Here is a 55244-nt window from a genome sequence, read left to right on the forward strand (position 1 = left end):
ATTGATGATCATGAATGCACAACCTGTATTATTTCAATTATATAAAATATAATGCGGAAAAGAAATAACACAGACACCGGAAATTTTGTTAACGAGGAAACCGCAAATGTAGAAAACCCCGGGACCTAGTCCAGATTGAATACACAGTGTATTAAGCCACTACAGACACTAGCCTACTCCAAGCTAACTTCGAACTGGACTATAGTTGAACCCCAATCAGTCTCCCACCGATCCAAGGTACATTTGTACTCCTACGCCTCTGATCCCAGCAGGATACTACGCACTTGATTCCCTTAGCTGATCTCACCCACAACCAAGAGTTGCTGCAACCCAAAATCACAAACTTGATAATAAACAGATCTGTCTCACACAGAAAATTCTATCAAAGGATAAATTTGTCTCCCACAGATAAACCCTAGGATTTGTTCCATCTTAAGATATAAAATCAAGGTGAACAGGAAGCAATTGATAATCCGGTCTTATATTCTCGAAGAACAGCCTAGATTAATCAATCACCTCTCTACAATCCTTCCTGACTACACAGGCGGTTTGTTAAGGAATCACAAACAGTGAGACGAAGATATTTGTGACTTATTTATCTTGCCTATCGGAGAACTCTCACGATCTCAAGTCAATCAATCGATTGTACTCGTACGATAGAAGATGCAAGATCAGATCACACAACTACGATAAAAGTAGTATCGGCCTGACTTCACAATCCCAATGAAGTATTTAAGTCGTCAACCTGGTTTTAGAGAAGAAAACCAAAGGTTAAAGGAGAATCGACTCTAGCGAGCGCACTAGTATCACACAGACGTGTGGGGATTAGTTTTGCTCAAAGCTAGATGTCTCCTTTATATAGCCTTCAGTTCAGGGTTTTGCCTTAGTTACAAAGAAATCCATATTCACCGTTAGATGAAAACCAGATTTATATTCAAGCTAATATTTCTCAACCGTTAGATCGAAAACTTAGCTTGTCACACACACTTGGGTATACGTTTACTGGGTTTGCGAAAACCATGCCCAAACGTGTACGTGTATGTTGGTTCAACATAGTAACCCAAAAGGTTAACCATATGAGCATTTCATATTAACCTTGTTCTTCTTCACCATAACTAGTTCAATTGACTCAGATGAACTAGTTAAAGAGTTGTTCATTTGCTATGAGATCTTATGTAACTACACAAGACACAATTGAATGAATCGGCTCATGAACATTATAGCCACGATTTGCATAAAGCATTCCTTAGTAATTTAATATTTCATGTTCATAGCACATCTTTAGATCATAACCTCTTAAGTTCACAAACAAGTTCGCGGACTTAAGTTAATCGGTTGAGTTTTCTAAAATCAGCAGAAATTCTCGGAAAGAGAACTTACGCCAGTTCGCAGATTGGGTTCGTGGACTGAGTTCGCGGACTTAGCACACAAACGAGTTTTGGAAAATCCAGTAGAAATTCTCGGTCGAGAACTTCCGACAGTTCGCGGACTTGGCAAGGCAATTCCACAATCCTCCCGATTTCTCTTGATCAACAAAGTTCGAAAACTTCGGTTCAAGGAATACATGGTTATGTAATCTAAACTCTCATTTCAATCATTGAGACATTCTCAGAGGACGCTATGTAGCCGTTATTCACAGACCGATTCACGTCAGAGCAATTCTCAAAGTGATTGAAACTTTTCATGACTTTCGTCACTAGGTGAAGATAAACTTGATCAAAGCGAAACGCTTTACCAACACACGATTTCGAGATAAAAGATATGCAATGAATGCTCAGCTCGAAATGTCAAATGTGTATGATCTAGTGTATATAGCATACGACTTTTGTCTCATAAGAAGTAGGAGATAGAATAGATAGACTTTTGAGTGATAGATAAGTTCAAGTCTCCATATAACTTTTTGTTGATGAAGTTCCACGGTTCCTTGTATAGATCTTCGTCATTGTATGATGAATAGCCATGAAGTCCTTGAGCTCAACTACACTTTTCTATCTTAGTCCGAGACTTAGCTATGTAGGCTAGAAATCAAGACTCATAGTTTTGGTCACTAACATTGACAAACATGCTTGAGATAGCAAAGCATGCGAGGTCGACCGAGCAATCCTCTAACATACTCCATCCCAAGGTAGATCCGAAATGGACGGAGGAGATGAAACTCACTGACAAGGGAATGACAGCTGCAGCAGCAACTGTCTGACGCGTGCGGACTTCCCAACCACTCGCATTAAATGCTACGAACATAGGATACGTGTCGAATTTCCTATGGGGGAAGAGGAGGTGGATCATCGTTGCAACATATTACCGTTGGAGGCATCAGATCATCACGAAGATAGTCTTCGGGATCGGCACACCAACCAAGACGATAAATGACAACAGAGTCAGTGAAGAGAGGCCCACATAAGGAGCCTATAAATACCCTGCTCAACCTTTGAAGAGGGGTCGACCAATTGGAGAGAATTATTAGTAGAAAGAGAGAGAAAAGCGCAACACTAGGCATGAGAAGTCTCCTTTTTCCTTTATCTTCGTTCCCTTACTCAGAGTCATTCGACTAAGCTTTGTAATCCGATCAATTCATAATGAAAACCCCCCATACCCCGTGGATGTACATATTCATTTATGATCGTTATTTAACATTCAAATTTAGTATAAATAGAGCGATGACGAGCTCTTATGCTCAGTGTGCTCCCTTTTTTTTAGTTTTATCATGAAGTTATCTATGTACTTTAAATATTGCGCACATCGTTTGTGGACACGAAGGCATCATCGTAACTTCTGTGTTCACACTTGGTGCAAGCAGTATGGTGCACATTTTGTTGGGTGAAAATGAGAGATGTAGCGTAGCCAGGAAACGAAACCAATGTGGCTCTTGGCTAACCGGTGGTCCCTATGTTTCGGCACAAATAGTACCAGGAGGAAACCAAGTTGCCGCCATGGTCAAAAGTTGACCTTGACTCCGCAGTAACCCAGTTTTCGCCGAGTGCTTCATATGGAACAGAAGAAATGATATTCTCCCATCACTTCTCCTTCTCCTCACCTTTGTTCTTCAAACCCAAATAGAGGAGTTTTGCCCCTTTTAATGTTGAAGGTGCTGTACGCGGAATTTCAGCTTGAAACTAAAAGGTTTATTGTATAGTCAAAGGTGATTCCATTTCATTTTTGAATTTAATCAACAAACGATTCGAAGGTTGGTAATTCTAAACTGGGGTTTAAAAAACAAACTTTATTTAAAATCATGAGATTCTTGATCTTATGGTTGGATTAATTTCGGTTTATACAACTAAAATCATAACATTGAACATAGAAGTGGTTAAAACCTATGTTTATAACTAGTTGTGTGATGGGTTATTGTAGTATTGATTTAATTTTGGTGTTGAATGCAGTGAGTTAAAATTATAATTGTTGTTGAAAGGTATAATATGAGTATGATTCTTTCCTTCCCCTGTGAGATTCAACTATGGAATTGAAAGGTAAAAGTTATCTCTTCACTTGGCATTTCAGAGCAATCATCAAGAAGCACTGAAATAGCTATTGAATGATGAGCCGTTGCGGATAGAGGTAAAACGCTTTGAGCTGAGCTCCTGCAGTTTTGCTGTGCTGTATTTCCAATGCCATTAAACTCCTGAGTTTTGTTCAATCCTTTTATTATTATCACCGTCTTAACTATCCCATCCTTATGGTGGTGTGGTGGTGAGGCATTACTCATCGAAGTAATGAAAATAGTTTGGAAGAGTCCGAAGTGGCCAACATCATTTTAATAGCTTCCTATTTGTTCTATTCTATGTCGAATTTTAGTTACGAGCAGCTTCTTACTGGTCTCTATCTCAGGTTCTTAAATTAGATGAAGCTGCAGAAGATGAACTCCAAAGCAAATCAAAGACGTCAAAGGTAGATACCCCTGACTAGTTTTTTGTGCTCAACTGTATGATCTAGTTTTTTTTTTTTTTTTTCTCTTTCTTTAAAAGGTTGGTTAAGTAGATCTTATGCCCATGCCAGTCTTCTAAATTTATAATTTTCATTCCTGACTATATGATTAAATTTGGCTCAGTACTTTCTTTAGTTTGTTTTACTTTCTCATGCCCATTATTCTTCTGTCGTTTCTACATCAAATGCAAAAAGCCCTCTATCAAGATCGTCACTGAGTATGCAAAGTCTAGCCGCTCTTCTTGCAGGAAATGCTCCGAGGAAATTCCTGCGAAGTCGCTGAGATTAGGTTCAATTAGCAAAGAATGAAGGCATGACGTGACATGGTATCCTCCAGTTTGCTTTCCTACTGATTCTCAGCCCATTATTTCTGTAGAAGAGATTGATGGCTTTTCATCACTTGAGGCTTGTGTGGTTCAAAGTTCTGACTGTTTTCTGAGTTCACATCTAAGTTTTTGTGCGCATTTTTTTTCTTCCTATCGTTTTCTTTTTAATGTTTTATATGTTTATTTTTGGTTTCAGAGTTGTGACCAAGAAGCACTGAAGAAGGTAATGCATGGATGTGATAAATTGTATAAAGAGGTGAGGACTTGAGCTGAAGTGTTGCAATCTACTGGTCTACCATTATCTTTTTAAATAATTGTTTGGTTTTAATGGTACCTGTTAGAACTTGAGCCAATTGATTTAGTTATTTTACTTTCTGAGTTTTCATCCCACTAAACCAACTCAGCATGAACAGGTTGTGGTTGAAGGAAGCGATGGCCAAAGCTGGAGAGAATTTGAAGTGAGGAATTTTGTCTCTAAGTGATTAAATGACTAAATCTATATGTATTATGCCGTTAATTGTTGTTTTGATTTGCATCTCCCTTGTCTTTAGGTTTGCAAAACAGATGAAACTATGGTGGACAATGGCAAGAAAGCTGAGTTGGAGATAGCTTTCTCTATTTTCGATGTACAGAAACAGTACTTTTCGATGTACAGAAACAGTACAAGGTTTGTGGTATACTTGGTTTTCATTTTTCTTTTCTCTCGCTATATTCTTTATTCAAGCGAAAGTTTTTTTCTTTTTGTGATACAGGAATCTACATAGTCTCCAAATTGGAGAGCTTTCAAACCACTTATGTTTCTGGAGAGGGTGAGATACTTTTCCCAAAATTTCTTCTACTTCTGGCCCCTGTTGCAGTCTTAAACTTCCTGATTTAAATGATTCTGGATCTTGTATTATCATCTACGAGATTTTGATTTGCTATACAATCCTGTAGTAATGACACATTTTTCTTCGGAGGTTTGCTTTGCTGTTAGTTCTTACTTTGGATTGAGAATATTACAACTATGTAACTATTTTGCTTAATAAAAAGTAAGTTTGATGTTGGTTTCACCTCGTAAAAGGGGCAAATGAATATATACACACTAATTTGATATGATTTCATCCACATGGTAGCAATCCAGTGTTATTCGCCACTAATAATTCCGTTAATGATCTCACCTTTTCCATAGGATGAAGGTCTTCGCGATTCATGAAAAATTGCTGCATTTGATTTTGATGGTTGTCTTGCAAACATCGATGTGAGAAGGTAATGTAATTTTTTTGAAAACAACATCCGTTTCTACTCTTAAATTCTTCTTCTTCTGTTGCATTTCCTGTATTGTATGCCATGTCCAAGATCACAAATGTTTGGGTCATGTTTCATCTGCTCTTTCCAATTTTTCCATATCTGTCCTCCTTGGATCCCATTTGAAAGTGTATAACTAATGAAGGTTAAAGAATGAGCGTTGTTTGTTTTCTTTTCCAATTACTTTACATCTTAACCTTCTCCTTGAACTTGTTTAAAACTAGTTCGATACGTTGACCATATGATTTTATTCTTGAACTACAGAATCGGTGTGGATACATGGTCCCTGATGTTCCAATCAATACCAGAGAAGCTAAACAGCTTGTACAAAGATACAAACTGGTCTGTTTTTTATCATCTACTCAATTGCAATATCATAGTCTTGTGAACATGCACATCTATAACTGTTCTCCTTCGTCTTAATTAGGTGATCTTTACCAATAAATCCAACATTGAGCCCTGGAAGAATAAGAGACAAGTGGCAATTAATTCTAAAATTGGGTGGCTTAAAAATTTCATTGATCGCGTCAAAGTCCCAATTCAAGTAAGTTAGCAAAATCTAGCATATAGATTTTCTTCTGCACAGGCATATAACATTAGCTAATACATGATAGCCGGTAGCTATCTTTTCAGATATTAGTCAGCCAGACTAGTCAGTTGTGAAAGTTCACTGTGGTTTGGAGCATGTCATCACCATGTAGGACAATGTCTGCCTCTTCATATGTGCCTTTTTCCACTGCCCATAAAGTGTTGAGTCTTTTCTTTATCTCTCTGTTTACGTAATATTGGTGTAATCATAGGCACGTCAACTTCTGAATGTTTGCTGTTTTCCCATTTTGTCTTACTCATTTGGGATATTTAATCCCTGCAGTGATGAATCTCTTTATACATTTTGATTTTAGGTGTTCCTTTCTTATTCTCCCAAAGAAATAATATTTGCTTACAATTTGTTTCCATTTATCTTGTTCTGTGATTTTCGTAAAATGGTTACTACTACTGATCAACGCATTTAGTCTGATGGTTTTTATGCCAACTTTAGGTCATTTTACGTTGGTGTTGCAGGTGGGAGAAAGAATGATCATAGTGATGCTGATATCAAATTTGCTAAGGTAATTCTAGATTCTAGTTCTTCTGTTTTTCTTTAAACACCATACTTGTGCTTACAGGCTATTGGGATTGAAGTTTTATCTTCCTGAAGATTTTTTGCTGCCTGAAAGATGTTTGGCACTTGTTTATACCCTGATTTTTTGGAACTTCTGTCAATCCTCATCGCCTCTAACTCTATGTTTGTGTAATTAGGTTGTGTTTGCTCTTACCCAACTCTTAATGTTCAATGAAACTGCTTTTTCAGTTTCAACTCTGCCCTCTTTTGGAAATGATAATTAGTATTGGGTTTCAGTTAAATGACTCTGATCATGCTTTTAACTCAGTTCATGATTCAACTCTTTTGTAGACCTGAACTTTAGGCAAGTACTTATTCTTTAAAAGTACAGAGGTAAATTTATATCCAAAGGAAAAAAAAGAAGTACAAGAAAAAAAATTAAAACATTTGTATTACTCTACTATAAATTCCAGAAGTAATATTTTTAGTCTTGGATCACCATCTTACATCCCTGTGAGCATTTAAAATGATTTTATGCAATTCCAAGCTTCTTTTGATATGCGAGAACAAATTCATAAAAATTTTCTGAATCAGAAAGTGACTGAGAAACACTCTCCGTTTCCAAGCACTTCTTAGCCTAAAATTTCCACATTTCTCATAAGCATAAAACCAGGTATTGAAAGGAATCAAAGCCACATCTACAAACCCAATTTTTCCCCCACCAAAGAATGGCTTCTCTCCAAGCTCTCCTTCCAATACCTTCAAAATGTCAATAAATTCCTTCTTAGCATTCTCTTTTTTTTTTTCGGAAAATAGGCAAGCCTCGTAACATATATTGATAATGCCGATTTAGGTAATCGAAAACCTTACAAAGATATTCAAGATCATATAAAAGTCATTCAAGTTAGAGTATCTCCACCAATTCTCGCCTATCAATTCTATCTTATCAGACCTAAGAGCAGTTTCAGAAGACCTTCTTCTCTCTCGCAGAGGAGAGGAACAAACATTTCGGGCCAAATTGATTTTGAAAACGCACTAGGCTCCAACCCAATGTTCATCAAAACATCCCAATGACATGAGCTGGAGTTTTTTAAATTTAGATTGCCTAATGCAATCAAGGTAACAATGACCTGACTAGTAGTAACAGTATCTATAAAGTAACCAAAGTGTCTCAAAAAGTAACCAAAATGTCTCTAGTAACGGTGGTGATCTGAATCGGTTTTCAAGTGTCTGTATCGGGACGAATAGGGCTGACTGGGCACTGGAAATGTGGTAGCAGTTGTGGCAATGGATGAACTTGAACTGGTTGAAGCTGTCTCTGTTTCCATTCCTAAATCTAAAACATTAAAAGCGGACATATTAGTGTCTGTACCTTCCTTAATCCAAGAGAACTACTTCAATAAGGTGTATGGGAATAGTGTCCGAGATTGTCATTAGCACGATTCTCTACCCCACACTCCCTACTAGAACTCTCTCTATACTCTATAGTGTCTACAGCACGATTCAGTTGACACGGATTCACACACACACACCCACTTTCTTTTAACTCACCCACTTAATTCTCTTTCACTTCACAAAAGTTCTCCGTTTATTAAAAAAAAAAAAAGCTTTGACTCTCTTCTTCTCCAGCTTCTCCTCCCTTTCCCTCCATTTCTCAACCAAAACATTTTGATTTTTCCTCTAATTTTTCATAAACCCATCTTCTGTTTACGCTCGAGTTTACTCTTCTCATCTTCATTTCACTTGGGTTCCGGTTTGTTTCCAAAGAGTTACATTTTCTTACTTTGTTTCTAGAGATGGGTTTAAGCATGAAGTCTCAGGTACTAGCAGAGGGAAAAGAAACCGAAGGAAATAAGAAATGGGTAGTGGCTGGAATACTAGTTAGAACTCCATTGAAAGCAATTAATACAAATAAGAAGATTGAGGATGGTGATGACGAAGAGCAAGGGTGTTCAGCTACAACTCCAACATCAGTTGAGGCAAGAATTAATTCTGAGAGATTATTATGTCCACCAGCTCCAAGAAAGCCAAGACCTTCACTGAAGTTTCACTCTAATAATAAGGCTATGGATTTCTTTAATCCTCCAGAGTTGGAATCTATTTTTGTATCCAATTTTTGATTTTTGTTTCCTTCTCGAGTTAAGGCTTACTATGTTGTAACTTGCAAGGATTTGATTGTTTTGTTATCTTTTTTTGTTTTGCATCTTTTTTATGATTTTAGAGTGTTGTATGTAAAGTTAACAAACTTGAATGAAATTAGTAGCAGAGTTTTTTGATTCCTTGAGCTTCTCCTGTCTTTGTTCCATGGCGTCATGTATGACTTCAAAAGGGCATTCAAGGTAATGGAAGTCAATTATCTTTTCACTTGATGACTAAAAACTTTAGACAAACTAAGTAAAAGTAAAACCATCTCAGTTGAAATGTTATTTTTTTGCACGGATGAACCACAAAGCTGAGAAATTTAGGCCAGTCTTTAAAGCCTCTTTAGTCTTAAAACCATGATGTACATCTTTTTTTTCTTCTTTTATTTTTGTCAAAGTTTGATTAAGAAAAGTTAAAGATAAACAGAGATTTGGTTAGAAATAGAATCCTAAGTGGGGAGAAAAGATTTTGTATTGGACCCCTACTTGAATCCCATGTCAGAATGAAATCACTGATTGGCATTAAAAACTAGTGTTTTTCTTTCATTTTGGATTATGTTATTCATCTATTTAATATGTATAGTTGCTATTATAATGGCCTGTGTCACACTTATTTTTCTCCACTTTATACATGGAGTAGAAAAGATACTATGTTACTTGAGTTAGTTTAAGTTAAGAGCACTGGCTAGGTTCTCAATAAATAAACATTTCTAGGGATCAGAGAGATTCAGAGTCATGTACTACAAAATGCAATTTTGAAAAACATTCCAATTCTGAAAAACGAACTTGCAAACAAAAAAGTGGTCTATCCAAAGCAACGGACATACAACTTATGAAACGAAAATACTAGAAATCCCCCACTTTTATACCCAAAATTTTTAGATCCCCATGTGTCCATGTCTTATTAGCTCATTTTCAAAAGAGGACCTCCTGTTTTTTTCCTAGGTGGGGTAGAGTGAGGATGAAATCTACGGTGGATAAGAGTGACACGTAGGGGTGTAAAATTGTGGTGTATAAAAGTGAGGATGGGAAGCAGCTTCGTGAAACGAAAATGCTAGAAATCCCCTACTTTTATGCCCCAAAATTTTTACACCCCTATGTGGCCATATCTTATTAGCTCATTTTTAAAGCGGACCCCCCCTGCTTATGAAAATAGTAAGTTCAGATTGAGGGGACATAAGAACAGAATGCCAAGAACAATACGTAGATACAGATAAACCACAGAGTAATTATTATTATTTATATTAATAGTATAAAAATAATACATCAATAATAAATCATACAAAATGTTTCGCAGCTTTCATTGTATCACAACAACAAGCACAAACCCCCTTTGATATGTGATTGGGCTGGTGAATCTGTGACCTCCACTTGATATTTTCTGTCAAAACTTTACCTTTCAGCAAAGTTTTAGTGTTAATCGAGTTTGTAATTCCTTTTTTTTGGTTGCTTTTTCAGTTCAGTATCCTTTAGTAACTCTGTAGCAGTAGTAGTGTTTTAGTTGTATTTCTGTTTGTATCTTGGTTTTAGTTTAGTAAATTTGTAATGGTACTCTATTAGCTTTTAGAACTACATCCTCAAGAACAGAAGATTGAATATTACTTCAAGTCGTATTCATTGCTAAAATCCCAAGCTGAAGATATGATTAACGCCGGAGAACAAGGAGGTAGACAGATTATTATCTCGAATCATTTGCATCGAAACCCATCACCAACATTCAAGTTCCTATGGACTCGGATATGTCCATCAACAGTACAATTTTTCTTGTGGAAAGCATTCGTCGAAGGCCTTTGGATCCTCAACAACCTCATCCAGAACCACCCCACCATTTGCAACACTTATCCCCGATGCAACTCCAACTCAGAGATTGATTCTCACCTTTTGTTTCTCTACCATGTTATTGTAGTTTCTGTATTTGAATCTTCGGGTATTGAATAACCTCTTGTAACAACTTATTAGTAGTTCAACAAATATCATGCTTCAAAATAAAAAAATAAAACATCATACAAAACTTTTGATTGGTAACCTAGCGACAAGCTGGGCTCCAATACCCCTCTGAATAGGAACGCCTAATCTATAAAAAATGAAACTACCTACACCACTACTAGCGTCGTTGCTAATTAATAGTGTTAATTTATTTTAATATTTGAGTAAAAAACAAATGAATTATTATTTTAAATAAATAATTTTTAATTGAAATCAATTTTTGAATTTCGATAAAAAAATAATATTTTTAAATAAAATTAATCATTTATCAACAATTTTTTAATAATAAAAAATATTTTTCCATTTTTAACTATGAGAAAAACTAATTTGCATATAATATTAAAATGGACATAAAAAACTATTTATTAAAAAGAATATACACATATATAAAGATAATACTATTAAATTAATAAAGAATGCGAAATTGGGGGATATAAAAAACAATCGGGGGATACAAGAAAAGGACAAAAACTGGATCCAGATATCAATTCGGGGTCACCCCTTATCTAAGTATTTTACGTATTACCTAATCTACCCCTCAGTAATCAGGATTAGTGATTAATAATAATTAGTAAAATCATAAGATTTTTGATAAATGATTAGTGTGTGTTTTATTTGAATTTGAGTGAGTGAGGTGAGAGTAGAAGGAGGGAAAAATATTTTTGAGTGGAAATTTTTTCGTGAAAATGGAAGATAATTTTGAGGAGAGAATTGCAGCTGTTGAATCTTTAACTCAACTACAACAAGGAACTAACGACAACAACTCTCAATTGCAACTCTTTGTTGAGCCAACACCCTTGAATGATGATTTGACGAGTATGGAGAGTTTTTCGAAGAAGCTACACAAGAAAGTAAACTTGCACAACATGCAAGCATCCCCAATACACAGGTAAAGCTGTTAGGAGGTTGAAAAATCGTTTTTCTTTAAACCCGCCATTTTTTCAACTATAAAACCTAGGTGCCGGCATAGAAATGGTATGAATACCATGCCGGTAGAGCGATATCCCCCATTTTGAATATTGATCTGGCATAGTATTTTACCAAAAAACTATGTCGGTACGCAGTTAACTTTTTTACTTACTGGTGTGTCAGGAAAGAACTACCTAACTAGCCTGCAAGTGCACGGGGAAGTTGAAGCAAGAAAAAGTAAATAAGGGTTTGTCCACAGGGACTTGGAGGATTTGCTAAAGTTTTCTTTGGAGAATTTCTAAGGTTATCTGAGTTCAAAGGAAGATACTAAGGCTTTTGATTCCACTACTTGACCCTAGGCTAAGGAAATTATGATGCAATGTATGTCTTGTTCTTTCCTGAAAGATTACAATGAGGATTCTACTAACTATCCTAGCCAAATTACCCCTAGCATCAGTTGTCTTTAATCAGCACAACTGATCACAGGCATTTAGCTTCTCTAGCTAGTTTGGCTTAAGGCAGTCTCTCTAGTGGATTGAATTCTTGGCCAAAGACCTAGCTCCACTCCTAGTATCAGCTGTCTTCTAACAACACAGGTGATCACAAGCAGGTAGCTCAAATGACTAAGCAATCATCCTAAGGCAATTCAGCTCACTAAAAGAACATACAGATACATTAACATTCCTAGCATATGATCAAGAGCTTCCTCTAAGCCCTAGCAAGTGAATTAGAACATGGACATGCTTGTAATCATGATACTAACAGGTATAAACATGCTCCACATTACACAGCATACAATTCACAGTCAATTTTTATGCATAAGAAAGATTCAACATGAATTGAAAATGAATTGCTAATAGTGCTCACTGGCTAGCCCCCGAGATCACTTTTACAACAACACCACAGTCTATTTATACCCAAATCCCTAAATTATACAATTAGGGTTTATAGAAAAATCCCCAAATTCCAACAGTGAAATTAACTCACCTAATCTTCAAATTGACGTCGACCCATCCTTCTTTGCCTTCTCTCAGTCCTTCTCCTGCTCCAATTCAGTCTTATAGCCTCACCTATTTTACTAATTTCCCACCTAGGGTTTCAAGGGAAAATTAGAGGGGAAATGGGTAAAATAGGTGGCTAGAGATGTATGTAGGGTATGGGGGTGATGTGGGTAGATACGGTTTGGTGGAGAGAGTTGTTGGCGGCGTTTGGTGGAGATGACAGGGGAGAAGGTGGTGGTGATGGTGGTGCGGCAGGGTATGGTGGTTGCAGAGGGTGAGGGAGAAAGAAGTCGATGGTTTTGGGAGAAGGTCTGTTTGGTTGGGTAGTATAGGGTTTGGTTGTTCTAGTGTGAGGCGGGCTCATCAGATTTCGATGTCTTGCGATGCTTAGCCGTGGGGTGTGGAAATGAAGATTGATCTAACGGATAAAAGTGAAGATGCTGGCAGCGACCGTTGGATGCAGATATACAACGAAATTAACGGCGCCAGATGGAGTTAGGTGTTGTAGTGTTGGTCAGGAAATTCAGACTTTGATGCACGAAGAGGAGGCGACCGTTGGATGATGATATGGATCCAATCTGACGGCTACATGAGAAGTGGGTTATGGATTTGGGTTTTGGTTTGGGAGATAAGTTGGGCTTGGGATAATTCTGAGCCCATTTCTTCTTTAAGAACAATTTCTTCCTCTTCAAGCCCACTTCTAGCCTTTTGGTCTTGTGCACAACATTCTTCGCGGCTTCCTTGTGTAATTCCTCCCGGCTTTTCACCACTCTTCAGCTCTTTTCCGCTCCGCAAGTTATCCAGACTTTATTTATTACCTAAAAATGCAAAATTAATTAAGAAAAATATTTATTCTTGAAAACAATGAAAATACAGAATATGGGATAAAATGTAGAATTAATGCACAAAAGATGAGTTAAATGCCAAGAAAAATATATAGAAATATGCACTTTTTAGCACTCATCAAATACCCCCAAACCTGAATTTTACTTGTCCTCAAGTAAAACAAAACTAAGGAAATCCTACCTATACCACTGTCGCTGGTCTCTCGAATGCATTTAGCGTATGCACTAAGCCTTTTAAACCACTAAGTGTCCCTAGTGGACGAGTTGAAGTCTCGTGAAGTTTTGCTTAGAACGTACCTACAAAGTTCTAGGTCAAAATATAAGCTCAGATTCCATCAAATGTGACATGTGCAAGACAGTTTAAGCTCACAGCAAAATGGAGATGTCAATCTAGCTATCAAAGGCACAATCCTAGCACTGATAACAAAAAAAGACATGTGATAAGAGTGTAAAGTGTATCTACACATGTGTAAAGAAAGATCTGAAGTTATGACTACTAATCACCAAGAGATAGTTTCTCAGGCTAAGAACCAAGGTCGAAATCTAGCTAGCTGTCCGGACTTTACGAGAATTGTGAATGAGTTGGAGGTATTTCACAATTACTCGCGTTGTACATCAATGGCATACACCCTCCTTGCTTATTACAAAGAAACAACAAAATGACTATTTACATGACTCTTATTTACATTGACTATTCTCTTTTATTTTTGGAACAAGAGATGATGGAATTGATAAATACTTGATTTTTTTTTTTTTTTTTTTTTTTTTTTTTTTTTGAATATTTTTTTTTTTTTTTTTTTTAACAAGGAACACTTTTGATACATAAAAAAAGAAACAAAAGATTACATGACACTTTGCAAGAGGTAGCCCTTTTTGATGCACCCAGTTAAATTCGATGGTTGTCTTTCTTAATGTAACCTCCACCTTCTATCCCAACCAACCAAAGAACAAGCTAGTCAAGTTTCGTTCAGTATTCTAAAGTGATTGGCAATCGTAACTTCCTATCAACACCTTGAAGATCGAGGCCATACATGTATTGGTAGATCGTGCGCGTGCAAATTTCTTATCACTATGTGAATTGTGCTAGAATCAGGGTGCCTAAATATCTAGACTAAGACTCCTAATAATACATATTTGCACAAGAGTCAACATTTCAAGGTAAATGAGCTCCATTTTTATGATTTTTTAATTTTTTAATTTTTTTGGAATTTTTCAATTTTTTCAAAAAAGAAGGAGTTCGTTTTCAATTATGCAATTATCATGGTATCTACTCTATACCCCCAAACCTAAACTAAACATTGTCCTCAATGTTTCAAAATATGGAAAGAATTATAAAACAATATATGAAGAGGAACATGCTGAGTAGAGTAAAAGGAGAGAGAATACCCGATTGTACGGCGGAAGCTCGATTAAAACTCCGTTATTTCAGGCAAAAATCCATCATATTAGTAGTCACAATGGATGAGCACAAAATATATACAAAAGGAAATTTAACTAACACATTATCTACAAGAAAATTTGGTTTTTAATGGGATTGGACTTTTTGGAAAAATTTGGTTTTGTTGGGAAAACGAAAAATTTTGGTTTTTAGGGAAAGATTTGGAAAACTTTTTGGTTATTTAGGGAAAGAGTGGACCAGTTTAGTCCACATAGACTGGGTCCTCCAGGTTGGTTGTTTCAATGTCGGGTGGAAATGGCTCAAGGAATGGCTTTAATCTCTGCCCGTTGACTTTGAAAACGTTCTTGTTGGAGACATCCTCCAGCTCTACAGCTCCATGAGGAAAAACTGTGCGTACTAGGTACGGACCCTTCCATCTGGAACGCAGTTTTCCTGGAAAAAGATGTAATCGGGAGTCATACAGCAAGACTTTCTGACCAGGAGTGAAGGATTTGCGTAGAATACGCTTGTCATGAAATATCTTCATCTTTTGCTTGTACAGCTTGGCACTGTCATAAGCCTCATTTCTCAATTCTTCCAACTCGTTGAGTTGAAGTTTCCGTTGAATTCCAGCTTCGTCCAGAGAAGTTCAGCTCTTTGATTGCCCAGTAGGCACGATGTTCTAATTCCACAGGTAGATGGCACGGCTTTCCATACACTAGACGATAGGGGGACATGCCAATTGGTGTCTTATAAGCTGTTCTATAGGCCCACAAAGCATCATTCAATCTCAATGACCAATCTTTCCTGGACGGGTTGACCGTCTTCTCCAGAATGTGCTTAATTTCCCTATTAGACACTTCCACTTGTCCACTAGTCTGAGGGTGGTACGGAGTAGCAACCTTGTGAGTTATGCCATACTTGCGTACTAAAGACTCAAAGTACTTGTTACGAAAATGTGAACCGCCGTCACTGATGATAGCTCTAGGGGTACCAAAACGTGAATATGTTTCCTTTAGAAATGAAAGTACCACCTTGTGGTCATTTGTTCTGGTTGCTATGGCTTCTACCCACTTAGAAACGTAATCAACTGCGACTAGGATGTACAATCTCCGTCAGAATGGGAAATGGACCCATGAAGTCTATCCCCCAAACATCAAAAATCTCCACAATCAAAATGGGGTTCAATGGCATCATGTTTCTCCTCGAAATGCTTCCTAGCTTTTGACAGCGTTCACAAGCAACACAATAATCATGGCAATCCTTGAACAATGATGGCCAATAGAATCCACACTGCAAGATCTTTGCAGCGGTTTTCTTGGCACTGAAATGGCCTCCACATGCTTGGTCATGACAGAAAGATATCACATCTTTCTGTTCGTGGGTACACATCTCCTAATGATTTGGTCTCGGCAGTACTTAAACAAATATGGGTCGTCCCAAAGGAAATGTTTAACTTCAGCCAAGAACTTGGAGCGGTCTTGTCTCGACCAATGTGAGGGCATTCTACCTGTAGCAAGGTAGTTAACAATGTCGGCAAACCAAGGAAGGTTTGTCACAGACATCAATTGTTCATCAGGGAATGATTCTCTAATCAGCTCAGATTCATCAATAGACTCACTAGTTAATCGGGACAAGTGATCAGCAACCACATTCTCACAACCTTTCTTATCACGGATTTCGATGTCGAATTCCTGTAATAAGAGTATCCATCGAATAAGGCGAGCTTTAGCATCCTTCTTAGAAAGAAGATACTTCAAAGCCGCATGGTCAGTGTATATGATGATCTTAGATCCTATCAAATAAGATCTAAACTTGTCTAATGCAAATACCACGGCAAGTAACTCCTTCTCGGTAGTCGAATAGTTGAGTTGAGCATCATTAAGAGTTTTACTAGCATAGTATATCACATATGGTAGTCTATCAACACGCTGTCCTAAAACAGCGCCAACGGCGTAATCAGAGGCATCACACATGAGTTCGAACGGTAGTTCCCAGTCGGGTGGTTGGACAATAGGAGCTGAGGTGAGGAGAGTCTTGAGTTCTTCCCACGCCTTCACACACGCAGCATCAAAGTTAAAGACAACATCTTTGGCAAGTAGGTTACACAAAGGGCGAGAGATTTGGCTAAAGTTTTTGATGAATCTCCGGTAGAATCCGCGTGACCTAAAAATGATCGAATCCCCTTCACAGAGTGGGGTTGGGGTAAATGTTGAATGAGGTCGACTTTAGCTTTATCTACTTCAATTCCTTTTTCCGATACGATGTGTCCTAGAACTATGCCGGATTCACCATGAAGTGGCATTTTTCCCAGTTTAAAATCAGATTCTTTTGCTTACATCTTGATAGCACAAGGACTAGATGGTCCAAACATTCGTCAAAAGAAGAACCAAACACAGAGAAATCATCCATAAAGATCTCGAGAAAACTATCTATCATGTCTGAAAAAATGCTCATCATGCAACGCTGGAAAGTAGCAGGTGCATTACACAGCCCGAAGGGCATACGTCTAAAAGCAAATGTCCCAAATGGACACGTGAATGTAGTTTTTTCCTGATCTTCCGGTGCAATGTGAATTTGGTTATAACCGGAAAAGCCATCTAGAAAACAGTAGTGACTGTGTCCAGACACACGTTCTAGCATTTGGTCTATGAAGGGAAGGGGGAAGTGATCTTTTCTTGTTACTGTGTTCAACTTCCTGTAGTCGATACATACTCGCCATCCTGTGGTTGTACGTGAAGGGACTAACTCATTCTTTTCGTTCCGAACTACAGTAATGCCTGACTTCTTAGGCACAACTTGAATGGGACTAACCCATTTACTATCTGAAATCGGATATATGATACCCGCATCAAGTAGCTTCAAGATCTCACTCTTAACAACGTCTCTCATGTTAGGATTAAGTCTCCTTTGCATTTCCCTAGATGGTTTGGCATTCTCTTCAAGATTAATGTGATGCATGCAAATGGTGGGGCTTATCCCTTTGAGATCTGAGATGGTCCATCCTAAGGCTTCTTTCTGCTCCTCAAGTACTCCTAAAAGCTTGTTTTCCTGTTCTATGTTTAATCGTGAAGAAATGATAACAGGTAAAGTATCAGAAGGACCTAGAAATGCATACTTCAAAGTATCAGGTAATGGTTTCAATTCCTGTTTGGCCTTAGGAGACTCATCCGAAGATATAACAGACTTCTCAGAAAGTGGGAGTTGTTCCACTGTAGTCTGCCATTTAGTGATGTCCATTTGAGGTACAGATTCGAGCAAAGATTGGACTTCACCAATGTATTCATCATCATACAACTCCAAGTTAACATCTTCCAAACATGCTTGCAGGGATCTTTTGACATAATGCCAGTCAATGAATCTTGTATCAAACTCTCAATCATATTGACCTCATGTACATCCTCATCATCAAGATTCACATGCTGTTGACTAACATTAAACACATTCAGCTCGACAGTCATGTTCCCAAAAGACAGCTTCAACACTCCATTACGACAATTGATGATCGCATTAGATGTCGCCAAGAAAGGACGTCCTAAAATGACAGGAATGTGACTATCCGGGTTTTGTACAGGTTGAGTGTCTAAGACAATAAAGTCTACAGGAAAGTAGAACTTATCAACCTTAATTAAAACATCCTCAATACACCTCGAGGGACTTTGACGGATCGGTCCGCCAATTGGAGAGTTATGGGTGTTGGCTTCAATTCTCCAAGACCTAACTGCGCATAAACAGAATATGGCAGGAGGTTCACACTTGCACCTAGATCTAATAAAGCTTTACTGACCATGTGGTTTCCTATAGTGCAAGAAATTGTTGGACAACCTGGGTCCCTAAACTTAGGTGGAGTTTTGTTCAGAATGATGGAACTCACCTGTTCAGCTAAGAAAGCACGTTTGTGCACATTAATCTTGCGCTTTTGAGTGCACAAGTCTTTGAGGAATTTGGCATATGCAGGGATTTGCTTAATTGCCTCAAGAAAAGGAATGTTGATGTTGACTCTTTTGAACAGTTCTAACATCTCATTGTAGTGGGTGCTTATCTGTTGGCGAACTAACCTCTGAGGATATGGAGCAACATGAACATTAGGAGTTAGAGGGGTATTCACAACAGTGGGATTGTCGGCTTCGCTAATGTACTCAGGTTCCTTTTCTAAGTTGGAGGTGTTCTTTGGTGGTGTAGGCAATGATATGCTTGGCTCAGATCATTTGATTGTGGTATGCCTACATTGTTCTCAACAATCTAACCACTTCGGAGAGTGGTGATGGAATGGGCTTGATCGGGTGAGGTTTCATTGCAAGATGATGTTCCTGCTTGAAATATCCTCTTTGGATTTGTTGGGGCTGGCTAGGAAGTTTACCCTTTTCTCTTGTATTCAGTGCATCGCAAATTTGACCCATCTGTAGTTCTAGAGCGGAGACTCGTTGATCAGTTGCTTTCTCATTCTTCATCAGATGTTGGGTCAACTGATTGATACTCTCTTCAATGCTAGACAATTTCTTGTCAGCAGGGTATTGAGGGTACGACTGCTGTTGAGGATTTTTAGGGTATTGATAGCCTTGATTGTTTTGATAGCTTTGAGTGGGTTGAGATGGTCCTCCTTGAATGGGTCCTTTAGACCATGAAAAATTGGGGTGGTTCCTCCATCCTGGGTTGTAGGTCTGTGAATAAGGGTTATGCTCTTGTTTTTGAAACATAGCATGTGCCTGTTCTAGCCTAGATTCTTGGAATGCATGCATTTCCGGACAATCACTGACCTGATGGTCAGAACCGTTACATATATCACAGATAGCCATTTCGACATGTTCACAGAAAGCAGTGGTAGAAGGTTTTACGTTTTTCTGAAGTTCTAATGCTTCTATTCTTCTTGCTAGTGCTGCCATTTTTGCATTTTCCTCAAAATTAGACTCAATTCTATGGACCTTATCTACAGGTGTAGTCTTTCTAGGTTCACGAATGGACTCCCATTGTTGAGTTTTTTCAGCAACTTCAATTAGGAAAGCCCAAGAGTCATCAGCACTTTTATCTGTGAAGAGTCCATTGCACATAGACTCTACAATTGTTCGGGTGGAGACATCTAAACCTTCATACAAAATTTGCACAAGTCTCCATTTCTCAAAACCATGATGGGGACACTTAAGCAACAATTCATTGAATCTCTCAAGATATCTAGCTAAGGTTTCACCTTCTAATTGTACAAAGCTGTTCAGATTTTGACGAATTGTCGCAGTCTTGTGATTAGGGAAGAACTTTTTGAAAAACTCTTTTGTGAGGTTGTCCCATGTCCTAATTGATTGTGGATGTAAGGCATACAGCCATGACTTGGCCTTTTCCTTCAAAGAAAAAGGGAATAGTCTCAATTTTAGGGTTTCGTCAGACATCTGAGTGAAACGTATAGTTCCACAAATCTCCTCGAATTCTCTCACGTGATGGTAAGGGTTTTCATTTTCAATTCCTCTAAACACGGGAAGCATTTGTATTGTGCTCGATTTTAGCTCATAATGACCAGTAGCTTCTGGTAAAACAATGCACGAGGGTTGGCTTGTCCTTGTGGGGTACATGTAATCCTTGAGGCTACGGGGTTCTTCCATTATCTCAGGTTGGTCCGGTGTGTTTTCCTCAGAGGATGTGGGTATGTCAATTGGGTCTATTGGATTGACTCTAATTAGTCGGTTTGATTGGTCTCTAAAGGTCACAACCATATCCTAACAAGATCATTGATCGATGAAATAACATCTAACAAGCCCACAGTTTTTTTTTGTAAGGTTAGGAGCCCAATGGTTGGGATATAAACCTATAGTCCAAAACAAAGTGCAAGCCCACAAAAGAGAAGAAAAATAACAAACAAAAAGTTACAAGCCCATAAAAGAAAAAGAAAAAGAAAAATAATTACAAGCCCAAATAGAAAATAAAGAAAAAGAAAAATAAAAATTATTACAGGCCCAAATATAAATACTTAAATACAAGCCCAGATAAATTTAATGAGGCCCACAGTTGGGTTAGCTCATGGGTTAGGCTTACTTGATTTTTGGAGGGAGCCCAAATTTGGGCTTTTTATCCCTTTTTGTTGCACTAGCCCAGTTGGGCTTGGATCTTCCTTAGCAAATTTAGCAGAACTGCTCCAACAGCAGCTGCAGCTTCACAGCAGCAGCTTCACAGCAGCACAGCAGCAGCAATTGCAGCAGCACTTGCAGCAGCACAGCAGCAGCAACAGCAGCTTCACAGCTACAGCAGCTGCGATAACAGTCAGTGCAAGGTAGTGCAAGGCAATGCACTTAGTGAAGCAAAAACAAGATCAATGCAAGAGCAGGAGCAAACAGAAAACATGAACAAGTTGCAGGTCAGGACAAGTAAGATTAACAAGAAAGAAAACAGAAAACAAGCAAACCGCTACCGAGTCCCCGGCAGCGGCGCCAAAAACTTGGTGTGTCAGGAAAGAACTACCTAACTAGCCTGCAAGTGCACAGGGAAGTTGAAGCAAGAAAAAGTAAATAAGGGTTTGTCCACAAGGACTTGGAGGATTTGCTAAAGTTTTCTTTGGAGAATTTCTAAGGTTATCTGAGTTCAAAGGAAGATACTAAGGCTTTTGATTCCACTACTTGACCCTAGGCTAAGGAAATTATGATGCAATGTATGTCTTGTTCTTTCCTGAAAGATTACAATGAGGATTCTACTAACTATCCTAGCCAAATTACCCCTAGCATCAGTTGTCTTTAATCAGCACAACTGATCACAGGCATTTAGCTTCTCTAGCTAGTTTGGCTTAAGGCAGTCTCTCTAGTGGATTGAATTCTTGGCCAAAGACCTAGCTCCACTCCAAGTATCAGCTATCTTCTAACAGCACAGGTGATCACAAGCAGGTAGCTCAAATGACTAAGCAATCATCCTAAGGCAATTCAGCTCACTAAAAGAACATACAGATACATTAACATTCCTAGCATATGATCAAGAGCTTCCTCTAAGCCCTAGCAAGTGAATTAGAACATGGACATCCTTGTAATCATGATACTAACAGGTATAAACATGCTCCACATTACACAGCATACAATTCACAGTCAATTTTTATGCATAAGAAAGATTCAACATGAATTGAAAATGAATTGCTAATAGTGCTCACTGGCTAGCCCCCGAGATCACTTTTACAACAACACCACAGTCTATTTATACCCAAATCCCTAAATTATACAATTAGGGTTTATAGAAAAATCCCCAAATTCCAACAGTGAAATTAACTCACCTAATCTTCAAATTGACGTCGACCCATCCTTCTTTGCCTTCTCTCAGTCCTTCTCCTGCTCCAATTCAGTCTTATAGCCTCACCTATTTTACTAATTTCCCACCTAGGGTTTCAAGGGAAAATTAGAGGGGAAATGGGTAAAATAGGTGGCTAGAGATGTATGTAGGGTATGGGGGTGATGTGGGTAGATACGGTTTGGTGGAGAGAGTTGTTGGCGGCGTTTGGTGGAGATGACAGGGGAGAAGGTGGTGGTGATGGTGGTGCGGCAGGGTATGGTGGTTGCAGAGGGTGAGGGAGAAAGAAGTCGATGGTTTTGGGAGAAGGTCTGTTTGGTTGGGTAGTATAGGGTTTGGTTGTTCTAGTGTGAGGCGGGCTCATCAGATTTCGATGTCTTGCGATGCTTAGCCGTGGGGTGTGGAAATGAAGATTGATCTAACGGATAAAAGTGAAGATGCTGGCAGCGACCGTTGGATGCAGATATACAACGAAATTAACGGCGCCAGATGGAGTTAGGTGTTGTAGTGTTGGTCAGGAAATTCAGACTTTGATGCACGAAGAGGAGGCGACCGTTGGATGATGATATGGATCCAATCTGACGGCTACATGAGAAGTGGGTTATGGATTTGGGTTTTGGTTTGGGAGATAAGTTGGGCTTGGGATAATTCTGAGCCCATTTCTTCTTTAAGAACAATTTCTTCCTCTTCAAGCCCACTTCTAGCCTTTTGGTCTTGTGCACAACATTCTTCGCGGCTTCCTTGTGTAATTCCTCCCGGCTTTTCATCACTCTTCAGCTCTTTTCCGCTCCGCAAGTTATCCAGACTTTATTTATTACCTAAAAATGCAAAATTAAGTAAGAAAAATATTTATTCTTGAAAACAATGAAAATACAGAATATGGGATAAAATGTAGAATTAATGCACAAAAGATGAGTTAAATGCCAAGAAAAATATATAGAAATATGCACTTTTTAGCACTCATCACTTACCAAGAAATATACTACTGAATATTCAACCGGCATGGTTTCATTGATAGGTTTTTATGTCGGAACTGCATGAAAAACATACGGGAAACATTTCCATCTAAAACCAAATACCGACATGGGAAATTAATAAACATCAACGCCGGAACTTCGTATCGGCGCGGTACCATCAATATCGAGAATGCCGGCAGCAAAAACGGCGTTGTTAAATTTCAATTTTACAATGCCGGTACCTACCAAAAAACATACAGGAATAAATGTTTTCCAAAGCTAAATACCGGCATTACATATCAATTATTTTTAATGTCGGAAGCGTGTACCAGCTTGGGACAATAAATTACGAGAATTTCGGAACCTTGGCTTCCGGCGTTGCTGTCTAATGAATCTTTTATGCCGGAATATGTTTCAAATTTTGTCTTTAGTTTTGGTTAAGTTCGACTATGCCGGAACATTGATCGAGCATGCCGGTACGGGTTTCTGGCATAGTGTTTTAATTTCGTTTGGAACTAATTTTCATTCGATCTTTAGGTGGTGACATATATTGATCCAAAAAATGCAAAGCCGCTTCATCGGGATACGTCGGAATACTATAAAATACCTCCGGTATGTGACCAAAGAATACTTTTCACCTAGTATCTTGAACTTCACTAATGGATTGCTAGTAATGAAGCTTCTAATGAACGTGAAATTGATCTTGTGTAGGGAATAATAGATCGAAATGAAGCAATCGCTTGGGATAAAGGGACGGCTCTTAAGAACATGTGTGTGTTGGTGAGGAATACCGAAGGTTCAAAGAGGCGTTTTGAGATGGCTTGCGAGAGAAGTGGGAAATACAAGGAGAAGAATAGCCACAAGAGAAAGGATTATGTATCTCCAAAGAAGACTAATAGGGTATACAAGACTCGTAGGAGGAAGAATAACTTCCCGCTTAAGCTTGTATTCCGTTTAAATGACATGAACAATTGGGATTTTGAGGTTTTGTGTGGCTGTCATAACCACCGGGATCCGAAAGATTTTGTTGGTCACTCCCTAGTTGTGAAGCTAAAACCTCATGAGTTCGAGGATGTAAAGAGATTGACCAAAGCACTTATCAAACCGAGACAAATTCTCACAAGATTCAAGGAAAAGGATGCGTCTAACGTGTCTTCTCTACGTACAATTTATAGCGCACAAGAAACTTTTAGAAGGGTGGAATTGGAAAGGAGGTCCGTTATGAAAGAATTTGAGAAGATAGATTGGGATTACAACTACACGCATATCATTAAGAGAAGGCCGGACGAGAAGCCCCTTCAAATATTCATTTCGCATCTTTCGCTTTCACAATTGGCAAATACATGTTATGGTGTTTTTTTGATGGATTGTACCTACAAGACAAACAAGTACAATATGTCGTTGTTCAACATCGTGGGGAAAACCTCGGACAAGGTAACATTCACATTGGCTTGGTGTTTAATGGAAACCGAGAGGGACTATAATTATCATTGGGCATTACGACAATTGAAATTATTCTTCCGGGAAAATCAACTTCTGAGGGTCATCGTAACCCATCAAGATGACGCATTAATGAAAGCAATATCCGACGTCTTCCGGGACACATAAAATTTCCTATGTACATATCATATACGTCAAAATATCATAAAAACTTGCCATGCCTTGTTTGAACCCACTAAGGCGGATATTAAGAAGAGAATGATTGTTCAACTAGAGGAAGTGATAGACACATTTTTGTGTCTCAATTGTAGTCAATGTCTCTATTATTAGTGCTCGATTTTTGTACTAATTTTGATGCTTTGTGTGTTTGTAGGTGTTTTTGGAGAAATACACTTGTGTGGAAAAAGTTGCTCAAAAAGTGCTATTTGGACTCCCGGAGAAAAGTACTAAAGGCACCCTCAATTTGGATAAGGGGCACCTCAGTTGGGCACCTGCTATTTGCATCCCCAGTTTGGTTAGGGGGACACCATCTTCAACATTTCAAAAATTCGTTTTGGCGGGAAAATTTTATTCTCAACTGTGTAACTTTCGATCGATTCTTGAAGGAGTTCTGGGTATACTAAAGGGCTGAAACTTAATGGGTAGTTGTGATATGTCCTAACAAAGCTAGTATGGGTGTTTGTTTCGATCAAATTTGTCTGAATAACTTGGTTTAATCCAAACAGGGAGTTGGAGGAAAAACATGAGCTTACACGAGTTGTGGTGAATCTAAACGTGTACATCACGTGTTTGGAAGCCTTAATCAACACTTTGGAACGTGAAGAATATTTATAAGGAATTTAATCCAGCTGCAGATGCGTAAAAATCAAAATCATTGATAAAAAAAGAAAGAAAATATCCCGAGTAAAAGAAGATTATTTGGGATTAATGGAGGAGATTCAACGCGTGTTTTTTCTTTAAATAGATTCCCTGGGAGTCCTAGAGAGGGTGTCGAGAGTCTGGGGGGCTGAGGAGAGCCAGAGAAGAAGAAATTCGAGTTTCCCCAAACTCGGTTTCTGTTGTTGCTGCTGCTGCACCAAGAAGACGAAGAACATAAGACCCACACAGAGCAGTCTTATTTTGCTACAGTTTCAGCGACTGTCGACAGACAGTCTTATGTGTTACAGTGACAGTCTTATGTGTTACAGTGACAGTCTTATTTGTTACAGTGACAGGACAGTCTTATTTGCCGAGGGTCGTAGTTCTCTGGTTTGTAACAAATATAATTGTTACAAACCCGGTTTTGAATTATTTCTCCCTTTTCATCATTTGTAAACACCCTTTGAACAATAATAATGATTTTTGAGCGTGTTTCCAACATGATGAGCGGATAATTCTCCCACAACCAAGGAAATGAGGAAGCTATTTACGCATGAATAATTGGTAACTATTTTATTTTCTCTAATATTTAATTATAATTCACTCAATCACTGCTTTTGCAGAGTTTTAAATTGTTTGCGTAATTTTCCTAATCAGTTGTGATTCAATTAGATAGGTTATGTTTTGTTTAGATAATCTATGCTTAAGGGATACAATTGATGTTTGAGAATTTGCTTGATTATTAGTGAGTTAAGATATAAAGGACTTAAAAGATAATTAGAGTTTTGGATTATTTACCATTACTAATTCATGTGTAATAGTGGAATCAGTGTCTTGGTTTTTTTCTCATACCTATTCGCCCACTTTGTTAATATTTTTGTATGTAATTTTATTAAATCTTTAAATTTAATCTTCACAAGTCCGAGAGTTTGAACCTCATTCAAAAAAATATAATCATTTTTTTGTTTAATACAAAGACATCACAGGTTGCGAAGATCCAAGTTTTGAAAGTCCTTCTCTCATGGCCATGTAAATTGTTGTCTTGTAATTTTTGTTTCCAACAAAAAAAAAATGAAAAAAAAATGAAAAATGAAAAAAAATCATAGTTACGTTTTGTTCAATAAGGCCAAAGGGAAGTAGAAATTTATAAGTCAAGCAAGAAATCGAAGAGAAGAGTTAATTGTCAAGGTTGTATGAGGTTCGATAATTTATCATCAACAGTTGAAGACCGAAGAAGACGTTGTTTCTACTGAGCACTATGAGAGAGTCGAAGAAAGATACATTTGGTTGTTTTGTTAGTCCTCTTTCAATCTGGCACAAGATCTTTCTAGCACTGTTTTAACTTATCACACGTAATTAGTCCAGCTGTGTAGCAGATGTCCCTCTCATCTTTATCTCTCTCCTAATCTTATCCAGCTGTAAAGCAGCGGACGCATCTTACAATGTTTATCTAGATGTGTAGCGGATATCTCTTTATCTAGCAGTGTTGCGGATGTGTCTCCCCTTTTCTTCAGTCAGCTTTAGAGCTGACACCTTTAATTTCTCTGGCATTCTAGTTACTCGGAGATATGTTGAGGCTGAGGAGAGCCAGAGAATAAGAAATTCGAGTTTTCCCAAACTCGGTTTCTGCTGTTGTTGCTGCTGCACCAAGAACATTTGAAGAACATAAGACCCACAAAGAGCAGTCTTATTTTGCTACAGTTACAGCGACTGTCGCCCGACAGTCTTATTTGTTACAGTGACAGTCTTATTTGTTACTGTCGCAGGACAGTCTTATTTTCCGAGGGTCGTAGTTCTCTGGTTTGTAACAAATATAATTGTTACAAACCTGGTTTTGAATTATTTCTCCCTTTTCATCATTTGTAAACACCCTTTGAGCAATAATAATGATTTTTGAGCGTGTTTCCAACATGATGAGCGGTTAATTCTCCTACAACCAAGGCGATGAGGAAGCTATTTACGCATGAATAATTAGTAACTATTTTATTTTCTCTAATATTTAATTATAATTCACTCAATCACTGCTTTTGCAGAGTTTTAAATTGTTTGTGTAATTTTCCTAATCAGTTGTGATTCAATTAGATAGGTTATGCTTTGTTTAGATAATCCATGCTTAAGGGATACAATTGATGTTTGAGAATTTTCTTGATTATTAGTGAGTTAAGATATAAAGGACTTAAAAGATAATTAGATTTTTAGATTATTTACCATAATTAATTCATGTGTAATAGTGGAATCAGTGTCTTTGTTTTCTCGTACCTCTCGCCCACTTTGTTAATATTTTTGTATATAATTTTATTAAATCTTTAAGTTTAATCTTCACAAGTCTGAGAGTTTGAATCTCATTACTACAACATCATTCAAAAAATATAATCATTTTTGGCGCCCAAAGAACATGCGGAAAATCATAAAAAGTGGTTGGAATTTCTAAGAGATTGGGACAAAGTTTATTGGTTTCCTACCGAGGTTATGTACGAAAAGAGATTGGAGAAGTTTATTGCCGATTGGAATGGAGTTTATCCGACTGCCGCCTGGTATTGTCGGACTCAATGGTTGGATAAGTTCAAGGAAAAATTTGTGCGTGCATGGACAAACAGGTATAGACACTTCAAGAATGAAGCAACTAGTGCATCGGAGTCCGCTCATGAGAGATTTAAAGATCTCATCCAGTCCGGCAAGGCGATGTGGTTACGGTCACCGAGGCAATGAAGCAATACTTTAAGGATGATATCAATAGGATCAAGGAGGCTTTTGAGAAAAGATCAATGGAAAGGATGACTCAATTTCTTCGTTATGGTAAGTTGCTCCAAGGAATAGAATTCAACGTCTCTCATTGGGCAATAAAACATATGATGAGACAAATGGAATATGAGAAAAATTACGGAAAACCGGATGATGTGTGTATTTGTCCCGACATGTCTTCATTAGGACTTCTGTGTCGTCATATGCTTGTGAAGTATGAAGAAGTGATACCTATTGAGGTTATTGATCCGTTTTGGAAGCAACTATCTTTCGACCCTCCCCCTTTGGGAGATCCCGGGAAATCTCCATGAGATACGAACGAAGCAAAGGAATTCTTCGAAGCTTACTCACGTGGCACATTGGTAAGCCGGCAAGTCTTGTTGAGCCAACTAAGGTTAATTACTCGTCCATGGATCGCACAAAGGGTAGAATTGAAAGAAATGACTCAACGTGAAGAAGAACGCGCGACAACTAAGAAACGAGATCTAACCGCATGTGAGATTTCGGAACAAAGGTTCGTGGAAGCGCAGGTTCCAAACAAAAGAGGTAGGCCGAGGAAGTAACCGCTATCAAGTCAACAACAAACAAAGGATTCTGTATCCACACCAAAAGCCAACTCATCGGAGGTTCCAATGAAGAGGGGTAGGCCGCAAAAGGTATCAACATCAAGTAACAAAGAACAACAAGGTGAGCATTCCAAAGCCATACCTATAGTCGATCTAGCGGAGGTTGCAAAGAAAAGGGGTATGCCTCCAAAGGTATCAACATCAAGTGACAAATAACAACAAGGTGAGCGTTCCTAAGCCATACCCATACTAGCAGGGGTTCCAAGGAAAAGGGGTAGGCCTCCAAAGGTATCAACATCAAGTGACATAGAACAACAAGGTGAGCATTCCGAAGCCATACCCATAGTCGATCTAGCGGAGGTTCCAATGAAAAGGGGTAGGCCTCCAAAGGTATCAACATCAAGTGACATAGAACAACAAGGTGAGCATTCCGAACCCATACCTATAGTCGATCTAGCGGAGGTTCCAAGGAAAAGGGGTAGGCCTCCAAACGTATCAACATCAAGTGACATAGAACAACAAGGTGACGAGGCAAAGGTGGTGACAAACCAAAGTGATAGCAAATTTGATGTAGTTTTAGTTCCAAGGCGAAGGGGTAGGCCAAGGAAGTACGGACTCCCATCACATATCGAAGACAGTGCAAGTGTAGAGATTGCAGAGGATGGTTTGGATATAATCAAGTTAGAAAAGGGTAATATGAAGATGTATAAGGATCCCAGAACAGGTAGGACAATTAGAAGTTATCATACCAAGATACAGTCTTACATAGACCAACTTCCTGAGGTTATTCGCGAATATATTGTATATACAGATGATGTCGATGGAGATGGAAATTGTGGCTATATCATGCTGTGACAGAACAATTAGGAATCTTTGACACGGCGGTTAGTAGAGGTATGACACCATGCCGATATGCTAGAACGAAGATGGCCGAACAACTTGTGAACAAGAGGAGATTATATGAGAAATTGCTCGGTGTAGGCGAGGGGTTTAATGATGTGCATGCCCAAATATTAGGGCCCGAGCAAGAGATGAACTTTCTTCCTTCTCAATATTGGATGAGAATGCCGCTTTGTGGGCATCTAGTGGCGGATACATTTAGATGTGTTGTTCATTATTTTACCCCCACCGTAGAAGTAACATTTACCCCAAAGTGGAAAAAATGCGAAGGATGCCTTAAGAAGAGAAGAGTTGTTTTGGCGTTCGTGAACGGTAATCATTTCGTTATTCCAAAACTCAAGGACAATTGTCCATTGCCACCTATTTGTGGGATGGTAAAAAAACAAGGATCTAGATCCCAATATCTGGAAGGGATGGATGGCATTGTATGAGGAGAATCACCAATTTTGGGATGCGTTGGCCTTATCAAAGAAACATCTTCAAGAGGAGGAGATTCAAGTTAATACGTGTGGAAGCGATGATGAGTAATTTCGATATATGTGGTTCACTAATACGCAACCTTTTGTTTTTTTTTGGAAGTTTGAATTGTCAATACCGGCATAGTTGTGTTTTATAATTATGACGCCGGAACCATGGTGTCGGCGTAGATTATTGTTTTGAAATCATGCCGGAAATACAGAAAAAACATCCGGAGAAATCAGTAAATTCGCCGGCATAGAAGTTAACATAATAACAGTGCCGGTTTTCTGTGAAAAACATATTTGCCAAGGGGATTGCAGACTACCGACATAGTATCCAAACACATTTGAATGCCGAAACTCTTTCATTTAGGAAACCGTCATTGATTTTACTCTTTTCGAGCATGCCGGTACTGGAGAAAACTTAGAAATATATGTGATCTTTCCACATTCAAACTCTGTAAAAGAGGTAATTTGACACAAGTTTATCAACATAATAAATATAATAAAAATACTAGATTGTATACAAGAACAAACTCCAAATTTATGTGGTTCCAAACCGAAAACAAATCAAGCAAAGAGTTTAGCAAAACACACAAACAAACACATTGTTCAAGACTCACAAACAAACATAAACCAACACTAGATTGTTCAAACCAAACTAATACTATAGAAGAAACACACGATCACTTGGTTCTTGGCTTCTTGTGTACCCTCTTCTTCCTTTCGCCCCACAAGTCTTTTGCCTCTGGATCTTCAATTTTGTCTCTCTTTTGCTCGACGTTCTCCATTTCTTTCTGGGTCTGCACCCCCCCTTTCTTGTTCTTTTTCTTAAAGAACTTTGACAAATTTCCCATCCGCCGACGTTGTTAAGGAAATTTTAAACATGTACTTCGTATGTACGATTGTATAAGTTCATAGATATAGATTAAAAGAATAGTAATGAACAAGACGTACGTACCAACAACGTAACAAGCTGTAGAAGTGCGGGTACAGTTTCCGGAGTTGTGGAGGGACGTGCTGGTGGTGGAGGAACATCTACGATATCCGGGCGTACAACATAAGGATGCGAGAACTTCCGATGGCCTCTTAGGAAGGTTGGTTCACTCTCATAACCGTTCTCAGCCAATTCCCAATCAGCCCTATCCAATAAGTACTTGTGCTTCCCTTTCACTCCAATGTGCAAGAATAGGTATAGGGTCGTAAACTATGAGAGTATGGTTCTCATTTGATTAGCATTGAGGAAAGTCATGAGAGCATTTCTGATAAGATGTATCCGTGAGATCTTTCTGCTTGTACCCAAGTTGGCGCATTACACGGTGAGGGTTGTGCATAACAAATTGTTATAGATTTTTGATAGTGGTAGTAAAAGTTCGTTTCTCGGACTTGTAAAGATTTAAAAATAAAAATATATACACAATATTTGTCACAATGGGCGAGAGGTACTGGGACTAATGATTCGGCCAATTTTCATAACATAGGGCTCAATTATTTATTCTCAACAATAATCGCTCAAAACATAAATTATATGGACTCTTATTTTGCCAAAGTAGATTTTCAAAATATTGATTGTAAGTCCTAAGCATGATGTATCAAAACACCTAAGCCAAGCATACATCATCAAATTAAATAAAAACCAATTAATTCAAATCATATTTCAATTTTAAATTAATGCAAAAGTCTTAAAAAAATTAATGAAATTACCCCAAGTATGAAGTTTGGCCTCCTCCGTCGTCCCAGTGTTGGGTTTTAGCTCATCATAGTAAAAATGCTCTCAAAATAATTATTTATTGCTCAAAAAGTGGTTTACAAATGATGAAAAGGTGTAAAACAATTGAACAGAAAAATCGCAACAGAAATAACTGTTGCAAAGGCGCTGTTCAGCTGTTACAAGAAGAACGATAAATGATAATTGCTGTTGTACGACGAACTACGACCCACGAGTGTGCGTCTTAGACACTGTTGATAAACGACTGCTGCTGCGAGTCCGTTCTTCGTGTTCTTCATCTTCATCAATGGCAGCAGCAGCAGCAGCAGAGAGAAATCATGGTTCTTGATTCTGCAGCGTTCCTTCTCTCCTCCCAACTCTCGACAGCCCTTCTATTCAACCCCATAGACATATTTATACTCAAAAGCACCGAGATAATCCGAGTTAAATGCAAATAATTCTTCCTTAATGATTTTTATTTTCACGGGAATATTTTCTTTCCCTGTTCATCTTTCACGCGTTTGTTCTGAGCTGTATTTACTTGTTTATCCTGGCTTGATTGGTCGAATCTTGTTGAATAAAGAAGAAAATATTCTCCCATGCAGTTACGTATCATCCAATATCCGTGATAATTTCTCTTCCCTGTTTAACCAAGACTCGATGTTCTAGCCCAACTGGATCGAATCCATTAACCATACAATCCCTGTTTAGCCCAAACAGGTCAATCAAAACAAAATCCAGTGATTGAATCTCGCTCAAAGCCCACACAAGATCGAACCCAAATTTCTTCCGTGAACTGCATGAACTTTCCCGCCATTTTGAATTTTCAAAGCGTGAAGAAGGGTGTCCCCCTAACTAGTTCTGGGGTGCGAATAGCAGATTCCTTGGGGTGACCTGGGGGTGCCCCTTAGTAATTAGGTTACCCCTTATCCAAAAGCGAGAGTCCGAATAACACTTGTACTCTGGATGCCAAAATCAACTTTTCGAGCCGAATTTTCCAAAAATATTTATTTCCAAAAAATACCTACAAATACATAAAATAACAAAATTAGTACAAAATCGAGTGCCAACAATATGTAGTATTGAGATCAAATTAGACACAAAAATGTGTCTATCACAAATCCTTTTGGATGAAATAACAGTCAGTTGTAAAATGAAACATTGTCACGCCTTTGCAAGTAAACTCCTCTGGCATTCCTATATGGGTCAAACACAACATCTTTGACAGCCAACGAGTCCAAAGCCAATCTCATTGCACATAACCGTTTCTTGTTATTGGGGCTCGAGTTATTGTTGAAGAAGTATTTCTGACCTAGAGGCCTATTCTGCTGATATTCAGTGAAAGCACTCAATCCTTTATACCGTATGAACAATTTTGGGAAGTGTTCATAAGCCCACACCTATGCCAATGAAATGTATAAGAAAATAAATAATTGGAAACTAACAAATTTAATGAAAACGATCACAAAATAAGTAGTTTAGTATACCTGAATTACAGTAAAATTCCCATTAGATTGACGGGCGTTCACCTTAGAAGCTCGACGCATTTCTGCCAAAAAATGTGCCAAGAAAGCAGTGCCCCATGAATACTCATGAACCTTTTCCAACGGATCCAAGTATTGTAGGTTGTTCATAAGCACCATGTTACCATTAATGTCAGGGAATGTAGCGTTTCCCAAGATGAACAACATATAAGCAGCGACAGTTTGCTAAACTTGTTCGGAATTCAGTTCCTTGTTCTTCGTATTCCCAAACAATTCAATGAGTTTGACGAATGTGATAGTCTTTGTCTGGGAATGGTTTGTCTTGTACATATTTGCCAAAGTGGTTTCTTTGTCCCATCCAAACAACTTTTTAGTCAGCTCATAGATCTTGTCCCATCCTAGGTCCTTAGACTCATCTCCTACCTTAACGGCTTTCCCAAGAACCTCAAGACCTATTATCCTTAGGACATCTTCAGGGATAATAGTCATCTCTCCAAAAGGAAAATGCATGGTATCAGTTTCACCAAAAAACCTCTCCAAAACACAGTTCGCCGTGACGATATTAGTGCCCACATAATTTTTATCGTGGGATACAACCCAGAGGCTTTGACTACTGCTTTAACAGCGTCACACTCAAGCTTCAAAGGCCATACATCCGATTTTTGATGGCGGCTAACACGGAAGGCTTTCTTGTGGTCCTATAAAAACACACCAAACTTAATTAAATTCACTCGATCACAGATAAATAATATAATAAGAAGATGCAAACGTCTTACATAAGTTTGATAGATCCAACGAGCCCAAGAGTGTTTATAAGCAAATAAGAGTTGCGGGTTTATCGGTTCACCCCGATATTTTCCATCATCGCGGTCTGGAATCATGTCATATTTATCAGGAAGGTGGGATTGGGTTGCCTTTTCATTATCCTTAGGGGCTTCAACTCCGAAACCAGTTTGTCCTAAGCCACCTGCTTGTGAGGATGAGCCACCTGCTCGTTCCGGTACAGATAATTGTTCCCACTCGTCATCATCATCACTGCTGGTTGAGTCGCATATAGGTTGATCCTGAATTGTGACCTTAGCAGTAGCCGGATCAGGACGGCTACGTCGAGAAGACTTATGTTTTGCTTCTACAACAGCTTTTCCTTTTCCTTTGTTATTTTGTTCTGTTGTAGACCTATGTTCCAATATGTAAACTGAGTTAAATAATCGCAGCTGACATATATATTGGACATAACATCAATGTCGGGAACTGATCCGGTATTGTAAATAATTAAAAATCCATGCCGGTTGTCTTGAATTTTAGACACAAGATTAACAATTTTTGGTAAAGAAAACCGGCATAGTAAGTTCACATATAGACACTGCCGGAAGAGCTTCTGGCATTGAAAAATAGATACTGTGTATGCTGGAACTATGTAATTTTAGTACAGAGTTTTTAACAAAAGAGGATAACGAAAACGACATAGTATTGATCAAATATACAACGCCGGAAACTACAACCGGTATGGTATTCAATTAAATGTTCATGCCGGCAGGCTCATGCAATAAAATAGGGATTCAAGACACATAATCTGGCATGATTTTCAAATTGAATTCTACCGCGGATCAAACATGTAAATGAACTTCAAATTTCGATTTCAAAATTTACTTCTAGTGTAGTAGAAAGACTAGACAACCAAGTTTCACTTTGGATAAACCCTAAAAATACTTCAATTCAACACATACATCACTTACCGGAGCAATTGTGTTATTCTCGCCTCACCAACAGACTCTTCAGGCTCATGCATTTCTTGCGCTTTTGATTTCGATTTACCACCATCATCAGCAAATTCTTCAGGATTGGTTAGGGGTTTTTCACGAGGTTTGCGACAACCCATTGTCTTTGGTATAGAAGATGAAACAAAAAGGGAGAGTGAATACAAAGGGAGATTTAATAATTTACTTTCTATAACCGTCACTTAAATAGAATGAAGGAGTTTGTAACCGACGCATAAACTGGTATTAAGGATTTTATAACTGTCAAATAAGTGGGATAAAATAGTTTGTAACCGTCAAATTAGTGGAATGAAGGAGTTTGTAAGTGCCACATAACTTGTGTTTGTAACAGTCAGGATGACGGCATGGAAAGATGGCACGATTGAATGTCGGCATTCTGACAATAAGTTTCAATTGTAACCATAAAACCGGCATAGTAAGCTGATCAAAGTTCAACGCCGGTAGTGATTCTTGATTCATTATTAACGCTTCTCCAAAAGGTTTAAGCAAGCAAACTGACCCAAATTGGGCTTCATATTAATACTAAGAAAATAAACTAAAAAACATTAAACACAAACAACATTACACATAAATATTAAACACATAAAATGAAAGATCTCAAGCTAATTGCAACTAACATCATTTCTTGGTACGAGATTCAACAAACAACGCAGCTTCGAAATGCCTAAAAGGCTCTTTTCTCCATTTGGTATATGCGGCCTGAGCTTGATACATATTATCTCGTTATGTTCCGAGAAACTCGTTGTATTTGCGACACAATTTTATGAGGGAAATTGTCCGATTCTCTACAAACTCATCCCCATAATCCATTTTGCGTTTCTTGCACTTACCGTCATATAACCTCAACATATAAGGACCATCCGCAACAAGACCCCAAAAAAAGGTTTGAAGGGCGGTGGTCTTCCGGCAAATCCAAAACTATGAAGCAATTATTAATCCATTCGGTTTCTTCCTCAACATCCGCTTCTATGTTCGCTTGTTTTACGCGTTCGATTATCTCTTTAGTTTCTTTGCGATATTTTTCTTGTATTGCTTCCTCTTCTTCTACTCTTTTCCTTATAAGTATCTCTTCTTCCATTGCGACAAGTGACTTGGTGGTTTGCTCATTCCTTTTAAGTTTTTCTAGTATCATGGGAATTGAGTTGGTGGTGGATAATGATTGACTCCCTATCGGAGTGAATTTTTTTTTCATATAAAAATTCTCTGAAATTGGTAGTTCGTGATTTCTTTGCCATGAGAGAAATGTGTTGGAGCTTACCTATTTTTTTTTTGAGGTATCAACAGCAATAGGTGTATCCATTCCTTTAAATAGATGAGGACACAACGGCTCTTTTCCACTTTATCATTCCGGCATTGTCAGTATCTTAGATCCCACATCGGAAATGGTCTTTACTGGTTTATGGTTCAAAAAAAAATAACCGTTATGCATTGAATTCTCTATTCCGGTAGTGTACGTTAGATTTTCAACAATGCCGAAAGCAATTGCCGACACACTAATGTATATAACTAAAAAGCCGGAACATTTTTTATTGCACTTAGAATTTTGACACTGAATTCCGGCATACAATAATATAGAGTATATATAAGATCTACGCCGGTACCATCTACCAGCATGGAATTATGTAAACATAGAATGCCGGAAATGTAATTTATTTCAAATGTAATCCTTGTCGACGGGAAAACGAATGCACTTAGCATGTGCATCAAGCCTTTGAACCCCTAGGCGACCCTAGTGGACGAGTTATAGTCTCGTGAGGGTTTACATAGAGATCTACCCACAAAACCTACACTAAAATTTCTAAAGCCATCAATCTTCGTCCGAGGACGATACACTCTCCATCATCTCCGGGGAATACTCCGGGATTTTGGATTCCATGAATTGGTAGCTTGCATCGAATGCGAATGCTTCCCCCTTTTCCTCCAAGTAGCGCGCTTTGACGACTTCATGCTACAAAAACATAACACAAACTTACTTGGTTAGTGGTGTTTAGTAGGAAGATCAAACAACATGGATCACGTAAAATAAACCACAACAATACTTACGAATTGGTCAATGGAAAAGTTAAAGTGGGGATCGTTGAAAATTGGTTTTTGGATGTCTAAATAAGCAAGTATCGCACTTTCAATGACTTGGTGCCTATCATGAATCTGTTGAACACTTCTTCTATTCGGATTCCCAAACACTTGCATATATTTGTTGTATACCTTACCCAAAAAGGTTACGGAATCCACCCTTACGGAGGACTGCCTCCTAGCTCGAGTTTCCGCGTACCAAGCTTTGGTGATCGCCAAATCTTCATTTGAATTAAAGGATGCCATTGCTTTGTATGTTGAGGTATTGGGAGAGTTAGAAATATTATATAATGATATCAGCTTTGGAGAGTATATGGAATCAGGTGTGTGTTGTTTTGTAGGAAGAGCAATTGTATTTATAGGATGGTGCCCAAATATGGCTGTTATTGTACTCAATCAATGAAGTTGTACTTGCAAAAATTTGAATTTTGAATTTACCGGCATAGTAGTAAGGATAAACGAACTGCCGGAAAATGGAGTCGTCATTATGTCATCTATAACATCAATGCCGGTACATGGTTTATTATACACAGAAACCATATAATTTTTGACATTATATACCGGCATGTAATAAATATATAAGATCTACGCCGGTACAAGATACCGGCATGGAATTATGTAAACATAGTATGCCGGAAATTTAATTTATTTCAAATGTAATCCTTGTCGACGGAACAACGAATGCACTTAGCACGTGCATCAAGCCTTTAAACCCCTAGGAGATCCTAGTGGACGAGTTATAGTCTCGTGAGGGTTCACATAGAGATCTACCCACAAAACCTTACGAAATACCTAACCAAATGCCCTAAAAACCTAAGCAAACACCACTAAACTATCAATCTTCTTAAGAAGAATCCGTCTCCGATTCACCCAGCTGGTGGTACTCCGTGACTTTGGTTACAATATGGTTGACGTTGGCTTCAAACATGAATGATTCCCCCTTTTCTTGTAAGTAACGCGTTTTCACGGCTTGATGCTACAAAAACAACACACAAATTTTGTTTGTTATATAAAATTTGCAAACGAGTAGATTATGTCGAATTAATCATAAAGATACTTACGAGTTGTTGAGGGGAAAATGTATTGCGGGTAGCGTGATTAATCCGGTGTTTCATTTTTAGATACTCAACCACCGCATTTAGGATGATGTCGTGTCGGTCCTCGATTTGTTTGGCAGTTCTTCCTTTCGGGTTACGTAATGGTGAATATATTTGTTAAAAATCTTCAACCACATGGAATCCCGCGTGCTGTTATCTATAGTTGAAGGACGAGTTTCGGCGTACCATGCTTGGGTGATTGCTAAATCTTCCTCCGAGTCGAACGATGCCATTTGTTGTATATGGGATTAGGTACTATACTAAGCTATTTATAGATAATTATTCTAGGGTTTAGGGTTTCTAAGTTAAGAGGCTCAAGGAGATATATAAGAACACACGAGTTTTGGACTTTTGGGTCCAAGTATTAGCTCACTTTATATAGAGAAAAACCTCAACGACTATTTTTTTTGAAAATCACCAAAACCGGCATTGAAGTAATTGTGACATAAGATGCCGGCACCAAGTACCGGTACAGTTTTCCATAAGCTAATCATGCCGGTACAAGGGAATTTCACAGAGATTGGGCCAAATATGCAACCATTACCGGCATGGTTTTACAACATAATCAATGCCGTTACAGGGAACCGACATTGGATCTATAATAGCGACTATGCCGGTTTGTGAAATTAAAAAAAAAACGGCTAGTTTTTTGAAAAATAAGACCGTTGGTGATTCATTTCTATATAATACCCCCCATTCCTTGGGAAAAATCTACACAAACCACCCACCAAATAAAAAAATCCTTCTCTCAAGAAAGCAAGCACGGTTAAAGCTTCACAAGGGATGGGAGATTCATCATCTAGCTCTATTTGCAAAGTAAGTAGATTAAACATTACTAACAATATAATCTTCACTACTATGACGCATAACTAATATAATCTTCTCTTACAGAGTCATCATTGCAAGTGTCAAATTTGCAAGTCACCTTCTCATCTAGCCATGGACTGTCCTTTTATTTATTCAAAGTGTAGAAGTGTGATGGGACACGCCGGTTTTGGATTGCAAAAACTGATGATGCTGAAAATGGAAGAATGTTTCTAAGGTGTTTGAATCACCCAAAGTGCGATGAGTTTCAATGGTTTGACAAAGCTGTTGAACTAGCAGAGTCAAGAGAAAACCACAAGGGCCAATGCAAGCCTATCGATGGGTGTGATGGGTGTTATATGAAGGGAAAGGAATATGTTGAAAGAAAGAACCAATGAAGATGATCCTTGACACCCCCATCCCGGACGATGTCTTCGAACAGATTCGGGAAACGCTCAAAGGTTCCGCAATTGTTGAAAAGGGATGGAAATAGATAATCTTTAACCAAATGTAATCCATTCTATGTTTTTTAGCATGTTTTAATTTAAAGTTTCAAATCCAATGTAATAGACTACTTAGGAATGAAATAAAAGAGATTCGAAATGGATTTATACTCAAAACTAGCAGAGTGCCGGCATAGAAGCAACCAAGCTTACAGTGCCGGTTTTCTGTCAACTATGAAAATTTGGAAAAAACATAAAACCGGCATAGATTGTTAGAAAAACGACTATGCCGGTACCTTCCAATTTCTATACAGGAACATGAAATTTTTAATCTTCTAGTTCCGGTATGGTTTTATAAAACATTTCATTGCCGGTACCAGGAACCGGCAATGAACTGTAATTTCCGTGCATGCCGGAACGAGTACCGGTTGTTGAACCTAAGCTTTTCCATGCCGGCAGCAGTCGTAAATAAATCTTGCAAAAATAACATTTCACTAGAAATCTAAACATGTTCAACATAAAGCAATCACTAGAAATCTAAACATGTTCAACATAAACCAAACAACTGGATTCTGCTTAAATGTTCTTAATCCAGGTAACATAAACTAAAAGCAAACCAAACAACTAAAGAGTTAACCATGAGGTACAAACGAAAACAAGTTCGGAATTGTTCAAGACGTAACAACCACCATCCAGAAAAAGAAACACAACTAAATAGTTAATCACTTGGTCTTTTGCTTCTTTTGTGCCGGTTTCTTCTTAATTTCCCCGAACAAATCTCTTGCACTAGGGTCGGTTTCTTCAATTTTATCAAGCTTCTCCACGACTTCCTTCACTTCTTCATTGGATAGCCCCTCTCCTTCATCGTACTTGCAACATAACTGCTTCCTCAACTTGCCAAGCCGACTCTGCTAGTTTCATACATACAACACATGATTAGTATATATATGCTAATATAAGATTATGTATACATTAAACGACTAAGTAATAAACAATACTTACTAGAAATCCAACGGTCTTATTAAGTTGGGCGATCGTAGGTGGTGCATGTGCGGGAGTTGGAACGGGAGGGTGTTTCCGGGGTGGAACTTGGACGTCATCCGGGCGGACGACAAAAGGATGTGACCATTGCAGGTAATCTTCCATGTAGTCGGCATCAACCTCATCACCGTTTTCCGCAAGATCCCACTTATCCCACTGAGTAATATCTACCAGACGACGTGGTTCCCTATCCCTGCAATCTGTTGGATCCGGTTTTGGATCATACTCTACATGCAACCGATTAGGAGTTGAAAAGCACCGAGAAAGGTCAAGAACAAAACATTGAAAAGAGTCCGTTTCGAAATGTGATAATTGCTTATATCCAAGTTGGCACATTACACGTGTAGGATTGGCCGTAACGTATCCTTTTGGGTGGAACAACGGACCATGGTAGAATGCAACGTTACCAAACCTCAAAACTTGGTGGTTTCGTCTAACCTCCTTGTAAGGGTCGAACACAACATCTTTGGTACTCATCGCGTCCAAAGACAATATCATATCGATCAGTCGACCCATGTTACCGGGCTTCGGAGTATTGTTGAACTCGTATCTCTTAGCTATAGGCGTATCGGGTTCGGGAAGGTCTTTGATCTTCAAGGAGGTCCAGTCCTTGAATAAGGTTGGGAAGTGTTCATAAGCCCACACTTATTCCAAGGTGAAGCAATAAGTTTTGTTTCTAAGTTCACGATAAGGGTACACGTGAACAATATACATAATAACATAAGTTTAAAAAAAGATTACCTGCAGTAGAGTGAAATTCCCGACAAATTGGTTGGTTTTATCCTTAGAGGCCCTTCTCATCTTCGTCATCAAATGTGCCATTACCGCGGTGCCCCAAGAATACCCATAGACATCTTCCAACGGATCCAAGTACTGAAGGTAGTTCGCACTAACCCTGTTGCCATTAGTGTCAGGGAATACCCTAGTGCCCAAGATGTATAACAGGTATGCAGCGGCAGTATAACGAATTTGTTTAGGTCCCCATCCATCCTCCAAACTTCTTTGCTTTGTGTATTCAAACTTCTTCTTAAGCAGCGTCAACTTGATTGTCTTTGTCTTACCAGACGTGGATTTATAAAAGCTCTCCACAGAAGTTTTGTAGTCCCAACCAAATAGCTTGTTAGTCAGAGCGTGCAACTTCGACCATTCTAGGTCCAGAGACTCAACTCCTTCTGCAATTAATTTTCCGATAACACTCAAGCCTAGAATGTTCTGAGCATCTTCAGGGATGAAGGTCATCTCCCCAAAAGGGAAGTGCATGGTATCGGTTTCACCATGATACCTTTCGACGAAGCAATTGACAGCCACGGAATCAGGCTTCACATAATTTTCAATCAAAGCATATAGACCAGAATCCATTACTATTTGTGGGACCTCTTCACATTCCTCGGACAATTTCCAACAATCCGCGGCTTGGTTTCGGCAAACACACACAACCTTCTTATGATCCTACAATTAGGAGACAATACAATTAAGATATTTTACATAAATACACAACAATACATATGCACAAGATAAAGAAAATACTTACATAGGTTTGATAGATAGTGTGAGCCCACGAGTGCTTGTATCCAAATAGTATTTTCGGTTCCGAAGCTTCACCCCAAATTCTACCACGTTCAAGGTCAGGTATCATGTCATTAATATGATGAAGGTGGGAACCCTTAACTTTCACTTTTCCTTTGCCCTTATTTCCATTGCCTTGTGTTGGTTGTTGACTTGGCCCACCAACTTTGCTTTGGCTTGTTAATTGACTTGGAGGAACCACATTATCTTCATCCCCACTTTCCTCTTCATCTTGCTCATCTTGATCATCGTGCTCATGGATTACAACTCGACTACGGTCACCAACACTCTCCCAAATTATCCCTCTTGTCTCAGCCCCCCAACGTTTTTTACGAACTTCATCTTTTCCTCGAGGAGGGAGAGATTGAGGAGTATGAAGACCGTCCTTCCTTGTTCTCTTAGTGACCGCATCTTTAGTTTTTCTTTTGCTAGCTTCCTTGGATTTTGACTATATCATAAGCACACGAAATGAATGTGAGACAAATCACTTTCAGTTTTTGTACCGGTATTGACTTACTTAAACTAACCACGCCGGTTAAATGTTCCGGCAGTGAACATTGACTATCGAGAATGCCGCTAGTCATATGTGATTCTCCTGGATATCAAAAGACTACTACCGGCACTCTCGAAATAAATCAATTCCATGCCGTAACTTTGTACCGGCAAACAAATCAACCTAAAAGCTGTGCCGATATAGGTGACAAATTCTTAAGTTTTCCTGTATGTTTTAAGTCCATTACCGACATGCTCGAATTATTACAAAAGAATGCCGGTACCCAAAACCGGCATATAATGCAACCCAAAATCTATGCCGGTACTGGTGACAAATTCATAAACTCTCATGTATGTTTTAAGTCCACTATCGGCATACACGAATTATTATTAAATACTGCCAGTACTAAAAACCGGCATAGACTTCGACCCAAATTCTATGCCGGTAGGGAAAATTCAGTTTCAGGTGAATCTGGGGTTGGAAACGGCATTGCATTCATCCAATATTGAATGCCATAACACAAAACCGACACCGTATTCATACATATTTCAGTGCCTTTACTCACTGAAACTCAACTGTTTCAGTTAGGGTTCGCGATTCTATCCTAAACCCATTGCTATAAATTGATTTAAACACTCATAAAGTAGTTTAAAATCACTTACCTTCTCACAGAAGCCATGGTTGCGAGAGGTTGATTCTCCGAATCTTCTTCTTCTTGCTCTTGAGAAATCTTAGCAATTCTTTGTTCCTTTTTTTGTGGAGCAATCGATTTTGAGTTCGAATGAGCATTTGTTTTATTTCGTGGAGGCATTGTTTATAATTCTGGTAGGTTAATCGACGAAGAAATTTTTGAATCGACAAAGAATTGATGAAGAACGATGAAAAAATTCAAAACCTAACCCTAAGAGTGCCGGTAGTGAATTGAGAGAATGGGGGATATGTTTTGGTTATTTGATTTTTATGTTTTAGGAGAAAGGGTATAATGGTCTTTTCATAATGTTTTTAAATTAATCAAAGGGTATTTTAGTCTTTTCATACCCAAAAATCACCCCTTAGCACACACCATGGGTTGGGGGAAGTAATCAATATCCCCCATTACTTTTTTTATCCCCCAATTCCGCATTCTTAATAAAGGGGTTGTGTCCGGATTGTTGCTAGGTCACCAACTAATTCCATGTAATTTGACTTTTTTCATTGAAAATTCACAATTTGAAGATTCAATTAGGTGTTCTACCAATCCTTTCTGTAGATTCTTAACGGTTCTGAAGTCCCGTTTTTTCAGAATTTGTAGAGAAATTTTTTTTTTCTCCGAAAAAGAGGCGAACCTCAAACTTTAATATTGATATTAATCCGGTTTAGAATCGGGCGAGTTACAGCAGTTACAGGACTGATACAGATATTTTCATCAGACTCGGTGAGATCAAACAGACAACAATCATCTACTAGACAACATACAATTTCAGACCACATAACAACATGGATACAATCCCTATTCTGAAGAAGACATCTAACCAATTCATTCCTATTCAGGACAGCTTTAAATGGCCTGGTTTAAGCTAAGGTTAAGCCATCCAAACCTTTTAACAAATCTGTATATAACAGAGATGTTAGGATCAACTGATCCAACCATTTTTCAAGGTTTTTTTTTTCATAAATATAGTAACACAGGTGACAGTGGTATATATGAACCCATAGATTCCACCAACAATCACGGTTTTCATCAAACATAAGATACAAGTAGCAGAGATACCCAAAATCGGATCTTTTGGGGAGGAAACTGGTTGAATCGGTCTGAAACTTCTTGAGAATCGGTCTTATTTATCCATTTGTTGTTGGAGTCTTGTTGTTTCTAGTGTCTTTGGTAATTTTGTTGTTGCTGCTGATTTTGGAGAAGATCTTGCTACTGATTTTGGAGGTCCATTGATGATGATGTTCTTGATTAACTTCATTAAAAAAACCTAAATAAAAATACTTAAAGAGAAAACCCAAATTAAAACAAAGACTAGATCAAAGAAAGGAGAACAAATAGTTAAGATTTGATCTATCATAAAAACAAAAGCAAACCCTAACTAATTTCTAAGATTCTAAGCACTTAAACCAGATAAAAAGAAAGATCAGAGGAGAAAGTAAATATTGAAAGGATTTAGAGAAGGTTTCCTGCTCATTGATTGAAAGGATCTAAGCACTTAAACCCTAACTAAGTTCTAAGGTTTCCTGCTCTTTGATTGGAGTTAGGGTTCAGTATTTTTTTCTGAAGTTTCTTCGTGGGAAATTTCAGCGTTTGATGAAACGGGTGCTAATGTGGGTTTTTTAAGAAGTCGCACCAATAATTGTTTTTCTGTAAGTGATTTCTTTAATCTGTGTAAGTGTTTGATGTAACAATTTTTCTTTTGAGGTGTTGAAATTCGAATTAAGGTTTTTGAGATTTGAGTTATTCTGTGATTAATTGATGTTACTGAATTAGGGGTGTTGGTATTCAAATTCAAATTCAGGGTTTTGTGCTTTTTGTCTGGCTTAAGAAATTAAGGGTGTAGAAATTGATTTTGGGGTTTTGTGATCTCCTTTCTTCTGAGAGTTGTTGATTTAACAGAGTAGATTTTGCAGTTTTTGTTCCTTGCTGATTCAATTTCTCACTTTTGTTCTTTGAGGAAACAATAGCCAAGCAGTTTTCTGTGTAATTAGAGTTCTGGGTTTCCCTTAGAAATTTGTGGGTTGTGAAGCAGTAGTATGGATTTTGTAATTTGGGGTGTAGTACAGAAGAAGGGTATTAAAGAAGCAGTACCGAAAAAGTGTATTGAAGAAGCATTGTGAAGTGTTTGAAGTGAGTACAAGGTTCCGTCAAGATATTGTATTAGAGGTAGTGTTTTTTGTGATTAGAAAACTGGTTGTAGGGTTTTGATTTCTCCAAGATTGGTTAAGGGGAATGAGTGTTGTATCGAAGAGGGGTTTTGAAGTTTGTAGACAATAGAAGTTGAATTGGTCAGTATTCTCTGTGCTGGCTCAATTGTGATCTTGTCTTGTGGTTTCTCCAAGTTTTGCAAATTGGGTTGTGTGTGATTGAAGTAGCAGACTCAGTGGTGTAGGAGATTCAGTGGGTTCTCTATGTGCTTTTGTATGTGTTTGTTGAAGTTATTTTCTCGAGGTTCAGTTGTTTGAGAAGTTTTGAAGATTTGGTTATGGGGTTTTATCTTAATTAATGTTTAATGAATGGTACTTTAAGTTTTCAATTGGGAGCCTTATTTACCTAAGTTGAACTTTTAATTTACCATTCCTTGAATCCTAATTTGTCTTTTAGTTGTTTCTGCACATCCTCATCCAAAGGATTTCCTGCAATATCTATTACAACGGTTACTTCACAGAACCATGCGTAATACTAGGGCTAATTCTTCATCAGCAAGGGATAAATCTTCTTCAGCAATTCCTTCAACACCATCATCTAGCCATTCTATATCAACATCTCAGCATGAACCCCAATATACTTCATCTCATAATCCATTCAGATCATCACAAGGGGACAAGACTCCTTGTCCCTTTAAGAATTACGATGGTTGTCAGGGTGGAATTGCTGGCAGAGGCTATGCGAAAAGTGCAATCTATCGTCACCTACATGATATGCACTTCCCCGCTGCAGAGGCCAAAGATATATGCAGGGATAAAATAAAGAGCAGTGTTGATTGTTTTCTTGCATGAGAACGATCTTTGAATCAAGCCGCGGCTTTAGGATCGTGATAAATATTTTGGCCATAGTGGCATATTTCATGTCACAATAGAAATTTTGGTTAACATGGGTTACTTACTAATTGCAAGACAGATTTCAAGACAAGCCACTAAGCAAACTCAAGGTGATGAGATAAAATTTACACCCGGTAACAATATTTGTATTACTCCAATAAATATTTGAATTACAATGAAGATTTATAAGTGAATAAACTGATTTTAGACTAATGAGTCTATGACGTAGATTTTGGGGGTTGATCAAATTTTCGAATTGCTAAAAGACAAGTTTGGGTCCACAAAGTAGATATTGAGCCACGTGACGGATTTTTAATCACATGGAAAATTTGGACCAACTACGTATTTTGGATGACGAAATTGGTTAACCAAAAATTCTACTTCAACCATCATTTTAAACCGTGTAAAAACTGCACACTTATAAGCAAACCCAAAAATGGGACTCCCTGTTTTGTTTAGGAGGTGGGGTCCTTGGAATTATATCTGTGGGTAGTTTTTACGTGGTTCAAAATGAGTTCATATAAAATTGTTCTTGGTTCATATTAAATTTTTTTGGTAGATTTTGGTTAGATTGCAAAGATTTACGTAATACTCGTAAAATCTTGGTTTACAAGAAAAAAAGAGAGATTTTTTTCCCCAAGGTTATTATTAGGGCGTCACATTCCATTAGAGGGGCGTCATCTAATAGGACAAAAATGGGTCATCCAGAAGTAATATCAAAAATCTCTTATCTCAAATAATTTTGTAATGACCGAATAACCCTTTAGTTAATTTTAATTTTATGAGAATTTTAATCAAGTGCCACAACTGTTATATGTTCCGTTAAGGCCCACATGATTGGTCATTTATAGTTGACCTGGTCAATTTTTCATGATGCAATTACCTAATTATCCTTCCATTTGGCTATTATCTAATTCTCATTGAAGAGAAAATCAATTCTCTTCCTCTCTTGTTATCTTCTTCTTCACCTGCTCTTCATCTCTTTTCTTTTCTGATTTCAATACCAGAGAGTTGAACTTTAATTTGCACAAGAACTTTATAATTTAGTGAATTCAAGAGAGTGTTTATGAGATTGTAGAGCTGTTCTTTGTCAGAATTTATGTTAATTGAGGAACTGTAAATTAAGGTTAGGGTCTCTCTGAGAATCGAGGATGAAGATGATAATTTTGAGGCTTAGATCGAGAGAAGAGGAAGACAATCCAGTAATGATTGGTGGGAGTGAAGTTGATTTGAGAAAACAAACAAGTTAACCTCAAATTAAAGGTAAATCAAATATTCAATTTAGGGCTTATGATCTATTTTGGGTTAATATAAAATTGGTACTGTTATTAATCCGCAAATGATGAGTTTTCTGATGTGAGAACCATGAAAAGAAAATTAACATATTATAATGAGGATTAGAGAATTAGGGTTCATGAAATTGGAATAGGGAAAGAAGATAAACTACTGTTATAGATGTAATTAGGGGTTTTGAAGAATGGGTATGAATCAGAGATAGGGCTTGAACGTGATTTAGGTTTTTTTTCTTCAATTTTTGCTTTGTAGATTTCCATTCTTATCTCTAGCAGACAATTTAATTCTTTTTTTCCATAATTTTTCTCTGCTGATTTTGGAACTAAGGAATTGCTTTTGAAACATTGAGAAGTTTATGTTTGAATTGGCAGAACTTGATGTTGTTGTTGAGATAAGATTCAGTGCGATTTTGGGTCTTAAAAGAAATGATGTTTGCTGAGATAAACAGAGAACTTGATGTTGCTGAGATATGGTGTTGGTTCTGTGGCTAGTGGTTGTTCAATCTCGACACCAGATAAGAGATATCATAGGTGTTTTACAAGAGCAGAAAGAATTGTTGTTGGTTGAATATCAGGTGGTGGTTTGAGGTGTTATTTTCTCTGGAGAGTACAAATGGTATCGTTGAGTGGAAAACAGGGAAATGAGTTGAAAGATAATGCTGCGTAGGTGCTGGCTGTTATGGAGAATGAATAGATGAATGTTACGATGGAAATGTGCAGGGAAGAATAGCCTGAAACAGGATGTAGAATGACCAGAAAACAGTCTAATCTCTTAAAGATCGTTATGATAACTTGATTTAGCTCTGACTCACAACTTAACCGGCTAATGACTCGCTATGATGACTTGATTTAACTTAGTATAGTGAGACGATTTGCGGGCGTTTATGTCTTTTACTAAGCTGGATAACTGCCACCTATGCACTAACGGATGTCAACTGTTTTTTTGAAAAAAACGGGATGGAAAAGGTCAAATGTGTGGCACTAAATAAATTCTGAAAAAAAACAATGGCACTTTCTTGAACATGAAATTGAAAGTGTGGCACTTTATTAAAATCCCCTAATTTAATTTAATTTAATTTAATTAGATAATAATTAATTTCTACGGTTGGAATCGATCCAAACCTGGACGTAAAACCAATTTCTACGGTTGGAATCAATCAAAACCTGGACGTAAAATCAATTTCTACTGTTGGAATTAAAAGGAACCTGGACGTAAAATTGAAATTTACGGCTAGGTTGATGAAAGGAAAATTTAGTAAACTAAACCTAGACGTAAAATTGAAAATTACAGTTGGAATCCAACTAAACCTAGACGTAAAATTGAAAATTACGGTTGGAATTCAACTAAACTTGGACGTAAAATCACTTCTATGGTTGGAAATAAAAGAAAACTGGACGTAAAATCGGATTTTACGGTTGGAATTAAAAGAAACCTGGACTTAAAATTAGCTTCTACGGTTGGAAACTAATCCAAACCTGGACGTTAAACTACATGCAAATAAAATTTTACGGTTGAATTAATCCTAACCTGGACGTAAAATCACTTCTACGATTTTTAAGTTTTATTTTAGTTAAAGGGTAAACTAGACATTTTGTATATGAGTTTGGATATCTCATAACTATTTTTTTGGACATTAAGAATTCAAATAAAACCCCTCTTTTGGAGTGTGACGCCCCAGTAATTATTTTTTATTTTTTATTTTGCAGGAACCTCGAGTCTGAATGGGCATTGACTTACATATGTGGCAACTTTGAGGCCACAAAACAAATTTTAATTATTCAACAATTTCTGGGTCACACTAGTATATTCAGGATCGCGTTCGAAATTTGGAAAGATATGTAAAACTTTGGGTTGTGGGACACATTTCGGATAACTTATTTAAGGAGATTTATTTTTTATTTTTTGAAAGGCCAGACAACAACAAAAAGGAAAAAAAGAAAAGAAAACCAAATATCCTACAAGCAAAGAGAAGCTTCACTCTTAATGAGAAAAGCAATACACGAAGGAGTAAAAGATAACCACACATCGGAAGTGTGGGTAGACACATCATGCACTATTAAGGAGTAAACCCCATTATTGGCCTCATTTTTGACAAATCTAAACTCAACATAGTTGAATTTAGGAGACAATCTCCAATTCTGTTGACAGTGTATTGAATACGCCATGGAAAGGGAAGGTGTCTGTACTTCAATGCATTGATGGTATTCAATGCATCGCCTTCAATTACGATATCTCTGCACTCCTTATTGAGAGCTAGTTTTGCACCCAACAAGGCCTCATAAGTTTCTGCCTCAGCTGCCGTAGAGAAATTGAGAACTTTAGTTTGACACCCTTGAAAGCCTGCCATACTATCTCTCGCAATGGCGGTACACGCGTAGCCTTTGACTCCAGACACACCATCAATATTAATCTTAATTTTGTTGACTGATGGAGGCTCCCAAATATTTTTATGAGCCTCTAAAAACTCAGCTTCAATGGGTATCAACATGGATTCATCAGTGGGTACCTCAAGATTAAATCATTACATAGCCCATTTGATAATGGATTAAATAACAAACTTGCCCTTATTGAAGACTATATTATTTCTGGCCTTCCAAATTTCCCAAAACATATAAACACCCATCTTCATATTGCAGAAGTTTCCACCTTCATTGATCCATCTGGATATCAAATCTTTAACAATATCATTCGTCCTTAAACCAGTTCTAAGATTCATGAGAGAAGCAAAGAGAACAGCTTGCGTTGCTTGGCGGTGGAGAAATAAGTGATCAACTGTTTCTATCTTTTTATTGCACAGTCTACAGTCACCATTAACTACCCTGATATGTCTCAATAAATTTCCAGCAACAACTATCCCATTATTGAGAATCCTCCATATAAAAAGTTGAATCTTTGGGGAATATTTTTAACTTATTCCATAATCTCTTCCATGAAAATTCAGAAGTGGTAGAGGTAGAAGGTTGACTATCAGTTAAAGTTCTTATATAAGATTTGGCAGAGAACTTACCAGTAGGGTGGTGTATCCAAAGTAGCCTGTCCCTCGAGTTTGTCTCCGTTGAAGGCAGATGTATCTCCACAATCTTCTTGACTTCAGATAGCTAGGGTGAATAGCTGCTGCAGCTTTTCTTCTTTCCATCTATTTTCACCTGGGATAATCAGATCAGCCACCTTGGTTATGTTAGCTGGGACATTGGTGTTGCGCTCATGATCTTTCATTGGCAAATTTGGGATCCAAGGATCAGACCAAATATTAATATTGGACCAAATATAAGATGAGAAATAACAGGGCATTCTTGCACAACCTACATCCATTGTATAGGGCATTGTTTTCCATGGTTCTCATTAGCCAAGAAAGACCATGTGAACAAAAAATCAAAAAATAAGAAGACAAGGGACAACCTTGTCTCAACCCTCTTTCGTTAACAAAATATCCTCCGCCTGACCATTTACTACAATTGGAAAGAAGAAGTTGATATGCACTTCATGATGAGTTCATGGGTTTTGCCGACAATACCAAATCTTCTAAGGAAATGACTTAGGAATATCCAACTTATCTTGTCGTAAGCTTTACTGATATCAATTTTGAAAGCAAAGGATCCAATTATTGATCTAGAGTTGGACATGGAATGGAGAATTTCTCTGGCAGTCACACTGTTATGAACAATGAGTCTACCTGGGATGAATGCAGATTGAGATCTATCCACTAAGTCATTTAGATGAGATTTCAGGCGTTGAGCGATGATTTTAGTAATGACTTTATATTAAATGTTTGTGACAGCAATATGCCTATAATCTGAAGGAAGCTTATGATTTTTAATCTTGGAAATCAGGTCTGGAGGTAAAGTGGTAGTATCGAAACATTAAAGATGAGTACCATGTTAATCACATCATCACCAATGGATTCCCAGCATCTTTTGTAGAAGAGAGCTGGCATGCCGTCTTGACCAGGCGATTTTAAGATTTTCATCTTCTTTATAGTAGCCCAAACTTCCTCATTATTAGGCACCCTAGAGATATTTTTGCTATGGCAGATACCAATCTTTGTAGCAGCTTTAAATTTTTCGGAGTATGTCTTCATCTGGGTCTCTCTTGAAAAGATTGGTGAAGTGATTTACTAAGAAGTTTATCACCTCAGAAGTTTCAGTAATCCAATTACCTTCAGAAGACTTTATTGTTACAATCTGGTTCCTTCTCTTTCTTTGGATAACATAGAGGTGAAACACGTGAGTGTTTTTGTCTACATTGGGGATCCAATTCACCTTGCTCCCCTGCTCATAATATCTCTGATGCAAAAGATTTAAGTAATCAATTCTCTGGCACAGCTCTTTCTCCTCCTGTTTGGTGTCTCTTGTATGAGAATCCATTTGCACCCCGAGAAGTTGTTGCTTCGTTTCTTCAAAAACTCTAAAAATGTTTCCAATTTCTTTCCTACTCCATTTATTCAATTCTCTTCCCACATCATTAATTTTGTCAACAATACTCAGATTGTTTGAATCCCAAGAATTATGAACCAAATTATTAAACTCAGGATGATCAACCCAATAATATTCAAAATTGATGGAGAACTTCGTCTTCATGTTGTTAACTCTGTATGTATTGATCAGAATTGGTGCATGGTCACTTTTAAGTCTTGGAAGATGCATCACTCTATTATTTTGGAACATGAATAACCAATCTGGGGTGCAAATAGCTATGTCTAACCTCTCAAAAATCGGTTCATCCATAGTAGCTCCATTAGACCACATAAATGCCGGACCGATAAACCCCATACCTATCAGACTTCTACTATGAATAAAATTCTTGAACTCGCAATTTGCCGGATTAGATTTCTGACTCCCACCCTGCTTCTCTGTCAGGTTACTAATGGCATTCAGGTCCCCCACAATGCACAAGGGTTTAGGTATTTGAGCAGCATAATCCGATAAATTAACCCAAAATATGTTTCTAAGATGATGTTGGGGAGGGCCATAGACACACAGAAGATCCCAATCATTATTTATCATACTATGGATACGAAAATGAATCACATTTTAATCAGCCCTTAGCTCATCCAAATCAATATCATTATTCCAAAGAATCACGCATTAACACCACTTCTTCCTACCGTAGGAACATAATTAAACTTATAAAAACAGAGAGAATTACACAACTTCTGAGAATTTGACCCACCAATTAGAGTTTCAGTTAGAAAAGAAATTTGAGGGTTGCAAGACCTAAGAAACGCCTTCAAGTTACGGACTGTCGAGATGTTTTTCAATCCTCGATAGTTCCAAGAGAGCATTAACATCGATCATGTGGCTGGTTTTGTGGAAAGATTGATTGTGTAAACTTGTTAACTGGAATGTCAATGCCCATAGGATATGCTGATCTCTTCGAACCACCACTAACATAGCTTTCATGTGAATTCTCAGTTGATTTTCTAGCCGATCTTTTCCACCCTCCCTTCTTCTTAAAATTTGTAGACTGTAATAGATGAGACGATAATGAAAGCTCCTCTTCAGTATCAGAGGTTTTGAGGTTAGGTTTAGATTGGGTATAATGAAAGTTTCGGAAATTCAAATGGAGATGTGATAATTTAGGGATTGATAAATCTCCGGTTTTTGATGTGGACTGTTTTTCTGGTGGGTTTGGGTCACTAGTACCCAGGGATTCGTTCATACCGTCTTTGACTGCTTTTGAGAGGGGTAATCTTGACTGACTAACAAACTTTGATATGGATTCGTTCATACCATCTTTGACTGCTTTTGAGAGGCCAAGGACTTATCATTCATCCTACGAGTAATCTCCTCTATAGATAATGTATGATCTTCTTCCAATTTCTTTGACAAATGAGGGCATTGTTTCATCAAATGAAAGAAGAAACCACAATAGAAACACATTCTCTCGGTAGTTTTTCATATCTGAAAGTGAAGTATGCTAGGATAATTATCATATCTTTTGGAATGGGTCTTGTATGAAACTATGCTAGTTTTTCATACATGTGGATCAATGGGATTTGATGTACCTAAGTTCTTTGCAATATTAAACACTTTCTGGTCATTCATCTGATTTTGGGCTACTGCATCTGATTTCAGGTTAGGATGTAAATTATTTGCGAGGTGAATTTGGGTCAAAATGCAAAACTTTTAATCACCGGCGAATTGCGGGTCACAAGACAACATTTTTCCAACCATATAAACTTTTAGTCATTTATTAAGAAGAGAGTATTTGGGAACGTAAAGTTATATTTATACCGTATTTGTTAGGAGGGAATGGAATTCCATTATCATGTTTGGTGAATTGAAATAGAGAAGTGATGGAAATAAGATTCCCCAATAAAGGAAAACCCAAACCCGGTAGTGGTCTTAGATTTTCCCCTTATCAGGAAATATGATTCATGTGAATGATATTCTCCTCCCACCATCTAAATACGCTGATAGAGCCGCAATTTTAGGTATTTTGATGACAATTATGATAACTATAGTAGATATTAGATCGCGAATGAAAAATTTCGAGCCAATATATATTTGCGTCATGAGTGATTCTTAAGTTGAGACGCAGATTCTGGATCAAAAGGTAACATGGATCACGGGAGAACGTTTGTGTCTTGAGGCAAGATTTGATCATAAGGTACATTTTAAGTCACTTGGAAACTATTTTTGCTTAGAGCAAGCACTATGGTACATATTTTCTTGGCTGAAAATGAGAAGTGTAGATTATCCAAGAAAAGAAAAAACAACATTGCTCTTGGATGCTTCAAAAAAAAAAAAAAAAATAGAAACCTATTATAGGGGCTCCAAGGAAAAAGTTTTGAGGGCTCCGAAGAATTCTAATGTCTTAAAAGATGATAAAGGGAGACCTAAACCATATTCGAAAATACCAAAATATCCTTCATCCCTTAAATACCAAAACCTAAACCAAAATCAGTTTCTATTCATCTCCTCTCCATCACCTCCATCGCCTCTCCAACTCCTCCATCACCTCCATCGTCTTTTTTCGATTAATCGTCGATTCTCAATATTATTCATCGTCGATTAAAACTTCTATAAAGATTATGGGATGGACAAACGATCCTAAGAGAAATAAGAAACCAAAATAAGTGAATCAATCACATGCAACACCAAATGAGGAATTAGATGAAGACGAAGAATTGAACAATCAAAAATCTCAAACACCCGCAATGACATCAATAATGTAAGAATTAAAAAACCCATCTTCTTTCATTGGTTTTTGTTACATGAATAGGTAGATTGGATCGAATTAGGTTAAGAAAAAAAACGGTTTCAGAACTGCCTACGGTTTGGAGTTCTTAGTTTCCAAATCGTACGTAGTGCATACGGTTTGAAAAAAGTAAACTTCCAAATCGTATGCTTAACTGCTTCTGCGTTCGGTTTGAAAACCAAATTGTATGTTAATCTTTAAGAAAAAATTGAAAACCTGGATTCCAAACTGTAGGTAGTAACTTCCAAACCGTAGGGTCAACTGGGTTTACGTACGGTTTGGTTTTCAAACCGTAGGGTCAACTGGGTGTTCAAACCGTATGCTTGACTGAGTTTGCGTACGGTTTGGTTTTCAAACCGTAGGTTTTACTGAGTTTTCAGTTTTCAGCTTTGTTTACTTGTATGTATTAAACATAGTTGTTGACAATTTTAGGAATCAACAACCAAAGGCTAAGGACAAGGATAA

At 37.8% G+C, this 55244-nt stretch overlaps 2 protein-coding genes and 1 long non-coding RNA gene across 13 annotated transcripts; 2 read left to right on the forward strand and 1 right to left on the reverse strand.

Annotated features, from left to right (window-relative positions):
- The first annotated feature begins 2924 nt into the window (after window positions 1-2924).
- Window positions 2925-6891, forward strand: LOC113274798. Of its 10 annotated transcripts, none has more exons than XR_003323227.1 (12): window positions 2925-3184; window positions 3381-3555; window positions 3826-3885; window positions 4155-4247; window positions 4444-4503; window positions 4661-4705; window positions 4799-4914; window positions 5000-5056; window positions 5419-5495; window positions 5799-5876; window positions 5962-6078; window positions 6574-6891. It is a non-coding gene; the product is annotated as an uncharacterized LOC113274798 (long non-coding RNA). The 10 variants fall into 10 exon arrangements; XR_003323226.1 differs by having other exon boundaries at window positions 6597-6891; XR_003323230.1 differs by having other exon boundaries at window positions 3381-3409; window positions 3499-3555; window positions 5962-6891.
- Window positions 6892-8432: 1541 nt separating this feature from the next.
- Window positions 8433-8756, forward strand: LOC113272058 (cyclin-dependent protein kinase inhibitor SMR6-like). The gene has a single exon (XM_026521966.1). The coding sequence runs from the start codon at window positions 8433-8435 to the stop codon at window positions 8754-8756; it is 324 nt and encodes a 107-aa protein (XP_026377751.1).
- A 40545-nt stretch (window positions 8757-49301) lies between these two features.
- On the reverse strand, window positions 49302-53111 carry LOC113274799. Of its 2 annotated transcripts, none has more exons than XM_026524189.1 (2): window positions 51454-53111; window positions 49302-50725 (listed from the first exon to the last, which is right to left on the reverse strand). In XM_026524189.1, exon 1 carries the CDS (start codon window positions 52580-52582, stop codon window positions 51632-51634), a length of 951 nt encoding a protein of 316 aa, XP_026379974.1. In that variant the 5' UTR covers window positions 52583-53111; the 3' UTR covers window positions 49302-50725; window positions 51454-51631. The 2 variants fall into 2 exon arrangements, with proteins under 2 accessions (XP_026379974.1, XP_026379973.1); XM_026524188.1 differs by having other exon boundaries at window positions 50979-53111.
- Between the last annotated feature and the right edge of the window lie 2133 nt (window positions 53112-55244).

Source organism: Papaver somniferum, chromosome 4 (assembly GCF_003573695.1).
Source record: "Papaver somniferum cultivar HN1 chromosome 4, ASM357369v1, whole genome shotgun sequence".
Classification (NCBI taxonomy): domain Eukaryota; kingdom Viridiplantae; phylum Streptophyta; class Magnoliopsida; order Ranunculales; family Papaveraceae; genus Papaver; species Papaver somniferum.

Excerpts from the sequence above, each read along its gene's own strand:
- LOC113272058 (XM_026521966.1), top strand. The coding sequence starts at position 8,433 with ATGGGTTTAAGCATGAAGTCTCAGGTACTAGCAGAGGGAAAAGAAACC.
- LOC113274799 (XM_026524189.1), bottom strand. The coding sequence starts at position 52,582 with ATGATAAATAATGATTGGGATCTTCTGTGTGTCTATGGCCCTCCCCAA.